Source organism: Tympanuchus pallidicinctus, unplaced genomic scaffold (genome assembly GCF_026119805.1).
Source record: "Tympanuchus pallidicinctus isolate F22 unplaced genomic scaffold, pur_lepc_1.0 scaffold111, whole genome shotgun sequence".
Taxonomy (NCBI): domain Eukaryota; kingdom Metazoa; phylum Chordata; class Aves; order Galliformes; family Phasianidae; genus Tympanuchus; species Tympanuchus pallidicinctus.
In genome coordinates, this window is record NW_026294629.1 from 2,200 (window position 1) to 74,288 (window position 72,089).

General features: G+C 31.7%; 2 long non-coding RNA genes across 3 annotated transcripts in view; both read left to right on the forward strand.

Annotated features, from left to right (window-relative positions):
• The first annotated feature begins 4,931 nt into the window (after positions 1 to 4,931).
• On the forward strand, positions 4,932 to 40,192 carry LOC128075070 (uncharacterized). Of its 2 annotated transcripts, none has more exons than XR_008203576.1 (3): positions 4,932 to 5,220; positions 16,096 to 16,219; positions 39,986 to 40,192. It is a non-coding gene; the product is annotated as an uncharacterized LOC128075070 (long non-coding RNA). The 2 variants fall into 2 exon arrangements; XR_008203575.1 differs by lacking the exon at positions 4,932 to 5,220 and adding an exon at positions 7,696 to 7,971.
• Positions 40,193 to 49,481: 9,289 nt separating this feature from the next.
• The window catches only part of LOC128075071 (uncharacterized), a 32,058-nt gene continuing 9,450 nt past the window's right edge, over positions 49,482 to 72,089 (forward strand). The window contains exon 1 of the long non-coding RNA XR_008203577.1: positions 49,482 to 49,661. This is a non-coding gene — a long non-coding RNA (uncharacterized LOC128075071). The remainder of the gene's footprint in view (positions 49,662 to 72,089) is intronic.

The window sequence follows — 72,089 nt, forward strand, 5'->3', positions numbered from 1 at the left end:
AGCGATATTTAAGGGTTAAAAACAGGGATTTCTATGAAAATAAGCGATATTTTAGGGGAAAAACAGGGATTTCTATGAAAATAAGTGATATTTTAGGAGATAATCTGGGATTTCTATTAAAATATGCAATATTTTAGGGGAAAAACAGGGATTTCTAGTGAAAATAAGCGATATTTTAGGGGAAAAACAGGGATTTCTATGAAAATAAGCGATATTAGGGGAAAAACAGGGATTTCTAGGAAAATAAGCGATATTTTAGGGGAAAAACAGGGATTTCTGTGAAAATAAGCGATATTTTTTGGGGAAAAACAGGGATTTCTATGAAAATAAGCGATATTTAAGGGGAAAAACAGGGATTTCTATGAAAATAAGCGATATTTAAGGGGAAAAACAGGGATTTCTATGAAAATAAGCGATATTTAAGGGGAAAAACAGGGATTTCTGTGAAAATAAGCGATATTTTAGGGGAAAAATAGGGATTTCTATGAAAATAAGCGATATTTAAGGGGAAAAACAGGGATTTCTATGAAAATAAGCGATATTTAAGGGTTAAAAACAGGGATTTCTATGAAAATAAGAGATATTTAAGGGGAAAAACAGGGATTTCTGTGAAAATAAGCGATATTTAAAGAAAAAAACAGGGATTTCTGTGAAAATAAGCGATATTTTAGGGGAAAAACAGGGATTTCTGTGAAAATAAGCGATATTTTAGGGGAAAAACAGGGATTTCTATGAAAATAAGCGATATTAAAGGGAAAAACAGGGATTTCTGTGAAAATAAGCGATATTTAAGGGTTAAAAACAGGGATTTCTATGAAAATAAGCAGATATTTAAGGGGAAAAACAGGGATTTCTGTGAAAATAAGCGATATTTAAAGAAAAAAACAGGGATTTCTGTGAAAATAAGCGATATTTTAGGGGAAAAACAGGGATTTCTGTGAAAATAAGCGATATTTAAGGGGAAAAACGTGGATTTCTATGAAAATAAGCGATATTTAAAGAAAAAAACAGGGATTTCTGTGAAAATAAGCGATATTTTAGGGGAAAAACAGGGATTTCTGTGAAAATAAGCGATATTTTGGGGGAAAAACAGGGATTTCTCTGAAAATAAGCGATATTTTAGGGGAAAAACAGGGATTTCTATGAAAATAAGCGACATTTTAGGGTAAAAACAGGGATTTCTGTGAAAATAATCGATATTTTAGGGGAAAAACAGGGATTTCTGTGAAAATAAGCGATATTTTATGGGTTAAAAACTGGGATTTCTATGAAAATAAGCGATATTTTAGGGGAAAAACAGGGATTTCTATGAAAATAAGCGATATTTAAGAAGAAAAACAGGGATTTCTATGAAAATAAGCAATATTTTAGGGGAAAAACAGGGATTTCTATGAAAATAAGCGATATTTAAGGGTTAAAAACAGGGATTTCTATGAAAATAAGCGATATTTAAAGAAAAAAACAGGGATTTCTATGAAAATAAGCGATATTTTAGGGGAAAAACAGGGATTTCTATGAAAATAAGCGATATTTAAGGGGAAAACAGGGATTTCTGTGAAAATAAGCGATATTTTAGGTTAAAAACAGGGATTTCTATGAAAATAAGCGATATTTTAGGGGAAAAACAGGGATTTCTATGAAAATAAGCGATATTTAAGGTTTAATAACAGGGATTTCTGTGAAAATAAGCGATATTTTTTGGGAAAAACAGGGATTTCTGTGAAAATAAGCGATATTTTAGGGGAAAAACAGGGATTTCTGTGAAAATAAGCGATATTTAAGGGGAAAAACAGGGATTTCTGTTTTAAATATCGCTTATTTTCATAGAATAAATGAAAATAAGCGATATTTAAGGGGAAAACAGGGATTTCTGTGAAAATAAGCGATATTTTAGGGGAAAAACAGGGATTTCTATGAAAATAAGCGATATTTTAGGGGAAAAACTGGGATTTCTATGAAAATAAGCGATATTTAAGGTTTAATAACAGGGATTTCTAGGAAAATAAGCGATATTTAAGGGGAAAAACAGGGATTTCTGTGAAAATAAGCGATATTTAGGGGAAAAACAGGGATTTCTGTGAAAATAAGCGATATTTAAGGGGAAAAACAGGGATTTCTATGAAAATAAGCGATATTTTAAGGGGAAAAACAGGGATTTCTATGAAAATAAGCGATATTTTAGGGGAAAAACAGGGATTTCTATGAAAATAAGCGATATTTTAGGGGAAAAACAGGGATTTCTATGAAAATAAGCGATATTTAAGGGGAAAAACAGGGATTTCTATGAAAATAAGCGATATTTAAGGGGAAAAACAGGGATTTCTGTGAAAATAAGCGATATTTAAAGGGAAAAACAGGGATTTCTAGTAAAATAAGCGATATTTTAGGGGAAAAACAGGGATTTCTATGAAAATAAGCGATATTTTAGGGGAAAAACAGGGATTTCTGTGAAAATAAGCGATATTTTTTGGGAAAAACAGGGATTTCTATGAAAATAAGCGATATTTAAGGTTTAAAAACAGGGATTTCTGTGAAAATAAGCGATATTTTAGGGGAAAAAACAGGGATTTCTATGAAAATAAGCGATATTTAAAGGGGAAAAACAGGGATTTCTATGAAAATAAGCGATATTTTAGGGGAAAAACAGGGATTTCTGTGAAAATAAGCGATATTTTAGGGGAAAAACAGGGATTTCTGTGAAAATAAGCGATATTTAAGGGGAAAAACAGGGATTTCTGTGAAAATAAGCGATATTTAAGGGAAAAACAGGGATTTCTATGAAAATAAGCGATATTTTAGGGGAAACAGGGATTTCTATGAAAATAAGCGATATTTTAGGGGAAAAACAGGGATTTCTGTGAAAATAAGCGATATTTAAGGGGAAAAACAGGGATTTCTATGAAAATAAGCGATATTTTAGGGTAAAACAGGGATTTCTATGAAAATAAGCGATATTTAAGGGGAAAAACAGGGATTTCTATGAAAATAAGCGATATTTAAGGGGAAAAACAGGGATTTCTGTGAAAATAAGCGATATTTTAGGGGAAAAACAGGGATTTCTATGAAAATAAGCGATATTTAAGGGGAAAAACAGGGATTTCTATGAAAATAAGCGATATTTAAGGGGAAAAACAGGGATTTCTAGGAAAATAAGCGATATTTTAGGGGAAAAACAGGGATTTCTATGAAAATAAGCGATATTTTAGGGGAAAAACAGGGATTTCTGTGAAAATAAGCGATATTTTAGGGGAAAAACAGGGATTTCTATGAAAATAAGCGATATTTAAGGGGAAAAACAGGGATTTCTGTGAAAATAAGCGATATTTTAGGGGAAAAACAGGGATTTCTATGAAAATAAGCGATATTTATGGTTAAAAACAGGGATTTCTATGAAAATAAGCGATATTTTAGGGGAAAAACAGGGATTTCTATGAAAATAAGCGATATTTAAGGGAAAAACAGGGATTTCTATGAAAATAAGCGATATTTAAGGGGAAAAACAGGGATTTCTAGGAAAATAAGCGATATTTAAGGGGAAAAACAGGGATTTCTATGAAAATAAGCGATATTTTAGGGGAAAAACAGGGATTTCTATGAAAATAAGCGATATTTAAGGGGAAAAACAGGGATTTCTGTGAAAATAAGCGATATTTAAGGGGAAAAACAGGGATTTCTATGAAAATAAGCGATATTTAAGGGGAAAAACAGGGATTTCTAGGAAAATAAGCGATATTTTAGGGGAAAAACAGGGATTTCTATGAAAATAAGCGATATTTAAGGGGAAAAACAGGGATTTCTGTGAAAATAAGCGATATTTTTTGGGAAAAACAGGGATTTCTATGAAAATAAGCGATATTTTAGGGGAAAAACAGGGATTTCTATGAAAATAAGCGATATTGAAGGGGAAAAACAGGGATTTCTGTGAAAATAAGCGATATTTTAGGGGAAAAATAGGGATTTCTATGAAAATAAGCGATATTTATGGTTTAAAAACAGGGATTTCTATGAAAATAAGCGATATTTTAAGGGGAAAAACAGGGATTTCTATGAAAATAAGCGATATTTAAGGGTTAAAAACAGGGATTTCTATGAAAATAAGCGATATTTAAGGGAAAAACAGGGATTTCTATGAAAATAAGCGATATTTAAGGTTTAAAAACAGGGATTTCTATGAAAATAAGCGATATTTTAGGGGAAAAACAGGGATTTCTGTGAAAATAAGCGATATTTTAGGGGAAAAACAGGGATTTCTATGAAAATAAGCGATATTTTAGGGGAAAAACAGGGATTTCTGTGAAAATAAGCGATATTTTAGGGGAAAAACAGGGATTTCTGTGAAAATAAGCGATATTTTAGGGGAAAAACAGGGATTTCTGTGAAAATAAGCGATATTTAAGGTTTAAAAACAGGGATTTCTATGAAAATAAGCGATATTTTAGGGGAAAAACAGGGATTTCTATGAAAATAAGCAATATTTAAGGGGAAAAACAGGGATTTCTGTGAAAATAAGCGATATTTCAGGTCAAAAACAAGGGATTTCTATGAAAATAAGCGATATTTAAAGTGGAAAAACAGGGATTTCTATGAAAATAAGCAATATTTTAGGGGAAAAACAGGGATTTCTATGAAAATAAGCGATATTTAAGGTTAAAAACAGGGATTTCTAGGAAAATAAGCGATATTTAGGGGAAAAACAGGGATTTCTATGAAAATAAGCGATAGTTAAGGGGAAAAAACAGGGATTTCTATGAAAATAAGCGATATTTAAGTGTTAAAAACAGGGATTTCTATGAAAATAAGCGATATTTAGGGAAAAACAGGGATTTCTATGAAAATAAGCGATATTTAAGGGGAAAAACAGGGATTTCTATGAAAATAAGCGATATTTAGGGGAAAAACAGGGATTTCTATGAAAATAAGCGATATTTAAGGGGAAAAACAGGGATTTCTGTGAAAATAAGCGATATTTTAGGGGAAAAACAGGGATTTCTATGAAAATAAGCGATATTTAAAGGGAAAAACAGGGATTTCTATGAAAATAAGCGATATTTAAGGTTAAAAACAGGGATTTCTAGGAAAATAAGTGACATTTTAGGGTTAAAAACAGGGATTTCTATGAAAATAAGCGATATTTAAGGGGAAAAACAGGGATTTCTATGAAAATAAGCGATATTTAAGGGGAAATAACAGGGATTTCTATGAAAATAAGCGATATTTCAGGTTAAAAACAGGGATTTCTATGAAAATAAGCGATATTTAAGGGTTAAAAACAGGGATTTCTATGAAAATAAGCGATATTTAAAGTAGAAAAACAGGGATTTCTATGAAAATAAGCGATATTTTAGGGGAAAAACAGGGATTTCTATGAAAATAAGCGATATTTAAGGGTTGAAAACAGGGATTTCTATGAAAATAAGCGATATTTTAAGGGGAAAAACAGGGATTTCTGTGAAAATAAGCGATATTTTAGGGGAAAAACAGGGATTTCTGTGAAAATAAGCGATATTTTAGGGGAAAAACAGGGATTTCTATGAAAATAAGCGATATTTTAGGGGAAAAACAGGGATTTCTATGAAAATAAGCGATATTTAAGGGGAAAAACAGGGATTTCTATGAAAATAAGCGATATTTTAAGGGGAAAAACAGGGATTTCTGTGAAAATAAGCGATATTTTAAGGGGAAAAACAGGGATTTCTATGAAAATAAGCGATATTTAAGGGGAAAAACAGGGATTTCTGTGAAAATAAGCGATATTTTAGGGGAAAAACAGGGATTTCTATGAAAATAAGCGATATTTAAGGGGAAAAACAGGGATTTCTATGAAAATAAGCGATATTTTAGGGGAAAAACAGGGATTTCTATGAAAATAAGCGATATTTAAGGGAAAAACAGGGATTTCTATGAAAATAAGCGATATTTTAGGGGAAAAACAGGGATTTCTGTGAAAATAAGCGATATTTTAGGGGAAAAACAGGGATTTCTATGAAAATAAGCGATATTTAAGGGGAAAAACAGGGATTTCTATGAAAATAAGCAATATTTTAGGGGAAAAACAGGGATTTCTATGAAAATAAGCGATATTTTAGGGGAAAAACAGGGATTTCTGTGAAAATAAGCGATATTTTAGGGGAAAAACAGGGATTTCTATGAAAATAAGCGATATTTAAGGGGAAAAACAGGGATTTCTATGAAAATAAGCGATATTTTAGGGGAAAAACAGGGATTTCTATGAAAATAAGCGATATTTTAGGGGAAAAACAGGGATTTCTGTGAAAATAAGCGATATTTTAGGGGAAAAACAGGGATTTCTATGAAAATAAGCGATATTTAAGGGTTAAAAACAGGGATTTCTATGAAAATAAGCGATATTTAAGGGGAAAAACAGGGATTTCTATGAAAATAAGCGATATTTAAGGGGAAAAACAGGGATTTCTGTGAAAATAAGCGATATTTTAGGGGAAAAACAGGGATTTCTGTGAAAATAAGCGATATTTAAGGGGAAAAACAGGGATTTCTATGAAAATAAGCGATATTTAAGGGGAAAAACAGGGATTTCTATGAAAATAAGCGATATTTAAGGGGAAAAACAGGGATTTCTGTGAAAATAAGCGATATTTTAGGGGAAAAACAGGGATTTCTATGAAAATAAGCGATATTTAGGGGAAAAACAGGGATTTCTGTGAAAATAAGCGATATTTTAGGGGAAAAACAGGGATTTCTATGAAAATAAGCGATATTTAAGGGGAAAAACAGGGATTTCTATGAAAATAAGCGATATTTTAGGGGAAAAACAGGGATTTCTGTGAAAATAAGCGATATTTAGGGGAAAAACAGGGATTTCTATGAAAATAAGCGATATTTAAGGGGAAAAACAGGGATTTCTATGAAAATAAGCGATATTTAAGGGGAAAAACAGGGATTTCTGTGAAAATAAGCGATATTTAAGGGTTAAAAACAGGGATTTCTATGAAAATAAGCGATATTTAAGGGAAAAACAGGGATTTCTATGAAAATAAGCGATATTTAAGGGGAAAAACAGGGATTTCTATGAAAATAAGCGATATTTTAGGGGAAAAACAGGGATTTCTGTGAAAATAAGCGATATTTTAGGGGAAAAACAGGGATTTCTATGAAAATAAGCGATATTTTAGGGGAAAAACAGGGATTTCTATGAAAATAAGCGATATTTTAGGGGAAAAACAGGGATTTCTATGAAAATAAGCGATATTTAAGGGTTAAAAACAGGGATTTCTATGAAAATAAGCGATATTTTAGGGGAAAAACAGGGATTTCTATGAAAATAAGCAATATTTAGGGGAAAAACAGGGATTTCTGTGAAAATAAGCGATATTTCAGGTCAAAAACAAGGGATTTCTATGAAAATAAGAGATATTTAAAGTGGAAAAACAGGGATTTCTATGAAAATAAGCAATATTTTAGGGGAAAAACAGGGATTTCTATGAAAATAAGCGATATTTAAGGGGAAAAACAGGGATTTCTGTGAAAATAAGCGATATTTTAGGGGAAAAACAGGGATTTCTGTGAAAATAAGCGATATTTAAGGGGAAAAACAGGGATTTCTATGAAAATAAGCGATATTTAAGGGTTAAAAACAGGGATTTCTATGAAAATAAGCGATATTTAAGGGGAAAAACAGGGATTTCTATGAAAATAAGCGATATTTAAGGGGAAAAACAGGGATTTCTGTGAAAATAAGCGATATTTTAGGGGAAAAACAGGGATTTCTGTGAAAATAAGCGATATTTAAGGGGAAAAACAGGGATTTCTATGAAAATAAGCGATATTTAAGGAAAAACAGGGATTTCTATGAAAATAAGCGATATTTTAGGGAAAAACAGGGATTTCTATGAAAATAAGCGATATTTAAGGGGAAAAACAGGGATTTCTATGAAAATAAGCGATATTTAAGGGGAAAAACAGGGATTTCTATGAAAATAAGCGATATTTCAGGTTAAAAACAGGGATTTCTATGAAAATAAGCGATATTTAAGGGGAAAAACAGGGATTTCTATGAAAATAAGCGATATTTAAGTAGAAAAACAGGGATTTCTATGAAAATAAGCGATATTTTAGGGGAAAAACAGGGATTTCTATGAAAATAAGCGATATTTAAGGGGAAAAACAGGGATTTCTGTGAAAATAAGCGATATTTAAGGGGAAAAACAGGGATTTCTGTGAAAATAAGCAATATTTTAGGGGAAAAACAGGGATTTCTATGAAAATAAGCGATATTTAAGGGGAAAAACAGGGATTTCTATGAAAATAAGCGATATTTAAGGGGAAAAACAGGGATTTCTATGAAAATAAGCGATATTTTAGGGGAAAAACAGGGATTTCTATGAAAATAAGCGATATTTTAGGGGAAAAACAGGGATTTCTGTGAAAATAAGCGATATTTTAGGGGAAAAACAGGGATTTCTATGAAAATAAGCGATATTTAAGGGGAAAAACAGGGATTTCTGTGAAAATAAGCGATATTTAGGGGAAAAACAGGGATTTCTATGAAAATAAGCGATATTTATGGTTTAAAAACAGGGATTTCTATGAAAATAAGCGATATTTTAGGGGAAAAACAGGGATTTCTATGAAAATAAGCGATATTTAAGGGTTAAAAACAGGGATTTCTATGAAAATAAGCGATATTTAAGGGGAAAAACAGGGATTTCTATGAAAATAAGCGATATTTTAGGGGAAAAACAGGGATTTCTATGAAAATAAGCGATATTTAAGGGGAAAAACAGGGATTTCTATGAAAATAAGCGATATTTAGGGGAAAAACAGGGATTTCTGTGAAAATAAGCGATATTTTAGGGGAAAAACAGGGATTTCTGTGAAAATAAGCGATATTTTAGGGGAAAAACAGGGATTTCTATGAAAATAAGCGATATTTAAGGGGAAAAACAGGGATTTCTATGAAAATAAGCGATATTTTAGGGGAAAAACAGGGATTTCTATGAAAATAAGCGATATTTAAGGGGAAAAACAGGGATTTCTATGAAAATAAGCGATATTTTAGGGGAAAAACAGGGATTTCTATGAAAATAAGCGATATTTAAGGGGAAAAACAGGGATTTCTATGAAAATAAGCGATATTTAAGGGGAAAAACAGGGATTTCTGTGAAAATAAGCGATATTTAAGGGGAAAAACAGGGATTTCTGTGAAAATAAGCGATATTTTAGGGGAAAAACAGGGATTTCTATGAAAATAAGCGATATTTAAGGGGAAAAACAGGGATTTCTGTGAAAATAAGCGATATTTAAGGGGAAAAACAGGGATTTCTATGAAAATAAGCGATATTTAAGGGGAAAAACAGGGATTTCTATGAAAATAAGCGATATTTTAGGGGAAAAACAGGGATTTCTATGAAAATAAGCGATATTTAAGGGGAAAAACAGGGATTTCTGTGAAAATAAGCGATATTTTAGGGGAAAAACAGGGATTTCTATGAAAATAAGCGATATTTAAGGGGAAAAACAGGGATTTCTATGAAAATAAGCGATATTTAAGGGGAAAAACAGGGATTTCTGTGAAAATAAGCGATATTTAGGGGAAAAATAGGGATTTCTATGAAAATAAGCGATATTTAAGGGGAAAAACAGGGATTTCTATGAAAATAAGCGATATTTAAGGTTAAAAACAGGGATTTCTGTGAAAATAAGCGATATTTAAGGGTTAAAAACAGGGATTTCTATGAAAATAAGCGATATTTAAGGGAAAAACAGGGATTTCTGTGAAAATAAGCGATATTTTAGGGGAAAAACAGGGATTTCTATGAAAATAAGCGATATTTTAGGGGAAAAACAGGGATTTCTGTGAAAATAAGCGATATTTTAGGGGAAAAACAGGGATTTCTGTGAAAATAAGCGATATTTAAGGTTTAAAAACAGGGATTTCTGTGAAAATAAGCGATATTTTAGGGGAAAAACAGGGATTTCTGTGAAAATAAGCAATATTTAAGGGGAAAAACAGGGATTTCTGTGAAAATAAGCGATATTTCAGGTTAAAAACAATGATTTCTATGAAAATAAGCGATATTTAAAGTGGAAAAACAGGGATTTCTATGAAAATAAGCAATATTTTAGGGGAAAAACAGGGATTTCTATGAAAATAAGCGATATTTAAGGGGAAAAACAGGGATTTCTGTGAAAATAAGCGATATTTTAAGGGGAAAAACAGGGATTTCTATGAAAATAAGCGATAGTTAAGGGGAAAAAACAGGGATTTCTATGAAAATAAGCGATATTTAAGTGTTAAAAACAGGGATTTCTATGAAAATAAGCGATATTTAAGGGGAAAAACAGGGATTTCTATGAAAATAAGCGATATTTTAGGGGAAAAACAGGGATTTCTGTGAAAATAAGCGATATTTTAGGGGAAAAACAGGGATTTCTGTGAAAATAAGCGATATTTAGGGGAAAAACAGGGATTTCTATGAAAATAAGCGATATTTAAGGTTTAAAAACAGGGATTTCTAGGAAAATAAGTGACATTTTAGGGTTAAAAACAGGGATTTCTATGAAAATAAGCGATATTTTAGGGGAAAAACAGGGATTTCTATGAAAATAAGCGATATTTAAGGGGAAAAACAGGGATTTCTATGAAAATAAGCGATATTTCAGGGGAAAAACAGGGATTTCTATGAAAATAAGCGATATTTAAGGGTTAAAAACAGGGATTTCTATGAAAATAAGCGATATTTAAAGTAGAAAAACAGGGACTTCCATGAAAATAAGCGATATTTTAGGGGAAAAACAGGGATTTCTATGAAAATAAGCGATATTTAAGGGTTGAAAACAGGGATTTCTGTGAAAATAAGCGATATTTAAGGGGAAAAACAGGGATTTCTGTGAAAATAAGCGATATTTTAGGGGAAAAACAGGGATTTCTGTGAAAATAAGCGATATTTTGGGGGATAAACAGGGATTTCTATGAAAATAAGCGATATTTTAGGGGAAAAACAGGGATTTCTATGAAAATAAGCGATATTTAAGGGGAAAAACAGGGATTTCTATGAAAATAAGCGATATTTAAAGGGGAAAAACAGGGATTTCTGTGAAAATAAGCGATATTTAAGGGTTAAAAACAGGGATTTCTATGAAAATAAGCGATATTTTAGGGGAAAAACAGGGATTTCTATGAAAATAAGTGATATTTTAGGAGATAATCTGGGATTTCTATTAAAATATGCAATATTTTAGGGGAAAAACAGGGATTTCTGTGAAAATAAGCGATATTTAGGGGAAAAACAGGGATTTCTATGAAAATAAGCGATATTCAAGGTTTAAAAACAGGGATTTCTATGAAAATAATCAATATTTTAGGGGAAAAACAGGGATTTCTGTGAAAATAAGCGATATTTTTTGGGAAAAACAGGGATTTCTATGAAAATAAGCGATATTTAAGGGGAAAAACAGGGATTTCTATGAAAATAAGCAATATTTAAGGGGAAAAACAGGGATTTCTATGAAAATAAGCGATATTTAAGGGGAAAAACAGGGATTTCTGTGAAAATAAGCGATATTTTAGGGGAAAAATAGGGATTTCTATGAAAATAAGCGATATTTAAGGGGAAAAACAGGGATTTCTATGAAAATAAGCGATATTTTAGGGGAAAAACAGGGATTTCTATGAAAATAAGCGATATTTAAGGGGAAAAACAGGGATTTCTGTGAAAATAAGCGATATTTAAAGAAAAAAACAGGGATTTCTGTGAAAATAAGCGATATTTTAGGGGAAAAACAGGGATTTCTGTGAAAATAAGCGATATTTTAGGGGAAAAACAGGGATTTCTATGAAAATAAGCGATATTTAAGGGTTAAAAACAGGGATTTCTATGAAAATAAGCGATATTTAAGGGTTAAAAACAGGGATTTCTGTGAAAATAAGCGATATTTTAGGGGAAAAACAGGGATTTCTATGAAAATAAGCGATATTTAAGGGGAAAAACAGGGATTTCTATGAAAATAAGCGATATTTAAAGAAAAAAACAGGGATTTCTGTGAAAATAAGCGATATTTTAGGGGAAAAACAGGGATTTCTGTGAAAATAAGCGATATTTTGGGGGAAAAACAGGGATTTCTCTGAAAATAAGCGATATTTTAGGGGAAAAACAGGGATTTCTATGAAAATAAGCGACATTTTAGGGTAAAAACAGGGATTTCTGTGAAAATAATCGATATTTTAGGGGAAAAACAGGGATTTCTGTGAAAATAAGCGATATTTTATGGGTTAAAAACTGGGATTTCTATGAAAATAAGCGATATTTTAGGGTAAAAACAGGGATTTCTATGAAAATAAGCGATATTTAAGAAGAAAAACAGGGATTTCTATGAAAATAAGCAATATTTTAGGGGAAAAACAGGGATTTCTATGAAAATAAGCGATATTTAAGGGTTAAAAACAGGGATTTCTATGAAAATAAGCGATATTTAAAGAAAAAAACAGGGATTTCTATGAAAATAAGCGATATTTTAGGGGAAAAACAGGGATTTCTGTTTTAAATATCGCTTATTTTCATAGAATAAATGAAAATAAGCGATATTTAAGGGGAAAACAGGGATTTCTGTGAAAATAAGCGATATTTTAGGGGAAAAACAGGGATTTCTATGAAAATAAGCGATATTTTAGGGGAAAAACAGGGATTTCTATGAAAATAAGCGATATTTAAGGTTTAATAACAGGGATTTCTAGGAAAATAAGCGATATTTTTTGGGAAAAACAGGGATTTCTGTGAAAATAAGCGATATTTTAGGGGAAAAACAGGGATTTCTGTGAAAATAAGCGATATTTAAGGGGAAAAACAGGGATTTCTGTTTTAAATATCGCTTATTTTCATAGAATAAATGAAAATAAGCGATATTTAAGGGGAAAACAGGGATTTCTGTGAAAATAAGCGATATTTTAGGGGAAAAACAGGGATTTCTGTGAAAATAAGCGATATTTTAGGGGAAAAACAGGGATTTCTATGAAAATAAGCGATATTTAAGGTTTAATAACAGGGATTTCTAGGAAAATAAGCGATATTTAAGGGGAAAAACAGGGATTTCTGTGAAAATAAGCGATATTTTAGGGGAAAAACAGGGATTTCTGTGAAAATAAGCGATATTTAAGGGGAAAAACAGGGATTTCTATGAAAATAAGCGATATTTTAGGGGAAAAACAGGGATTTCTATGAAAATAAGCGATATTTTAGGGGAAAAACAGGGATTTCTATGAAAATAAGCGATATTTTAGGGGAAAAACAGGGATTTCTATGAAAATAAGCGATATTTAAGGGGAAAAACAGGGATTTCTATGAAAATAAGCGATATTTTAGGGGAAAAACAGGGATTTCTGTGAAAATAAGCGATATTTAAAGGGAAAAACAGGGATTTCTATGAAAATAAGCGATATTTTAGGGGAAAAACAGGGATTTCTAGGAAAATAAGCGATATTTTAGGGGAAAAACAGGGATTTCTATGAAAATAAGCGATATTTTAGGGGAAAAACAGGGATTTCTGTGAAAATAAGCGATATTTTAGGGAAAAACAGGGATTTCTATGAAAATAAGCGATATTTAAGGGGAAAAACAGGGATTTCTGTGAAAATAAGCGATATTTTAGGGGAAAAAACAGGGATTTCTATGAAAATAAGCGATATTTAAGGGGAAAAACAGGGATTTCTATGAAAATAAGCGATATTTTAGGGGAAAAACAGGGATTTCTGTGAAAATAAGCGATATTTTAGGGGAAAAACAGGGATTTCTGTGAAAATAAGCGATATTTAAGGGGAAAAACAGGGATTTCTGTGAAAATAAGCGATATTTAAGGGGAAAAACAGGGATTTCTATGAAAATAAGCGATATTTTAGGGGAAAAACAGGGATTTCTATGAAAATAAGCGATATTTTAGGGGAAAAACAGGGATTTCTGTGAAAATAAGCGATATTTTAGGGGAAAAACAGGGATTTCTGTGAAAATAAGCGATATTTTAGGGGAAAAACAGGGATTTCTATGAAAATAAGCGATATTTAAGGGGAAAAACAGGGATTTCTATGAAAATAAGCGATATTTAAGGGGAAAAACAGGGATTTCTGTGAAAATAAGCGATATTTTAGGGGAAAAACAGGGATTTCTATGAAAATAAGCGATATTTAAGGGGAAAAACAGGGATTTCTATGAAAATAAGCGATATTTTAGGGGAAAAACAGGGATTTCTATGAAAATAAGCAATATTTTAGGGGAAAAACAGGGATTTCTATGAAAATAAGCGATATTTTAGGGGAAAAACAGGGATTTCTGTGAAAATAAGCGATATTTTAGGGGAAAAACAGGGATTTCTATGAAAATAAGCGATATTTAAGGGGAAAAACAGGGATTTCTGTGAAAATAAGCGATATTTTAGGGGAAAAACAGGGATTTCTATGAAAATAAGCGATATTTATGGGGAAAAACAGGGATTTCTATGAAAATAAGCGATATTTTAGGGGAAAAACAGGGATTTCTATGAAAATAAGCGATATTTAAGGGTTAAAAACAGGGATTTCTATGAAAATAAGCGATATTTTAGGGGAAAAACAGGGATTTCTATGAAAATAAGCGATATTTAAGGGGAAAAACAGGGATTTCTGTGAAAATAAGCGATATTTTAGGGGAAAAACAGGGATTTCTATGAAAATAAGCAATATTTAAGGGGAAAAACAGGGATTTCTGTGAAAATAAGCGATATTTTAGGGGAAAAACAGGGATTTCTATGAAAATAAGCGATATTTAAGGGGAAAAACAGGGATTTCTATGAAAATAAGCGATATTTTAGGGGAAAAACAGGGATTTCTATGAAAATAAGCGATATTTAAGGGGAAAAACAGGGATTTCTGTGAAAATAAGCGATATTTTAGGGGAAAAACAGGGATTTCTATGAAAATAAGCGATATTTAAGGGGAAAAACAGGGATTTCTATGAAAATAAGCGATATTTTAGGGGAAAAACAGGGATTTCTGTGAAAATAAGAGATATTTTAGGGGAAAAATAGGGATTTCTATGAAAATAAGCGATATTTATGGTTTAAAAACAGGGATTTCTATGAAAATAAGCGATATTTAAGGGGAAAAACAGGGATTTCTATGAAAATAAGCGATATTTAAGGGTTAAAAACAGGGATTTCTATGAAAATAAGCGATATTTTAAGGGGAAAAACAGGGATTTCTATGAAAATAAGCGATATTTAAGGTTTAAAAACAGGGATTTCTATGAAAATAAGCGATATTTTAGGGGAAAAACAGGGATTTCTGTGAAAATAAGCGATATTTTAGGGGAAAAACAGGGATTTCTATGAAAATAAGCGATATTTTAGGGGAAAAACAGGGATTTCTGTGAAAATAAGCGATATTTTAGGGGAAAAACAGGGATTTCTGTGAAAATAAGCGATATTTTAGGGGAAAAACAGGGATTTCTGTGAAAATAAGCGATATTTTAGGGGAAAAACAGGGATTTCTATGAAAATAAGCGATATTTAAAGTGGAAAAACAGGGATTTCTATGAAAATAAGCGATATTTTAGGGGAAAAACAGGGATTTCTATGAAAATAAGCGATATTTAAGGGGAAAAACAGGGATTTCTGTGAAAATAAGCGATATTTTAGGGGAAAAACAGGGATTTCTATGAAAATAAGCGATAGTTAAGGGGAAAAAACAGGGATTTCTATGAAAATAAGCGATATTTAAGTGTTAAAAACAGGGATTTCTATGAAAATAAGCGATATTTAAGGGTTAAAAACAGGGATTTCTATGAAAATAAGCGATATTTAAGGGGAAAAACAGGGATTTCTGTGAAAATAAGCGATATTTTAGGGGAAAAACAGGGATTTCTATGAAAATAAGCGATATTTAAGGGGAAAAACAGGGATTTCTGTGAAAATAAGCGATATTTTAGGGGAAAAACAGGGATTTCTATGAAAATAAGCGATATTTAGGGGAAAAACAGGGATTTCTATGAAAATAAGCGATATTTAAGGTTTAAAAACAGGGATTTCTAGGAAAATAAGTGACATTTTAGGGGTTAAAAACAGGGATTTCTGTGAAAATAAGCGATATTTTAGGGGAAAAACAGGGATTTCTATGAAAATAAGCGATATTTTAGGGGAAAAACAGGGATTTCTATGAAAATAAGCGATATTTCAGGTTAAAAACAGGGATTTCTATGAAAATAAGCGATATTTAAGGGTTAAAAACAGGGATTTCTATGAAAATAAGCGATATTTAAAGGGGAAAAACAGGGATTTCTGTGAAAATAAGCGATATTTTAGGGGAAAAACAGGGATTTCTATGAAAATAAGCGATATTTAAGGGGAAAAACAGGGATTTCTGTGAAAATAAGCGATATTTTAGGGGAAAAACAGGGATTTCTGTGAAAATAAGCGATATTTTAGGGGAAAAACAGGGATTTCTAGGAAAATAAGCGATATTTTAAGGGGAAAAACAGGGATTTCTATGAAAATAAGCGATATTTAAGGGGAAAAACAGGGATTTCTATGAAAATAAGCGATATTTTAGGGGAAAAACAGGGATTTCTATGAAAATAAGCGATATTTAAGGGGAAAAACAGGGATTTCTATGAAAATAAGCGATATTTTAGGGGAAAAACAGGGATTTCTATGAAAATAAGCGATATTTTAGGGGAAAAACAGGGATTTCTGTGAAAATAAGCGATATTTTAGGGGAAAAACAGGGATTTCTATGAAAATAAGCGATATTTTAGGGGAAAAACAGGGATTTCTATGAAAATAAGCGATATTTTAGGGGAAAAACAGGGATTTCTGTGAAAATAAGCGATATTTTAGGGGAAAAACAGGGATTTCTATGAAAATAAGCGATATTTTAGGGGAAAAACAGGGATTTCTATGAAAATAAGCGATATTTAAGGGGAAAAACAGGGATTTCTATGAAAATAAGCGATATTTAAGGGTTAAAAACAGGGATTTCTGTGAAAATAAGCGATATTTAAGGGAAAAACAGGGATTTCTATGAAAATAAGCGATATTTAAGGTTTAAAAACAGGGATTTCTATGAAAATAAGCGATATTTTAGGGGAAAAACAGGGATTTCTGTGAAAATAAGCGATATTTTAGGGGAAAAACAGGGATTTCTATGAAAATAAGCGATATTTTAGGGGAAAAACAGGGATTTCTGTGAAAATAAGCGATATTTTAGGGGAAAAACAGGGATTTCTGTGAAAATAAGCGATATTTTAGGGAAAAACAGGGATTTCTATGAAAATAAGCGATATTTAAGGTTTAAAAACAGGGATTTCTATGAAAATAAGCGATATTTTAGGGGAAAAACAGGGATTTCTATGAAAATAAGCAATATTTTAGGGGAAAAACAGGGATTTCTGTGAAAATAAGCGATATTTAAGGGGAAAAACAGGGATTTCTATGAAAATAAGCGATATTTAAAGTGGAAAAACAGGGATTTCTATGAAAATAAGCGATATTTTAGGGGAAAAACAGGGATTTCTATGAAAATAAGCGATATTTAAGGGGAAAAACAGGGATTTCTGTGAAAATAAGCGATATTTTTTGGGAAAAACAGGGATTTCTATGAAAATAAGCGATATTTAAGGGGAAAAACAGGGATTTCTATGAAAATAAGCGATATTTAAGTGTTAAAAACAGGGATTTCTATGAAAATAAGCGATATTTAAGGGTTAAAAACAGGGATTTCTATGAAAATAAGCGATATTTTAGGGGAAAAACAGGGATTTCTATGAAAATAAGCGATATTTAAAGGGAAAAACAGGGATTTCTATGAAAATAAGCGATATTTAAGGGGAAAAACAGGGATTTCTGTGAAAATAAGCGATATTTAAGGGAAAAACAGGGATTTCTATGAAAATAAGCGATATTTAAAGGGAAAAACAGGGATTTCTATGAAAATAAGCGATATTTAAGGTTTAAAAACAGGGATTTCTATGAAAATAAGTGACATTTTAGGGTTAAAAACAGGGATTTCTATGAAAATAAGCGATATTTAAGGGGAAAAACAGGGATTTCTATGAAAATAAGCGATATTTAAGGGGAAAAACAGGGATTTCTATGAAAATAAGCGATATTTCAGGTTAAAAACAGGGATTTCTATGAAAATAAGCGATATTTAAGGGTTAAAAACAGGGATTTCTATGAAAATAAGCGATATTTAAAGTAGAAAAACAGGGATTTCTGTGAAAATAAGCGATATTTTAGGGGAAAAACAGGGATTTCTATGAAAATAAGCGATATTTAAGGGTTGAAAACAGGGATTTCTGTGAAAATAAGCGATATTTAAGGGGAAAAACAGGGATTTCTGTGAAAATAAGCGATATTTTAGGGGAAAAACAGGGATTTCTATGAAAATAAGCGATATTTTAGGGGAAAAACAGGGATTTCTATGAAAATAAGCGATATTTAAGGGGAAAAACAGGGATTTCTGTGAAAATAAGCGATATTTTAGGGGAAAAACAGGGATTTCTATGAAAATAAGCGATATTTTAGGGGAAAAACAGGGATTTCTGTGAAAATAAGCGATATTTTAGGGGAAAAACAGGGATTTCTATGAAAATAAGCGATATTTAAGGGGAAAAACAGGGATTTCTGTGAAAATAAGCGATATTTTAGGGGAAAAACAGGGATTTCTATGAAAATAAGCGATATTTAAGGTTTAAAAACAGGGATTTCTATGAAAATAAGCGATATTTTAGGGGAAAAACAGGGATTTCTATGAAAATAAGCGATATTTAAGGGTTAAAAACAGGGATTTCTATGAAAATAAGCGATATTTTAGGGGAAAAACAGGGATTTCTGTGAAAATAAGCGATATTTTAGGGGAAAAACAGGGATTTCTATGAAAATAAGCGATATTTAAGGGGAAAAACAGGGATTTCTATGAAAATAAGCAATATTTTAGGGGAAAAACAGGGATTTCTATGAAAATAAGCGATATTTTAGGGGAAAAACAGGGATTTCTGTGAAAATAAGCGATATTTTAGGGGAAAAACAGGGATTTCTATGAAAATAAGCGATATTTAAGGGGAAAAACAGGGATTTCTGTGAAAATAAGCGATATTTTAGGGGAAAAACAGGGATTTCTATGAAAATAAGCGATATTTTAGGGGAAAAACAGGGATTTCTATGAAAATAAGCGATATTTTAGGGGAAAAACAGGGATTTCTGTGAAAATAAGCGATATTTAAGGGTTAAAAACAGGGATTTCTATGAAAATAAGCGATATTTAAGGGAAAAACAGGGATTTCTATGAAAATAAGCGATATTTAAGGGGAAAAACAGGGATTTCTGTGAAAATAAGCGATATTTTAGGGGAAAAACAGGGATTTCTATGAAAATAAGCGATATTTAAGGGGAAAAACAGGGATTTCTGTGAAAATAAGCGATATTTAAGGGGAAAAACAGGGATTTCTATGAAAATAAGCGATATTTAAGGGGAAAAACAGGGATTTCTGTGAAAATAAGCGATATTTTAGGGGAAAAACAGGGATTTCTATGAAAATAAGCGATATTTAAGGGGAAAAACAGGGATTTCTGTGAAAATAAGCGATATTTTTTGGGAAAAACAGGGATTTCTATGAAAATAAGCGATATTTAAGGGGAAAAACAGGGATTTCTATGAAAATAAGCGATATTTTAGGGGAAAAACAGGGATTTCTGTGAAAATAAGCGATATTTTAGGGGAAAAATAGGGATTTCTATGAAAATAAGCGATATTTAAGGGGAAAAACAGGGATTTCTATGAAAATAAGCGATATTTTAGGGGAAAAACAGGGATTTCTGTGAAAATAAGCGATATTTAAGGGTTAAAAACAGGGATTTCTATGAAAATAAGCGATATTTAAGGGGAAAAACAGGGATTTCTATGAAAATAAGCGATATTTTAGGGGAAAAACAGGGATTTCTATGAAAATAAGCGATATTTTAGGGGAAAAACAGGGATTTCTGTGAAAATAAGCGATATTTTAGGGGAAAAACAGGGATTTCTATGAAAATAAGCGATATTTTAGGGGAAAAACAGGGATTTCTGTGAAAATAAGCGATATTTTAAGGGGAAAAACAGGGATTTCTGTGAAAATAAGCGATATTTAAGGGGAAAAACAGGGATTTCTGTGAAAATAAGCGATATTTAAGGGGAAAAACAGGGATTTCTATGAAAATAAGCGATATTTTAGGGGAAAAACAGGGATTTCTATGAAAATAAGCGATATTTAAGGGGAAAAACAGGGATTTCTGTGAAAATAAGCGATATTTAAGGGGAAAAACAGGGATTTCTATGAAAATAAGCGATATTTTAGGGGAAAAACAGGGATTTCTATGAAAATAAGCGATATTTTAGGGGAAAAACAGGGATTTCTGTGAAAATAAGCGATATTTTAGGGGAAAAACAGGGATTTCTGTGAAAATAAGCGATATTTTAGGGGAAAAACAGGGATTTCTGTGAAAATAAGCGATATTTTAGGGGAAAAAACAGGGATTTCTATGAAAATAAGCGATATTTAAGGGGAAAAACAGGGATTTCTATGAAAATAAGCGATATTTAAGGGGAAAAACAGGGATTTCTATGAAAATAAGCGATATTTAAGGGGAAAAACAGGGATTTCTGTGAAAATAAGCGATATTTTAAGGGGAAAAACAGGGATTTCTATGAAAATAAGCGATATTTAAGGGGAAAAACAGGGATTTCTGTGAAAATAAGCGATATTTAGGGGAAAAACAGGGATTTCTGTGAAAATAAGCGATATTTTAGGGGAAAAACAGGGATTTCTATGAAAATAAGCGATATTTTAGGGGAAAAACAGGGATTTCTATGAAAATAAGCGATATTTTAAGGGGAAAAACAGGGATTTCTGTGAAAATAAGCGATATTTAGGGGAAAAACAGGGATTTCTATGAAAATAAGCGATATTTTAAGGGTTTAAAAACAGGGATTTCTATGAAAATAAGCGATATTTAAGGGGAAAAACAGGGATTTCTATGAAAATAAGCGATATTTAAAGGGTTAAAAAAACAGGGATTTCTATGAAAATAAGCGATATTTTAGGGGAAAAACAGGGATTTCTGTGAAAATAAGCGATATTTTAGGGGAAAAACAGGGATTTCTGTGAAAATAAGCGATATTTTAGGGGAAAAACAGGGATTTCTGTGAAAATAAGCGATATTTTAGGGGAAAAACAGGGATTTCTATGAAAATAAGCGATATTTTAAGGGGAAAAACAGGGATTTCTGTGAAAATAAGCGATATTTTAGGGGAAAAACAGGGATTTCTGTGAAAATAAGCGATATTTTAGGGGAAAAACAGGGATTTCTATGAAAATAAGCGATATTTAAGGGGAAAAACAGGGATTTCTATGAAAATAAGCGATATTTAAGGGGAAAAACAGGGATTTCTATGAAAATAAGCGATATTTTAGGGGAAAAACAGGGATTTCTGTGAAAATAAGCGATATTTTAAGGGGAAAAACAGGGATTTCTATGAAAATAAGCGATATTTAAGGGGAAAAACAGGGATTTCTATGAAAATAAGCGATATTTTAGGGGAAAAACAGGGATTTCTATGAAAATAAGCGATATTTTAGGGGAAAAACAGGGATTTCTATGAAAATAAGCGATATTTTAGGGGAAAAACAGGGATTTCTGTGAAAATAAGCGATATTTTAGGGGAAAAACAGGGATTTCTATGAAAATAAGCGATATTTAAGGGGAAAAACAGGGATTTCTGTGAAAATAAGCGATATTTTAGGGGAAAAACAGGGATTTCTATGAAAATAAGCGATATTAAAAAAAAAAAAACAGGGATTTCTATGAAAATAAGCGATATTTTAGGGGAAAAACAGGGATTTCTATGAAAATAAGCGATATTTTAGGGGAAAAACAGGGATTTCTATGAAAATAAGCGATATTTTAGGGGAAAAACAGGGATTTCTGTGAAAATAAGCGATATTTTAGGGGAAAAACAGGGATTTCTATGAAAATAAGCGATATTTTAGGGGAAAAACAGGGATTTCTATGAAAATAAGCGATATTTTAGGGGAAAAACAGGGATTTCTGTGAAAATAAGCGATATTTAAGGGGAAAAACAGGGATTTCTATGAAAATAAGCGATATTTTAGGGGAAAAACAGGGATTTCTATGAAAATAAGCGATATTTTAGGGGAAAAACAGGGATTTCTATGAAAATAAGCGATATTTAAGGGGAAAAACAGGGATTTCTGTGAAAATAAGCGATATTTTAGGGGAAAAACAGGGATTTCTATGAAAATAAGCGATATTTAAGGGGAAAAACAGGGATTTCTATGAAAATAAGCGATATTTAAGGGGAAAAACAGGGATTTCTGTGAAAATAAGCGATATTTTAGGGGAAAAATAGGGATTTCTATGAAAATAAGCGATATTTAAGGGAAAAACAGGGATTTCTATGAAAATAAGCGATATTTAAGGGGAAAAACAGGGATTTCTATGAAAATAAGCGATATTTAAGGGGAAAAACAGGGATTTCTATGAAAATAAGCGATATTTAAGGGGAAAAACAGGGATTTCTGTGAAAATAAGCGATATTTAAGGGGAAAAACAGGGATTTCTATGAAAATAAGCGATATTTTAGGGGAAAAACAGGGATTTCTGTGAAAATAAGCGATATTTTAGGGGAAAAACAGGGATTTCTATGAAAATAAGCGATATTTTAGGGGAAAAACAGGGATTTCTGTGAAAATAAGCGATATTTTAGGGGAAAAACAGGGATTTCTATGAAAATAAGCGATATTTTAGGGGAAAAACAGGGATTTCTATGAAAATAAGCGATATTTAAGGGGAAAAACAGGGATTTCTATGAAAATAAGCGATATTTAAGGGAAAAACAGGGATTTCTATGAAAATAAGCGATATTTTAGGGGAAAAACAGGGATTTCTGTGAAAATAAGCGATATTTAAGGGGAAAAACAGGGATTTCTATGAAAATAAGCGATATTTAAAGGGGAAAAACAGGGATTTCTATGAAAATAAGCGATATTTTAGGGGAAAAACAGGGATTTCTATGAAAATAAGCGATATTTAAGGGGAAAAACAGGGATTTCTATGAAAATAAGCGATATTTAAGGGGAAAAACAGGGATTTCTGTGAAAATAAGCGATATTTAAGGGGAAAAACAGGGATTTCTATGAAAATAAGCGATATTTTAGGGGAAAAACAGGGATTTCTATGAAAATAAGCGATATTTAAGGGGAAAAACAGGGATTTCTATGAAAATAAGCGATATTTAAGGGGAAAAACAGGGATTTCTGTGAAAATAAGCGATATTTAAGGGGAAAAACAGGGATTTCTATGAAAATAAGCGATATTTAAGGGGAAAAACAGGGATTTCTGTGAAAATAAGCGATATTTAAGGGGAAAAACAGGGATTTCTGTGAAAATAAGCGATATTTTAGGGGAAAAACAGGGATTTCTATGAAAATAAGCGATATTTAAGGTTTAAAAACAGGGATTTCTAGGAAAATAAGTGACATTTTAGGGTTAAAAACAGGGATTTCTATGAAAATAAGCGATATTTAAGGGGAAAAACAGGGATTTCTATGAAAATAAGCGATATTTTAGGGGAAAAACAGGGATTTCTATGAAAATAAGCGATATTTTAGGGGTTAAAAACAGGGATTTCTATGAAAATAAGCGATATTTAAGGGTTAAAAACAGGGATTTCTATGAAAATAAGCGATATTTAAAGTAGAAAAACAGGGATTTCTGTGAAAATAAGCGATATTTTAGGGGAAAAACAGGGATTTCTATGAAAATAAGCGATATTTAAGGGGAAAAACAGGGATTTCTGTGAAAATAAGCGATATTTTAGGGGAAAAACAGGGATTTCTATGAAAATAAGCGATATTTTAGGGGAAAAACAGGGATTTCTATGAAAATAAGCGATATTTTAGGGGAAAAACAGGGATTTCTATGAAAATAAGCGATATTTAAGGGGAAAAACAGGGATTTCTATGAAAATAAGCGATATTTAAGGGGAAAAACAGGGATTTCTGTGAAAATAAGCGATATTTTAAGGGGAAAAACAGGGATTTCTATGAAAATAAGCGATATTTAAGGGGAAAAACAGGGATTTCTATGAAAATAAGCGATATTTAAGGGGAAAAACAGGGATTTCTGTGAAAATAAGCGATATTTTAGGGGAAAAACAGGGATTTCTATGAAAATAAGCGATATTTAAGGGGAAAAACAGGGATTTCTATGAAAATAAGCGATATTTTAGGGGAAAAACAGGGATTTCTATGAAAATAAGCGATATTTAAGGGTTAAAAACAGGGATTTCTATGAAAATAAGCGATATTTAAGGGGAAAAACAGGGATTTCTGTGAAAATAAGCGATATTTTAGGGGAAAAACAGGGATTTCTATGAAAATAAGCGATATTTAAGGGGAAAAACAGGGATTTCTATGAAAATAAGCGATATTTTAGGGGAAAAACAGGGATTTCTATGAAAATAAGCGATATTTTAGGGGAAAAACAGGGATTTCTGTGAAAATAAGCGATATTTTAGGGGAAAAACAGGGATTTCTATGAAAATAAGCGATATTTAAGGGGAAAAACAGGGATTTCTGTGAAAATAAGCGATATTTTAGGGGAAAAATAGGGATTTCTATGAAAATAAGCGATATTTAAGGGGAAAAACAGGGATTTCTATGAAAATAAGCGATATTTTAGGGGAAAAACAGGGATTTCTATGAAAATAAGCGATATTTAAGGGTTAAAAACAGGGATTTCTATGAAAATAAGCGATATTTAAGGGGAAAAACAGGGATTTCTATGAAAATAAGCGATATTTTAGGGGAAAAACAGGGATTTCTGTGAAAATAAGCGATATTTTAGGGGAAAAACAGGGATTTCTATGAAAATAAGCGATATTTAAGGGGAAAAACAGGGATTTCTATGAAAATAAGCGATATTTAAGGGGAAAAACAGGGATTTCTATGAAAATAAGCGATATTTAAGGGGAAAAACAGGGATTTCTATGAAAATAAGCGAATATTTTAGGGGAAAAACAGGGATTTCTATGAAAATAAGCGATATTTAAGGGGAAAAACAGGGATTTCTGTGAAAATAAGCGATATTTTAGGGGAAAAACAGGGATTTCTATGAAAATAAGCGATATTTAAGGGGAAAAACAGGGATTTCTATGAAAATAAGCGATATTTAGGGGAAAAACAGGGATTTCTGTGAAAATAAGCGATATTTTAGGGGAAAAACAGGGATTTCTATGAAAATAAGCGATATTTATGGGGAAAAACAGGGATTTCTATGAAAATAAGCGATATTTAAGGGGAAAAACAGGGATTTCTATGAAAATAAGCGATATTTTAGGGGAAAAACAGGGATTTCTATGAAAATAAGCGATATTTAAGGGGAAAAACAGGGATTTCTATGAAAATAAGCGATATTTAAGGGGAAAAACAGGGATTTCTATGAAAATAAGCGATATTTTAGGGGAAAAACAGGGATTTCTGTGAAAATAAGCGATATTTTAGGGGAAAAACAGGGATTTCTATGAAAATAAGCGATATTTTAGGGGAAAAACAGGGATTTCTATGAAAATAAGCGATATTTTAGGGGAAAAACAGGGATTTCTGTGAAAATAAGCGATATTTTAGGGGAAAAACAGGGATTTCTATGAAAATAAGCGATATTTAAGGGGAAAAACAGGGATTTCTGTGAAAATAAGCGATATTTTAGGGGAAAAACAGGGATTTCTATGAAAATAAGCAATATTTTAAGGGGAAAAACAGGGATTTCTGTGAAAATAAGCGATATTTAAGGGGAAAAACAGGGATTTCTATGAAAATAAGCGATATTTAAAGTGGAAAAACAGGGATTTCTATGAAAATAAGCGATATTTTAGGGGAAAAACAGGGATTTCTATGAAAATAAGCGATATTTTAGGGGAAAAACAGGGATTTCTGTGAAAATAAGCGATATTTTAGGGGAAAAACAGGGATTTCTATGAAAATAAGCGATAGTTAAGGGGAAAAACAGGGATTTCTATGAAAATAAGCGATATTTAAGTGTTAAAAACAGGGATTTCTATGAAAATAAGCGATATTTAAGGGGAAAAACAGGGATTTCTATGAAAATAAGCGATATTTAAGGGGAAAAACAGGGATTTCTGTGAAAATAAGCGATATTTTAGGGGAAAAACAGGGATTTCTGTGAAAATAAGCGATATTTAAAGGGAAAAACAGGGATTTCTATGAAAATAAGCGATATTTAAGGTTTAAAAACAGGGATTTCTATGAAAATAAGTGACATTTTAGGGTTAAAAACAGGGATTTCTATGAAAATAAGCGATATTTAAGGGGAAAAACAGGGATTTCTATGAAAATAAGCGATATTTAAGGGGAAATAAAGGGATTTCTATGAAAATAAGCGATATTTCAGGTTAAAAACAGGGATTTCTATGAAAATAAGCGATATTTAAGGGTTAAAAACAGGGATTTCTATGAAAATAAGCGATATTTTAGAAAAACAGGGACTTCCATGAAAATAAGCGATATTTTAGGGGAAAAACAGGGATTTCTATGAAAATAAGCGATATTTTAGGGGAAAAACAGGGATTTCTGTGAAAATAAGCGATATTTAAGGGGAAAAACAGGGATTTCTGTGAAAATAAGCGATATTTTAGGGGAAAAACAGGGATTTCTGTGAAAATAAGCGATATTTTGGGGGAAAAACAGGGATTTCTATGAAAATAAGCGATATTTTAGGGGAAAAACAGGGATTTCTATGAAAATAAGCGATATTTAAGGGGAAAAACAGGGATTTCTATGAAAATAAGCGATATTTAAAGAAAAAAACAGGGATTTCTGTGAAAATAAGCGATATTTTAGGGGTTAAAAACAGGGATTTCTATGAAAATAAGCGATATTTAATGGTTAAAAACAGGGATTTCTATGAAAATAAGTGATATTTTAGGAGATAATCTGGGATTTCTATTAAAATATGCAATATTTTAGGGGAAAAACAGGGATTTCTAGGAAAATAACTGATACTTTAGGGGAAAAACAGGGATTTCTATGAAAATAAGCGATATTCAAGGTTTAAAAACAGGGATTTCTAGGAAAATAATCAATATTTTAGGGGAAAAACAGGGATTTCTGTGAAAATAAGCAATATTTAGGGGAAAAACAGGGATTTCTGTGAAAATAAGCGATATTTAAGGGGAAAAACAGGGATTTCTATGAAAATAAGCAATATTTAAGGGGAAAAACAGGGATTTCTATGAAAATAAGCGATATTTAAGGGGAAAAACAGGGATTTCTGTGAAAATAAGTGATATTTTAGGGGAAAAACAGGGATTTCTATGAAAATAAGCGATATTTAAGGGGAAAAACAGGGATTTCTATGAAAATAAGCGATATTTAAGGGTTAAAAACAGGGATTTCTATGAAAATAAGCGATATTTAAGGGGAAAAACAGGGATTTCTGTGAAAATAAGCGATATTTAAAGAAAAAAACAGGGATTTCTGTGAAAATAAGCGATATTTTAGGGGAAAAACAGGGATTTCTGTGAAAATAAGCGATATTTTAGGGGAAAAACAGGGATTTCTATGAAAATAAGCGATATTAAAGGGTTAAAAACAGGGATTTCTATGAAAATAAGCGATATTTAAGGGTTAAAAACAGGGATTTCTATGAAAATAAGCGATATTTAAGGGGAAAAACAGGGATTTCTGTGAAAATAAGCGATATTTAAAGAAAAAAACAGGGATTTCTGTGAAAATAAGCGATATTTTAGGGGAAAAACAGGGATTTCTGTGAAAATAAGCGATATTTAAGGGGAAAAACGTGGATTTCTATGAAAATAAGCGATATTTAAAGAAAAAAACAGGGATTTCTGTGAAAATAAGCGATATTTTAGGGGAAAAACAGGGATTTCTGTGAAAATAAGCGATATTTTGGGGGAAAAACAGGGATTTCTCTGAAAATAAGCGATATTTTAGGGGAAAAACAGGGATTTCTATGAAAATAAGCGACATTTTAGGGTAAAAACAGGGATTTCTGTGAAAATAATCGATATTTTAGGGGAAAAACAGGGATTTCTGTGAAAATAAGCGATATTTTATGGGTTAAAAACTGGGATTTCTATGAAAATAAGCGATATTTTAGGGTAAAAACAGGGATTTCTATGAAAATAAGCGATATTTAAGAAGAAAAACAGGGATTTCTATGAAAATAAGCAATATTTTAGGGGAAAAACAGGGATTTCTATGAAAATAAGCGATATTTAAGGGTTAAAAACAGGGATTTCTATGAAAATAAGCGATATTTAAAGAAAAAAACAGGGATTTCTATGAAAATAAGCGATATTTTAGGGGAAAAACAGGGATTTCTGTTTTAAATATCGCTTATTTTCATAGAATAAATGAAAATAAGCGATATTTAAGGGGAAAACAGGGATTTCTGTGAAAATAAGCGATATTTTAGGGGAAAAACAGGGATTTCTATGAAAATAAGCGATATTTTAGGGGAAAAACAGGGATTTCTATGAAAATAAGCGATATTTAAGGTTTAATAACAGGGATTTCTAGGAAAATAAGTGATATTTTTTGGGAAAAACAGGGATTTCTGTGAAAATAAGCGATATTTTAGGGGAAAAACAGGGATTTCTGTGAAAATAAGCGATATTTTAGGGGAAAAACAGGGATTTCTGTTTTAAATATCGCTTATTTTCATAGAATAAATGAAAATAAGCGATATTTAAGGGGAAAACAGGGATTTCTGTGAAAATAAGCGATATTTTAGGGGAAAAACAGGGATTTCTGTGAAAATAAGCGATATTTTAGGGGAAAAACAGGGATTTCTATGAAAATAAGCGATATTTAAGGTTTAATAACAGGGATTTCTAGGAAAATAAGTGATATTTTTTGGGAAAAACAGGGATTTCTGTGAAAATAAGCGATATTTTAGGGGAAAAACAGGGATTTCTATGAAAATAAGCGATATTTTAGGGGAAAAACAGGGATTTCTATGAAAATAAGCGATATTTTAGGGGAAAAACAGGGATTTCTGTGAAAATAAGCGATATTTTAGGGGAAAAACAGGGATTTCTATGAAAATAAGCGATATTTTAGGGGAAAAACAGGGATTTCTGTGAAAATAAGCGATATTTAAGGGGAAAAACAGGGATTTCTGTGAAAATAAGCGATATTTTAGGGGAAAAACAGGGATTTCTATGAAAATAAGCGATATTTTAGGGGAAAAACAGGGATTTCTGTGAAAATAAGCGATATTTTAGGGGAAAAACAGGGATTTCTATGAAAATAAGCAATATTTTAGGGGAAAAACAGGGATTTCTATGAAAATAAGCGATATTTTAGGGGAAAAACAGGGATTTCTGTGAAAATAAGCGATATTTTAGGGGAAAAACAGGGATTTCTATGAAAATAAGCGATATTTAAGGGTTAAAAACAGGGATTTCTATGAAAATAAGCGATATTTTAGGGGAAAAACAGGGATTTCTATGAAAATAAGCGATATTTAGGGGAAAAACAGGGATTTCTATGAAAATAAGCGATATTTTAGGGGAAAAACAGGGATTTCTGTGAAAATAAGCGATATTTTAGGGGAAAAACAGGGATTTCTGTGAAAATAAGCGATATTTTAGGGGAAAAACAGGGATTTCTGTGAAAATAAGCGATATTTAAGGGAAAAACAGGGATTTCTATGAAAATAAGCGATATTTTAGGGGAAAAACAGGGATTTCTATGAAAATAAGCGATATTTTAGGGGAAAAACAGGGATTTCTGTGAAAATAAGCGATATTTTAGGGGAAAAACAGGGATTTCTATGAAAATAAGCGATATTTAAGGGGAAAAACAGGGATTTCTATGAAAATAAGCGATATTTAAGGGGAAAAACAGGGATTTCTGTGAAAATAAGCGATATTTTAGGGGAAAAACAGGGATTTCTATGAAAATAAGCGATATTTAAGGGGAAAAACAGGGATTTCTGTGAAAATAAGCAATATTTTAGGGGAAAAACAGGGATTTCTATGAAAATAAGCGATATTTTAGGGGAAAAACAGGGATTTCTATGAAAATAAGCGATATTTAAGGGAAAAACAGGGATTTCTATGAAAATAAGCGATATTTAAGGGGAAAAACAGGGATTTCTATGAAAATAAGCGATATTTTAGGGGAAAAACAGGGATTTCTGTGAAAATAAGCGATATTTTAGGGGAAAAACAGGGATTTCTATGAAAATAAGCGATATTTTAGGGGAAAAACAGGGATTTCTGTGAAAATAAGCGATATTTAAGGGGAAAAACAGGGATTTCTGTGAAAATAAGCGATATTTTAGGGGAAAAACAGGGATTTCTATGAAAATAAGCGATATTTTAAGGGGAAAAACAGGGATTTCTGTGAAAATAAGCGATATTTTAGGGGAAAAACAGGGATTTCTATGAAAATAAGCGATATTTAAGGGGAAAAAACAGGGATTTCTATGAAAATAAGCGATATTTAAGGGGAAAAACAGGGATTTCTATGAAAATAAGCGATATTTAAGGGGAAAAACAGGGATTTCTGTGAAAATAAGCGATATTTAAGGGGAAAAACAGGGATTTCTATGAAAATAAGCGATATTTTAGGGGAAAAACAGGGATTTCTGTGAAAATAAGCAATATTTTAGGGGAAAAACAGGGATTTCTGTGAAAATAAGCGATATTTTAGGGGAAAAACAGGGATTTCTATGAAAATAAGCGATATTTTAGGGGAAAAACAGGGATTTCTATGAAAATAAGCGATATTTTAGGGGAAAAACAGGGATTTCTATGAAAATAAGCGATATTTTAGGGGAAAAACAGGGATTTCTATGAAAATAAGCGATATTTTAGGGGAAAAACAGGGATTTCTATGAAAATAAGCGATATTTTAGGGGAAAAACAGGGATTTCTGTGAAAATAAGCGATATTTTAGGGGAAAAACAGGGATTTCTATGAAAATAAGCGATATTTAAGGGGAAAAACAGGGATTTCTGTGAAAATAAGCGATATTTTAGGGGAAAAACAGGGATTTCTATGAAAATAAGCGATATTTTAGGGGAAAAACAGGGATTTCTATGAAAATAAGCGATATTTAAGGGTTAAAAACAGGGATTTCTATGAAAATAAGCGATATTTTAAGGGGAAAAACAGGGATTTCTATGAAAATAAGCGATATTTAAGGGGAAAAACAGGGATTTCTATGAAAATAAGCGATATTTAAGGGGAAAAACAGGGATTTCTGTGAAAATAAGCAATATTTTAGGGGAAAAACAGGGATTTCTATGAAAATAAGCGATATTTTAGGGGAAAAACAGGGATTTCTGTGAAAATAAGCGATATTTTAGGGGAAAAACAGGGATTTCTAGTAAAATATGCGATATTTTAGGGGAAAAACAGGGATTTCTGTGAAAATAAGCAATATTTTAGGGGAAAAACAGGGATTTCTGTGAAAATAAGCGATATTTTAGGGGAAAAACAGGGATTTCTGTGAAAATAAGCGATATTTTAGGGGAAAAACAGGGATTTCTGTGAAAATAAGCGATATTTTAGGGGAAAAACAGGGATTTCTGTGAAAATAAGCGATATTTTAGGGGAAAAACAGGGATTTCTGTGAAAATAAGAGACATTTTAGGGGAAAAACAGGGATTTCTATGAAAATAAGTGATATTTAATGGTTTAAAAACAGGGATTTCTATGAAAATAAGCGATATTTTAAGGGGAAAAACAGGGATTTCTATGAAAATAAGCGATATTTTAGGGGAAAAACAGGGATTTCTATGAAAATAAGCGATATTTAAGGGAAAAACAGGGATTTCTATGAAAATAAGCGATATTTTAGGGGAAAAACAGGGATTTCTATGAAAATAAGCGATATTTTAGGGGAAAAACAGGGATTTCTATGAAAATAAGCGATATTTTAAGGGGAAAAACAGGGATTTCTATGAAAATAAGCGATATTTAAGGGGAAAAACAGGGATTTCTGTGAAAATAAGCGATATTTAAGGGGAAAAACAGGGATTTCTATGAAAATAAGCGATATTTTAGGGGAAAAACAGGGATTTCTATGAAAATAAGCGATATTTAAGGGGAAAAACAGGGATTTCTGTGAAAATAAGCGATATTTAAGGGAAAAACAGGGATTTCTATGAAAATAAGCGATATTTAAGGGGAAAAACAGGGATTTCTATGAAAATAAGCGATATTTTAGGGGAAAAACAGGGATTTCTATGAAAATAAGCGATATTTAAGGGGAAAAACAGGGATTTCTGTGAAAATAAGCGATATTTTAGGGGAAAAACAGGGATTTCTATGAAAATAAGCGATATTTAAGGGTTAAAAACAGGGATTTCTATGAAAATAAGCGATATTTTAGGGGAAAAACAGGGATTTCTATGAAAATAAGCGATATTTAAGTGGAAAAACAGGGATTTCTATGAAAATAAGCGATATTTAAGGGGAAAAACAGGGATTTCTATGAAAATAAGCGATATTTTAAGGGGAAAAACAGGGATTTCTATGAAAATAAGCGATATTTTAGGGGAAAAACAGGGATTTCTGTGAAAATAAGCGATATTTAAGGGGAAAAACAGGGATTTCTATGAAAATAAGCGATATTTTAGGGGAAAAACAGGGATTTCTATGAAAATAAGCGATATTTTAGGGGAAAAACAGGGATTTCTGTGAAAATAAGCGATATTTTAGGGGAAAAACAGGGATTTCTGTGAAAATAAGCGATATTTTAGGGGAAAAACAGGGATTTCTATGAAAATAAGCGATATTTAAGGGGAAAAACAGGGATTTCTGTGAAAATAAGCGATATTTTAGGGGAAAAACAGGGATTTCTATGAAAATAAGCGATATTTAAGGGGAAAAACAGGGATTTCTGTGAAAATAAGCGATATTTAAGGGAAAAACAGGGATTTCTATGAAAATAAGCGATATTTTAGGGGAAAAACAGGGATTTCTATGAAAATAAGCGATATTTTAGGGGAAAAACAGGGATTTCTGTGAAAATAAGCAATATTTTAGGGGAAAAACAGGGATTTCTATGAAAATAAGCGATATTTTAGGGGAAAAACAGGGATTTCTGTGAAAATAAGCGATATTTTAGGGGAAAAACAGGGATTTCTATGAAAATAAGCGATATTTTAGGGGAAAAACAGGGATTTCTATGAAAATAAGCGATATTTTAGGGGAAAAACAGGGATTTCTGTGAAAATAAGCGATATTTTAAGGGGAAAAACAGGGATTTCTGTGAAAATAAGCGATATTTTAGGGGAAAAACAGGGATTTCTGTGAAAATAAGCGATATTTTAGGGGAAAAACAGGGATTTCTATGAAAATAAGCGATATTTAAGGGGAAAAACAGGGATTTCTGTGAAAATAAGCGATATTTTAGGGGAAAAACAGGGATTTCTATGAAAATAAGCGATATTTAAGGGGTTTAAAAACAGGGATTTCTATGAAAATAAGCGATATTTTAGGGGAAAAACAGGGATTTCTATGAAAATAAGCGATATTTTAGGGGAAAAACAGGGATTTCTATGAAAATAAGCGATATTTAAGGGAAAAACAGGGATTTCTGTGAAAATAAGCGATATTTAAGGGGAAAAACAGGGATTTCTGTGAAAATAAGCGATATTTTAGGGGAAAAACAGGGATTTCTATGAAAATAAGCGATATTTAAGGGTTAAAAACAGGGATTTCTATGAAAATAAGCGATATTTAAGGGGAAAAACAGGGATTTCTATGAAAATAAGCGATATTTTAGGGGAAAAACAGGGATTTCTGTGAAAATAAGCGATATTTTAGGGGAAAAACAGGGATTTCTATGAAAATAAGCGATATTTAAGGGGAAAAACAGGGATTTCTGTGAAAATAAGCGATATTTAAAGGGGAAAAACAGGGATTTCTATGAAAATAAGCGATATTTTAGGGGAAAAACAGGGATTTCTATGAAAATAAGCGATATTTTAGGGGAAAAACAGGGATTTCTATGAAAATAAGCGATATTTTAGGGGAAAAACAGGGATTTCTGTGAAAATAAGCGATATTTTAGGGGAAAAACAGGGATTTCTATGAAAATAAGCGATATTTAAGGGGAAAAACAGGGATTTCTATGAAAATAAGCGATATTTTAGGGGAAAAACAGGGATTTCTATGAAAATAAGCGATATTTAAGGGGAAAAACAGGGATTTCTGTGAAAATAAGCGATATTTTAGGGGAAAAACAGGGATTTCTATGAAAATAAGCGATATTTAAGGGGAAAAACAGGGATTTCTATGAAAATAAGCGATATTTAAGGGGAAAAACAGGGATTTCTGTGAAAATAAGCGATATTTTAGGGGAAAAACAGGGATTTCTATGAAAATAAGCGATATTTTAGGGGAAAAACAGGGATTTCTGTGAAAATAAGCAATATTTTAGGGGAAAAACAGGGATTTCTGTGAAAATAAGCGATATTTTAGGGGAAAAACAGGGATTTCTATGAAAATAAGCGATATTTAAGGGGAAAAACAGGGATTTCTATGAAAATAAGCAATATTTAAGGTTAAAAACAGGGATTTCTGTGAAAATAAGCGATATTTTAAGGGGAAAAACAGGGATTTCTATGAAAATAAGCGATATTTAAGGGGAAAAACAGGGATTTCTGTGAAAATAAGCGATATTTTAGGGGAAAAACAGGGATTTCTGTGAAAATAAGCGATATTTAGGGGAAAAACAGGGATTTCTGTGAAAATAAGCGATATTTTAGGGGAAAAACAGGGATTTCTATGAAAATAAGCGATATTTAAGGGGAAAAACAGGGATTTCTATGAAAATAAGCGATATTTAAGGGGAAAAACAGGGATTTCTATGAAAATAAGCGATATTTTAGGGGAAAAACAGGGATTTCTATGAAAATAAGCGATATTTAAGGGAAAAACAGGGATTTCTATGAAAATAAGCGATATTTTAGGGGAAAAACAGGGATTTCTATGAAAATAAGCGATATTTAAAGTGGAAAAACAGGGATTTCTATGAAAATAAGCGATATTTAAGGGTTAAAAACAGGGATTTCTATGAAAATAAGCGATATTTAAGGGGAAAAACAGGGATTTCTATGAAAATAAGCGATATTTAAGGGGAAAAACAGGGATTTCTGTGAAAATAAGCGATATTTTAGGGGAAAAACAGGGATTTCTATGAAAATAAGCGATATTTAAGGGGAAAAACAGGGATTTCTATGAAAATAAGCGATATTTTAGGGGAAAAACAGGGATTTCTGTGAAAATAAGCGATATTTAAGGGGAAAAACAGGGATTTCTGTGAAAATAAGCGATATTTTAGGGGAAAAACAGGGATTTCTATGAAAATAAGCGATATTTAAGGGGAAAAACAGGGATTTCTATGAAAATAAGCGATATTTTAGGGGAAAAACAGGGATTTCTATGAAAATAAGCGATATTTAAGGGAAAAACAGGGATTTCTATGAAAATAAGCGATATTTAAGGGGAAAAACAGGGATTTCTATGAAAATAAGCGATATTTAAGGGGAAATACAGGGATTTCTATGAAAATAAGCGATATTTAAGGGGAAAAACAGGGATTTCTGTGAAAATAAGCGATATTTTTTGGAAAACAGGGATTTCTATGAAAATAAGCGATATTTTAGGGGAAAAACAGGGATTTCTATGAAAATAAGCGATATTTTAGGGGAAAAACAGGGATTTCTGTGAAAATAAGCGATATTTTAGGGGAAAAACAGGGATTTCTGTGAAAATAAGCGATATTTTAGGGGAAAAACAGGGATTTCTATGAAAATAAGCGATATTTAAGGGGAAAAACAGGGATTTCTGTGAAAATAAGCGATATTTAAAGGGAAAAACAGGGATTTCTATGAAAATAAGCGATATTTTAGGGAAAAACAGGGATTTCTATGAAAATAAGCGATATTTTAGGGTTAAAAACAGGGATTTCTATGAAAATAAGCGATATTTTAGGAAAAACAGGGATTTCTGTGAAAATAAGCGATATTTTAGGGGAAAAACAGGGATTTCTATGAAAATAAGCGATATTTTAAGGGGAAAAACAGGGATTTCTGTGAAAATAAGCGATATTTAAGGGGAAAAACAGGGATTTCTATGAAAATAAGCGATATTTAAGGGGAAATACAGGGATTTCTATGAAAATAAGCAATATTTTAGGGGAAAAACAGGGATTTCTGTGAAAATAAGCGATATTTAAGGGGAAAAACAGGGATTTCTATGAAAATAAGCGATATTTTAGTTAAAAACAGGGATTTCTATGAAAATAAGCAATATTTTAGGGGAAAAACAGGGATTTCTATGAAAATAAGCGATATTTTAGGGGAAAAACAGGGATTTCTATGAAAATAAGCGATATTGTGGGGGAAAAACAGGGATTTGTATGAAAATAAGCGATATTTTAGGGGAAAAACAGGGATTTGTGTGAAAATAAGCGATATTTTAGGGGAAAAACAGGGATTTCTATGAAAATAAGCGATATTTTAGGGGAAAAACAGGGATTTCTATGAAAATAAGCGATATTTAAAGGGAAAAACAGGGATTTCTATGAAAATAAGCGATATTTTAAGGGGAAAAACAGGGATTTCTATGAAAATAAGCGATATTTAAGGGGAAAAACAGGGATTTCTGTGAAAATAAGCGATATTTTAAGGGGAAAAACAGGGATTTCTATGAAAATAAGCGATATTTAAGGGGAAAAACAGGGATTTCTGTGAAAATAAGCGATATTTTAGGGGAAAAACAGGGATTTCTATGAAAATAAGCGATATTTAAGGGGAAAAACAGGGATTTCTATGAAAATAAGCGATATTTAAGGGGAAAAACAGGGATTTCTATGAAAATAAGCGATATTTAAGGGGAAAAACAGGGATTTCTATGAAAATAAGCGATATTTTAGGGGAAAAACAGGGATTTCTATGAAAATAAGCGATATTTAAGGGAAAAACAGGGATTTCTATGAAAATAAGCGATATTTAGGGGAAAAACAGGGATTTCTGTGAAAATAAGCGATATTTTAGGGGAAAAACAGGGATTTCTGTGAAAATAAGCGATATTTTAGGGGAAAAACAGGGATTTCTGTGAAAATAAGCGATATTTTAGGGGAAAAACAGGGATTTCTATGAAAATAAGCGATATTGAAGGGGAAAAACAGGGATTTCTGTGAAAATAAGCGATATTTTAGGGGAAAAACAGGGATTTCTATGAAAATAAGCGATATTTATGGTTAAAAACAGGGATTTCTATGAAAATAAGCGATATTTTAGGGGAAAAACAGGGATTTCTATGAAAATAAGCGATATTTAAGGGTTAAAAACAGGGATTTCTATGAAAATAAGCGATATTTAAGGGAAAAACAGGGATTTCTATGAAAATAAGCGATATTTAAGGGAAAAACAGGGATTTCTATGAAAATAAGCGATATTTAAGGGAAAAACAGGGATTTCTATGAAAATAAGCGATATTTTAGGGGAAAAACAGGGATTTCTGTGAAAATAAGCGATATTTAAGGTTAAAAACAGGGATTTCTGTGAAAATAAGCGATATTTTAGGGGAAAAACAGGGATTTCTATGAAAATAAGCGATATTTAAGGGTTAAAAACAGGGATTTCTAGGAAAATAAGCGATATTTAAGGGGAAAAACAGGGATTTCTATGAAAATAAGCGATATTTAAGGGGAAAAACAGGGATTTCTGTGAAAATAAGCAATATTTTAGGGGAAAAACAGGGATTTCTATGAAAATAAGCGATATTTAAGGGGAAAAACAGGGATTTCTGTGAAAATAAGCGATATTTAAAGGGAAAAACAGGGATTTCTATGAAAATAAGCGATATTTAAGGGGAAAAACAGGGATTTCTAGGAAAATAAGCAATATTTTAGGGGAAAAACAGGGATTTCTATGAAAATAAGCGATATTTTAGGGGAAAAACAGGGATTTCTAGGAAAATAAGCGATATTTTAGGGGAAAAACAGGGATTTCTATGAAAATAAGCGATATTTAAGGGTTAAAAACAGGGATTTCTATGAAAATAAGCGATATTTTAGGGGAAAAACAGGGATTTCTATGAAAATAAGCGATATTTAAGTGGGAAAAACAGGGATTTCTGTGAAAATAAGCGATATTTAAGGGTTAAAAACAGGGATTTCTATGAAAATAAGCGATATTTAAGGGGAAAAACAGGGATTTCTATGAAAATAAGCAATATTTAAGGGGAAAAACAGGGATTTCTGTGAAAATAAGCGATATTTAAAGGGAAAAACAGGGATTTCTATGAAAATAAGCGATATTTAAGGGGAAAAACAGGGATTTCTGGAAAATAAGCATATTTTAGGGGAAAAACAGGGATTTCTATGAAAATAAGCGATATTTAAGGGAAAAACAGGGATTTCTGTGAAAATAAGCGATATTTTAGGGGAAAAACAGGGATTTCTATGAAAATAAGCGATATTTAAGGGTTAAAAACGGATTTCTATGAAAATAAGCGATATTTTAGGGGAAAAACAGGGATTTCTATGAAAATAAGCGATATTTAAGGGAAAAACAGGGATTTCTGTGAAAATAAGCGATATTTAAGGGGAAAAACAGGGATTTCTATGAAAATAAGCGATATTTTAGGGGAAAAACAGGGATTTCTATGAAAATAAGCGATATTTTAGGGGAAAAACAGGGATTTCTATGAAAATAAGCGATATTTTAGGAAAAACAGGGATTTCTATGAAAATAAGCGATATTTTAGGGGAAAAACAGGGATTTCTAGGAAAATAAGCGATATTTTAGGGGAAAAACAGGGATTTCTGTGAAAATAAGCGATATTTTAGGGGAAAAACAGGGATTTCTGTGAAAATAAGCGATATTTTAGGGGAAAAACAGGGATTTCTATGAAAATAAGCGATATTTAAGGTTTAAAAACAGGGATTTCTGTGAAAATAAGCGATATTTAAGGTTAAAAACAGGGATTTCTATGAAAATAAGCGATATTTAAGGGGAAAAACAGGGATTTCTGTGAAAATAAGCGATATTTAAAGGGAAAAACAGGGATTTCTAGTAAAATAAGCGATATTTTAGGGAAAAACAGGGATTTCTAGGAAAATAAGCGATATTTAATGCGAAAAACAGGGATTTCTATGAAAATAAGCAATATTTAAGGGAAAAACAGGGATTTCTATGAAAATAAGCGATATTTAAGGGGAAAAACAGGGATTTCTGTGAAAATAAGCGATATTTAAGGGGAAAAACAGGGATTTCTATGAAAATAAGCGATATTTAAGGGGAAAAACAGGGATTTCTATGAAAATAAGCGATATTTTAGGGGAAAAACAGGGATTTCTGTGAAAATAAGCGATATTTTAGGGGAAAAACAGGGATTTCTATGAAAATAAGCGATATTTTAGGGGAAAAACAGGGATTTCTGTGAAAATGAGCGATATTTTAGGGGAAAAACAGGGATTTCTATGAAAATAAGCGATATTTTCGGGGAAAAACAGGGATTTCTAGGAAAATAAGCAATATTTTAGGGGAAAAACAGGGATTTCTGTGAAAATAAGCGATATTTTAGGGGAAAAACAGGGATTTCTGTGAAAATAAGCAATATTTTAGGGGAAAAACAGGGATTTCTATGAAAATAAGCGATATTTAAGGGGAAAAACAGGGATTTCTGTGAAAATAAGCGATATTTTAAGGGGAAAAATAGGGATTTCTATGAAAATAAGCGATATTTATGGTTAAAAACAGGGATTTCTATGAAAATAAGCGATATTTAAGGTTTAAAAACAGGGATTTCTCTGAAAATAAGCGATATTTTAGGGGAAAAACAGGGATTTCTATGAAAATAAGCGATATTTAAGGGTTAAAACAGGGATTTCTATGAAAATAAGCAATATTTAAGGGAAAAACAGGGATTTCTATGAAAATAAGCGATATTTAAGGTTAAAAACAGGGATTTCTATGAAAATAAGCGATATTTAAGGGTAGAAACAGGGATTTCTGTGAAAATAAGCGATATTTAAGGTTAAAAACAGGGATTTCTATGAAAATAAGCGATATTTTAGGGGAAAAACAGGGATTTCTATGAAAATAAGCGATATTTTAAGGGTTAAAAACAGGGATTTCTATGAAAATAAGCGATATTTATGGGGAAAAACAGGGATTTCTATGAAAATAAGCGATATTTAAGGGAAAAACAGGGATTTCTGTGAAAATAAGCGATATTTTAGGGGAAAAACAGGGATTTCTATGAAAATAAGCGATATTTAAGGGGAAAAACAGGGATTTCTGTGAAAATAAGCGATATTTTAGGGGAAAAACAGGGATTTCTATGAAAATAAGCGATATTTTAGGGGAAAAACAGGGATTTCTATGAAAATAAGCAATATTTAAGGGAAAAACAGGGATTTCTATGAAAATAAGCGATATTTTAGGGGAAAAACAGGGATTTCTAGGAAAATAAGCGATATTTTAGGGGAAAAACAGGGATTTCTATGAAAATAAGCGATATTTTGGGGGAAAAACAGGGATTTCTATGAAAATAAGCGATATTTTTTGGGAAAAACAGGGATTTCTATGAAAATAAGCGATATTTAAGTGGAAAAACAGGGATTTCTATGAAAATAAGCGATATTTAAGGGTTAAAAACAGGGATTTCTATGAAAATAAGCGATATTTAAGGGGAAAAACAGGGATTTCTATGAAAATAAGCAATATTTAAGGGGAAAAACAGGGATTTCTGTGAAAATAAGCGATATTTTTTGGAAAAACAGGGATTTCTAGTGAAAATAAGCGATATTTAAGGGGAAAAACAGGGATTTCTAGGAAAATAAGCGATATTTTAGGGGAAAAACAGGGATTTCTGTGAAAATAAGCAATATTTTAGGGTAGAAACAGGGATTTCTGTGAAAATAAGCGATATTTAAGGTTAAAAACAGGGATTTCTATGAAAATAAGCGATATTTTAGGGGAAAAACAGGGATTTCTATGAAAATAAGCGATATTTAAGGGGAAAAACAGGGATTTCTATGAAAATAAGCGATATTTAAGGCGAAAAACTGGGATTTCTAGGAAAATAAGCAATATTTTAGGGGAAAAACAGGGATTTCTATGAAAATAAGCGACATTTTAGGGGAAAAACAGGGATTTCTAGGAAAATAAGCGATATTTTAGGGGAAAAACAGGGATTTCTATGAAAATAAGCGATATTTAAGGGTTAAAAACAGGGGTTTCTATGAAAATAAGCGATATTTTAGGGGAAAAACAGGGATTTCTATGAAAATAAGCGATATTTAAAGGGAAAAACAGGGATTTCTGTGAAAATAAGCGATATTTAAGGGTTAAAAACAGGGATTTCTAGGAAAATAAGCAATATTTAAGGGGAAATACAGGGATTTCTATGAAAATAAGCAATATTTAAGGGGAAAAACAGGGATTTCTGTGAAAATAAGCGATATTTTAGGGGAAAAACAGGGATTTCTATGAAAATAAGCGATATTTAAGGGGAAAAACAGGCATTTCAAGGAAAATAAGCAATATTTTAGGGGAAAAACAGGGATTTCTATGAAAATAAGCGACATTTTAGGGGAAAAACAGGGATTTCTGTGAAAATAAGCGATATTTTAGGGGAAAAACAGGGATTTCTATGAAAATAAGCGATATTTAAGGGTTAAAAACAGGGATTTCTATGAAAATAAGCGATATTTTAGGGGAAAAACAGGGATTTCTATGAAAATAAGCGATATTTAAAGTGGAAAAACAGGGATTTCTGTGAAAATAAGCGATATTTAAGGGGAAAAACAGGGATTTCTATGAAAATAAGCAATATTTAAGGGGAAATACAGGGATTTCTATGAAAATAAGCAATATTTAAGGGGAAAAACAGGGATTTCTATGAAAATAAGCGATATTTTTTGGCAAAAACAGGGATTTCTAGTAAAATATGCGATATTTTAGGGGAAAAACAGGGATTTCTAGGAAAATAAGCAATATTTTAGGGGATGAACAGGGATTTCTGTGAAAATAAGCAATATTTTAGGGGAAAAACAGGGATTTCTGTGAAAATAAGCGATATTTTAGGGGAAAAACAGGGATTTCTATGAAAATAAGCGATATTTAAGGTTTAAAAACAGGGATTTCTGTGAAAATAAGCGATATTTAAGGGGAAAAAACAGGGATTTCTATGAAAATAAGCGATATTTAAGGGGAAAAACAGGGATTTCTGTGAAAATAAGCGATATTTAAAGGGAAAAACAGGGATTTCTAGTAAAATATGCGATATTTTAGGGGAAAAACAGGGATTTCTAGGAAAATAAGCCATATTTAATGCGAAAAACAGGGATTTCTATGAAAATAAGCAATATTTAAGGGAAATACAGGGATTTCTATGAAAATAAGCGATATTTAAGGGGAAAAACAGGGATTTCTGTGAAAATAAGCGATATTTAAGGGGAAAAACAGGGATTTCTATGAAAATAAGCGATATTTAAGGGGAAAAACAGGGATTTCTATGAAAATAAGCGATATTTTAGGGGAAAAACAGGGATTTCTGTGAAAATAAGCAATATTTTAGGGGAAAAACAGGGATTTCTGTGAAAATAAGCGATATTTAAGGCGAAAAACTGGGATTTCTGTGAAAATGAGCGATATTTTAGGGGAAAAACAGGGATTTCTATGAAAATAAGCAATATTTTTGGGGAAAAACAGGGATTTCTAGGAAAATAAGCAATATTTTAGGGGAAAAACAGGGATTTCTGTGAAAAAAAGCGATATTTTAGGGGAAAAACAGGGATTTCTGTGAAAATGAGCGATATTTTAGGGGAAAAACAGGGATTTCTATGAAAATAAGCGATATTTAAGGGGAAAAACAGGGATTTCTGTGAAAATAAGAGACATTTAAGGGGAAAAATAGAGATTTCTATGAAAATAAGTGATATTTATGGTTTAAAAACAGGGATTTCTATGAAAATAAGCGATATTTAAGGTTTAAAAACAGGGATTTCTCTGAAATTAAGCGATATTTTAGGGGAAAAAACAGGGATTTCTATGAAAATAAGCGATATTTAAGGGTTAAAATCAGGGATTTCTATGAAAATAAGCAATATTTAAGGGAAAAACAGGGATTTCTATGAAAATAAGCGATATTTAAGGTTTAAAAACAGGGATTTCTATGAAAATAACCGATATTTAAGGGTAGAAACAGGGATTTCTGTGAAAATAAGCGATATTTAAGGTTTAAAAACAGGGATTTCTATGAAAATAAGCGATATTTTAGGGGAAAAACAGGGATTTCTATGAAAATAACCGATATTTAAGGGTTAAAAACAGGGATTTCTATGAAAATAAGCGATATTTAAGGGGAAAAACAGGGATTTCTATGAAAATAAGCGATATTTAAGGCGAAAAACTGGGATTTCTGTGAAAATAAGCAATATTTTAGGGGAAAAACAGGGATTTCTATGAAAATAAGCAATATTTAAGGGGAAAAACGGGGATTTCTGTGAAAATAAGCGATATTTAAGGGGAAAAACAGGGATTTCTATGAAAATAAGCGATATTTAAGGGGAAAAACAGGGATTTCTAGGAAAATAAGCAATATTTTAGGGGAAAAACAGGGATTTCTATGAAAATAAGCGACATTTTAGGGGAAAAACAGGGATTTCTAGGAAAATAAGCGATATTTTAGGGGAAAAACAGGGATTTCTGTGAAAATAAGCGATATTTAAGGGTTAAAAACAGGGGTTTCTATGAAAATAAGCGATATTTTTTGGGAAAAACAGGGATTTCTATGAAAATAAGCGATATTTAAAGTGGAAAAACAGGGATTTCTGTGAAAATAAGCGATATTTAAGGGGAAAAACAGGGATTTCTATGAAAATAAGCAATATTTAAGGGGAAATACAGGGATTTCTATGAAAATAAGCAATATTTAAGGGGAAAAACGGGGATTTCTGTGAAAATAAGCGATATTTTTTGGCAAAAACAGGGATTTCTAGTAAAATATGCGATATTTTAGGGGAAAAACAGGGATTTCTAGGAAAATAAGCAATATTTTAGGGGATGAACAGGGATTTCTATGAAAATAACCGATATTTAAGGGTAGAAACAGGGATTTCTGTGAAAATAAGCGATATTTAAGGTTTAAAAACAGGGATTTCTATGAAAATAAGCGATATTTTAGGGGAAAAACAGGGATTTCTATGAAAATAAGCGATATTTAAGGGTTAAAAACAGGGATTTCTATGAAAATAAGCGATATTTAAGGGGAAAAACAGGGATTTCTATGAAAATAAGCGATATTTAAGGCGAAAAACTGGGATTTCTGTGAAAATAAGCAATATTTTAGGGGAAAAACAGGGATTTCTATGAAAATAAGCAATATTTAAGGGGAAAAACGGGGATTTCTGTGAAAATAAGCGATATTTAAAGGGAAAAACAGGGATTTCTATGAAAATAAGCGATATTTAAGGGGAAAAACAGGGATTTCTATGAAAATAAGCAATATTTTAGGGGAAAAACAGGGATTTCTGTGAAAATAAGCGATATTTAAGGTTTAAAAACAGGGATTTCTATGAAAATAAGCGATATTTTAGGGGAAAAACAGGGATTTCTATGAAAATAAGCGATATTTAAGGGTTAAAAACAGGGATTTCTATGAAAATAAGCGATATTTAAGGGGAAAAACAGGGATTTCTATGAAAATAAGCGATATTTTAGGGGAAAAACAGGGATTTCTGTGAAAATAAGCGATATTTTAGGGGAAAAACAGGGATTTCTATGAAAATAAGCGATATTTAAGGGGAAAAACAGGGATTTCTATGAAAATAAGCGATATTTTAAGGGGAAAAACAGGGATTTCTGTGAAAATAAGCGATATTTTTTGGTTAAAAACAGGGATTTCTATGAAAATAAGCGATATTTTAGGGGAAAAACAGGGATTTCTATGAAAATAAGCAATATTTTAGGGGAAAAACAGGGATTTCTGTGAAAATAAGCGATATTTAGGGTTAAAAACAGGGATTTCTGTGAAAATAAGCAATATTTTAGGGGAAAAACAGGGATTTCTATGAAAATAAGCGATATTTAAGGGGAAAAACAGGGATTTCTGTGAAAATAAGCGATATTTAAGGGGAAAAAACAGGGATTTCTATGAAAATAAGCGATATTTAAGGGGAAAAACAGGGATTTCTGTGAAAATAAGCGATATTTAAAGGGAAAAACAGGGATTTCTAGTAAAATAAGCGATATTTTAGGGGAAAAACAGGGATTTCTGTGAAAATAAGCGATATTTTAGGGGAAAAACAGGGATTTCTGTGAAAATAAGCGATATTTAGGGTTAAAAACAGGGATTTCTATGAAAATAAGCGATATTTAAGGGGAAAAACAGGGATTTCTATGAAAATAAGCGATATTTATGGTTTAAAAACAGGGATTTCTGTGAAAATAAGCGATATTTTAGGGGAAAAACAGGGATTTCTATGAAAATAAGCGATATTTAAGGGTTAAAAACAGGGATTTCTATGAAAATAAGCGATATTTAAGGGGAAAAACAGGGATTTCTATGAAAATAAGCGATATTTAAGGTTTAAAAACAGGGATTTCTATGAAAATAAGCGATATTTTAGGGGAAAAACAGGGATTTCTGTGAAAATAAGCAATATTTTAAGGTTTAAAAACAGGGATTTGTAGGAAAATAAGCGATATTTTAGGGGAAAAACAGGGATTTCTATGAAAATAAGCGATATTTAAGGGAAAAACAGGGATTTCTATGAAAATAAGCGATATTTAAGGGGAAAAACAGGGATTTCTGTGAAAATAAGCGATATTTTAAGGGGAAAAACAGGGATTTCTATGAAAATAAGCGATATTTAAGGGGAAAAACAGGGATTTCTGTGAAAATAAGCGATATTTAAGGGAAAAACAGGGATTTCTATGAAAATAAGCGATATTTAAGGGGAAAAACAGGGATTTCTATGAAAATAAGCGATATTTAAGGGGAAAAACAGGGATTTCTAGGAAAATAAGCAATATTTAAGGGAAAAACAGGGATTTCTATGAAAATAAGCGATATTTAAGGGGAAAAACAGGGATTTCTGTGAAAATAAGCGATATTTTAGGGGAAAAACAGGGATTTCTATGAAAATAAGCGATATTTAAGGGTTAAAAACAGGGGTTTCTATGAAAATAAGCGATATTTTAGGGGAAAAACAGGGATTTCTATGAAAATAAGCAATATTTAAGGGGAAATACAGGGATTTCTGTGAAAATAAGCGATATTTAAGGGGAAAAACAGGGATTTCTGTGAAAATAAGCGATATTTAAAGGGAAAAACAGGGATTTCTAGTAAAATATGCGATATTTAAGGGGAAAAACAGGGATTTCTAGGAAAATAAGCAATATTTTAGGGGAAAAACAGGGATTTCTGTGAAAATAAGCGATATTTTAGGGGAAAAACAGGGATTTCTGTGAAAATAAGCGATATTTTAGGGGAAAAACAGGGATTTCTATGAAAATAAGCGATATTTAAGGTTTAAAAACAGGGATTTCTGTGAAAATAAGCGATATTTTAGGGGAAAAAACAGGGATTTCTATGAAAATAAGCGATATTTAAAGTGGAAAAACAGGGATTTCTATGAAAATAAGCGATATTTTAGGGGAAAAACAGGGATTTCTCGGAAAATAATCGATATTTAAGGGGAAAAACAGGGATTTCTGTGAAAATAAGCGATATTTTGGGGGAAAAACAGGGATATCTGTGAAAATAAGCGATATTTAAGGGGAAAAACAGGGATTTCTATGAAAATAAGCGATATTTAAGGGTTAAAAACAGGGATTTCTATGAAAATAAGCGATATTTAAGTGGAAAAACAGGGATTTCTGTGAAAATAAGCGATATTTAAGGGTTAAAAACAGGGATTTCTATGAAAATAAGCGATATTTTAGGGGATGAACAGGGATTTCTATTAAATATGCGATATTTTAGGGGAAAAACAGGGATTTCTATGAAAATAAGCGATATTTTTTGGGAAAAACAGGGATTTCTGTGAAAATAAGCAATATTTAAGGCGAAAAACAGGGATTTCTATGAAAATAAGCGATATTTTAGGGGAAAAACAGGGATTTCTATGAAAATAAGCAATATTTAAGGGGAAAAACAGGGATTTCTATGAAAATAAGCGATATTTAAGGGGAAAAACAGGGATTTCTGTGAAAATAAGCGATATTTTAGGGGAAAAACAGGGATTTCTAGGAAAATAAGCGATATTTTAGGGGAAAAACAGGGATTTCTATGAAAATAAGCGATATTTAAGGGGAAAAACAGGGATTTCTATGAAAATATGCGATATTTTAGGGGAAAAACAGGGATTTCTAGGAAAATAAGCAATATTTTAGGGGAATAACAGGGATTTCTGTGAAAAGAAGCGATATTTTAGGGGAAAAACAGGGATTTCTATGAAAATAAGCGATATTTTAGGGGAAAAACAGGGATTTCTATGAAAATAAGCGATATTTTAGTGGAAAAACAGGGATTTCTATGAAAATAAGCGATATTTTAGGGGAAAAACAGGGATTTCTGTGAAAATAAGCGATATTTTAGGGGAAAAACAGGGATTTCTGTGAAAATGAGCGATATTTTAGGGGAAAAACAGGGATTTCTGTGAAAATAAGCGATATTTAAGGGGAAAAACAGGGATTTCTGTGAAAATAAGCAGACATTTTAGGGGAAAAATAGGGATTTCTATGAAAATAAGTGATATTTATGGTTTAAAAACAGGGATTTCTATGAAAATAAGCGATATTTAAGGTTTAAAAACAGGGATTTCTCTGAAAATAAGCGATATTTTAGGGGAAAAACAGGGATTTCTATGAAAATAAGCGATATTTAAGTTTAAAAACAGGGATTTCTGTGAAAATAAGCGATATTTTAGGGGAAAAATAGGGATTTCTATGAAAATAAGCGATATTTCTTGGGAAAAACAGGGATTTCTGTGAAAATAAGCGATATTTTAGGGGAAAAACAGGGATTTCTAGGAAAATAAGCAATATTTTAGGGGAAAAACAGGGGATTTCTGTGAAAATAAGCGATATTTAAAGGGAAAAACAGGGATTTCTATGAAAATAAGCGATATTTAAGGGGAAAAACAGGGATTTCTATGAAAATAAGCTATTTTTTGGGGGGAAAAACAGGGATTTCTATGAAAATAAGCGACATTTTAGGAGAAAAACAGGGATTTCTGTGAAAATAAGCGATATTTTAGGGGAAAAACAGGGATTTCTATGAAAATAAGCGATATTTAAGGGTTAAAAACAGGGATTTCTGTGAAAATAAGCGATATTTTAGGGGAAAAACAGGGATTTCTATGAAAATAAGCGATATTTCTTGGGAAAAACAGGGATTTCTGTGAAAATAAGCGATATTTTAGGGGAAAAACAGGGATTTCTATGAAAATAAGCAATATTTTAGGGGAAAAACAGGGATTTCTATGAAAATAAGCGATATTTAAGGTTTAAAAACAGGGATTTCTGTGAAAATAAGCGATATTTAAAGGGAAAAACAGGGATTCCTAGTAAAATATGCGATATTTTAGAGGAAAAACAGGGATTTCTGTGAAAATAAGCGATATTTAAAGGGAAAAACAGGGATTTCTATGAAAATAAGCGATATTTAAGGGGAAAAACAGGGATTTCTAGGAAAATAAGCAATATTTTAGGCGAAAAACAGGGATTTCTATGAAAATAAGCGACATTTTAGGGGAAAAACAGGGATTTCTGTGAAAATAAGCGATATTTAAGGGGAAAAAACAGGGATTTCTATGAAAATAAGCGATATTTAAAGTGGAAAAACAGGGATTTCTATGAAAATAAGCGATATTTAAGGGGAAAAACAGGGATTTCTGTGAAAATAAGCGATATTTAAGGGGAAAAACAGGGATTTCTATGAAAATAAGCGATATTTTAGGGGAAAAACAGGGATTTCTGTGAAAATAAGCGATATTTTTGGGGAAAAACAGGGATTTCTGTGAAAATAAGCGATATTTTATGGGAAAAACAGGGATTTCTGTGAAAATAAGCGATATTTTAGGGGATAAACAGGGATTTCTGTGAAAATAAGCGATATTTAAGGTTTAAAAACAGGGATTTGTAGGAAAATAAGCGATATTTTAGGGGAAAAACAGGGATTTCTATGAAAATAAGCAATATTTTAGGGGAAAAACAGGGATTTCTGTGAAAATAAGCGATATTTAAACGGAAAAACAGGGATTTCTGTGAAAATAAGCGATATTTCAGTTCAAAAACAATGATTTCTATGAAAATAAGCGATATTTAAAGTGGAAAAACAGGGATTTCTATGAAAATAAGCGATATTTTAGGGTAGAAACAGGGATTTCTATGAAAATAAGCGATATTTAAGGTTTATAAACTGGGATTTCTAGGAAAATAAGCGATATTTTAGGGGAAAAACAGGGATTTCTATGAAAATAACCGATATTTAAGGGTTAAAAACAGGGATTTCTATGAAAATAAGCGATATTTAAGGTTAAAAACAGGGATTTCTATGAAAATAAGCGATATTTAAAGTGGAAAAACAGGGATTTCTGTGAAAATAAGCGATATTTAAAGGGAAAAACAGGGATTTCTAGTAAAATAATGCGACATTTTAGGGGATGAACAGGGATTTATATTAAATTATTTGATATTTTAGGGGAAAAACAGGGATTTCTGTGAAAATAAGCGATATTTTAGGGGAAAAACAGGGATTTCTGTGAAAATAAGCGATATTTTAGGGGAAAAACAGGGATTTCTAGGAAAATAAGCGATATTTAAGGGGAAAAACAGGGATTTCTATGAAAATAAGCGATATTTTAGGGGAAAAACAGGGATTTCTGTGAAAATAAGCGATATTTAAAGGGAAAAACAGGGATTTCTATGAAAATAAGCGCTATTTAAGGTTTAAAAACAGGGATTTCTAGGAAAATAAGTGACATTTTAGGGTTAAAAACAGGGATTTCTATGAAAATAAGCGATATTTTAGGTTAAAAACAGGGATTTCTATTAAAATAAGCGATATTTCAGGTTAAAAACAATGATTTCTATGAAAATAACAGATATTTAAAGTGGAAAAACAGGGATTTCTGTGAAAATAAGCGATATTTAAGGTTTAAAAACAGGGATTTCTAGGAAAATAAGCGATATTTAAGGGGAAAAACAGGGATTTCTGTGAAAATAAGCAATATTTAAGGTTTAAAAACAGGGATTTCTATGAAAATAACCGATATTTAAGGGTAGAAACAGGGATTTCTGTGAAAATAAGCGATATTTAAGGTTTAAAAACAGGGATTTCTATGAAAATAAGCGATATTTTAGGGGAAAAACAGGGATTTCTATGAAAATAACCGATATTTAAGGGTTAAAAACAGGGATTTCTATGAAAATAAGCGATATTTAAGGGGAAAAACAGGGATTTCTATGAAAATAAGCGATATTTAAGGCGAAAAACTGGGATTTCTGTGAAAATAAGCAATATTTTAGGGGAAAAACAGGGATTTCTATGAAAATAAGCAATATTTAAGGGGAAAAACGGGGATTTCTGTGAAAATAAGCGATATTTAAGGGGAAAAACAGGGATTTCTATGAAAATAAGCGATATTTAAGGGGAAAAACAGGGATTTCTAGGAAAATAAGCAATATTTTAGGGGAAAAACAGGGATTTCTATGAAAATAAGCGACATTTTAGGGGAAAAACAGGGATTTCTAGGAAAATAAGCGATATTTTAGGGGAAAAACAGGGATTTCTGTGAAAATAAGCGATATTTAAGGGTTAAAAACAGGGGTTTCTATGAAAATAAGCGATATTTTTTGGGAAAAACAGGGATTTCTATGAAAATAAGCGATATTTAAAGTGGAAAAACAGGGATTTCTGTGAAAATAAGCGATATTTAAGGGGAAAAACAGGGATTTCTATGAAAATAAGCAATATTTAAGGGGAAATACAGGGATTTCTATGAAAATAAGCAATATTTAAGGGGAAAAACGGGGATTTCTGTGAAAATAATCGATATTTTTTGGCAAAAACAGGGATTTCTAGTAAAATATGCGATATTTTAGGGGAAAAACAGGGATTTCTAGGAAAATAAGCAATATTTTAGGGGATGAACAGGGATTTCTATGAAAATAACCGATATTTAAGGGTAGAAACAGGGATTTCTGTGAAAATAAGCGATATTTAAGGTTTAAAAACAGGGATTTCTATGAAAATAAGCGATATTTTAGGGGAAAAACATGGATTTCTATGAAAATAAGCGATATTTAAGGGTTAAAAACAGGGATTTCTATGAAAATAAGCGATATTTAAGGGGAAAAACAGGGATTTCTATGAAAATAAGCGATATTTAAGGCGAAAAACTGGGATTTCTGTGAAAATAAGCAATATTTTAGGGGAAAAACAGGGATTTCTATGAAAATAAGCAATATTTAAGGGGAAAAACGGGGATTTCTGTGAAAATAAGCGATATTTAAAGGGAAAAACAGGGATTTCTATGAAAATAAGCGATATTTAAGGGGAAAAACAGGGATTTCTAGGAAAATAAGCAATATTTTAGGGGAAAAACAGGGATTTCTGTGAAAATAAGCGACATTTTAGGGGAAAAACAGGGATTTCTAGGAAAATAAGCGATATTTTATGGGAAAAACAGGGATTTCTATGAAAATAAGCGATATTTAAGGGTTAAAAACAGGGGTTTCTATGAAAATAAGCGATATTTAAGGGGAAAAACAGGGATTTCTATGAAAATAAGCGATATTTTAGGGGAAAAACAGGGATTTCTGTGAAAATAAGCGATATTTAAGGGGAAAAACAGGGATTTCTATGAAAATAAGCAATATTTAAGGGGAAATACAGGGATTTCTATGAAAATAAGCAATATTTAAGGGGAAAAACAGGGATTTCTGTGAAAATAAGCGATATTTTTTGGCAAAAACAGGGATTTCTAGTAAAATATGCGATATTTTAGGGGAAAAACAGGGATTTCTAGGAAAATAAGCAATATTTTAGGGGATGAACAGGGATTTCTGTGAAAATAAGCGATATTTTAGGGGAAAAACAGGTATTTCTGTGAAAATCAGCGATATTTTAGGGGAAAAACAGGGATTTCTATGAAAATAAGCGATATTTAAGGTTTAAAAACAGGGATTTCTGTGAAAATAAGCGATATTTAAGGGGAAAAAACAGGGATTTCTATGAAAATAAGCGATATTTAAGGGGAAAAACAGGGATTTCTGTGAAAATAAGCGATATTTAAAGGGAAAAAATGGGATTTCTAGTAAAATATGCGATATTTTAGGGGAAAAACAGGGATTTCTAGGAAAATAAGCAATATTTTAGGGGAAAAACAGGGATTTCTGTGAAAATGAGCGATATTTTAGGGGAAAAACAGGGATTTCTATGAAAATAAGCGATATTTAAGGGGAAAAATAGGGATTTCTATGAAAATAAGTGATATTTATGGTTTAAAAACAGGGATTTCTGTGAAAATATGCGATATTTTAGGGGAAAAACAGGGATTTCTATGAAAATAAGCGATATTTAAGGGTTAAAAACAGGGGTTTCTATGAAAATAAGCGATATTTAAGGGAAAAACAGGGTTTTCTATGAAAATAAGCGATATTTAAGGTTTAAAAACAGGGATTTCTATGAAAAAAAGCGATATTTAAGGGTAGAAACAGGGATTTCTGTGAAAATAAGCGATATTTAAGGTTTAAAAACAGGGATTTGTAGGAAAATAAGCGATATTTTAGGGGAAAAACAGGGATTTCTATGAAAATAAGCGATATTTAAGGGTTAAAAACAGGGATTTCTATGAAAATAAGCGATATTTAAGGGGAAAAACAGGGATTTCTATGAAAATAAGCGATATTTAAGGCGAAAAACAGGGATTTCTGTGAAAATAAGCGATATTTTAGGGGAAAAACAGGGATTTCTATGAAAATAAGCAATATTTAAGGGGAAAAACAGGGATTTCTGTGAAAATAAGCGATATTTAAAGGGAAAAACAGGGATTTCTATGAAAATAAGCGATATTTAAGGGGAAAAACAGGGATTTCTAGGAAAATAAGCGATATTTAAGGCGAAAAACAGGGATTTCTATGAAAATAAGCGACATTTTAGGGGAAAAACAGGGATTTCTGTGAAAATAAGCGATATTTTAGGGGAAAAACAGGGATTTCTATGAAAATAAGCGATATTTAAGTGTTAAAAACAGGGGTTTCTATGAAAATAAGCGATATTTTAGGGGAAAAACAGGGATTTCTATGAAAATAAGCAATATTTAAGGGGAAATACAGGGATTTGTATGAAAATAAGCGATATTTAAGGGGAAAAACAGGGATTTCTGTGAAAATAAGCGATATTTAAAGGGAAAAACAGGGATTTCTAGTAAAATATGCGATATTTAAGGGGAAAAACAGGGATTTCTAGGAAAATAAGCAATATTTTAGGGGAAAAACAGGGATTTCTGTGAAAATAAGCGATATTTTAGGGAAAAACAGGGATTTCTGTGAAAATAAGCGATATTTTTTGGGAAAAACAGGGATTTCTATGAAAATAAGCGATATTTAAGGTTTAAAAACAGGGATTTCTGTGAAAATAAGCGATATTTTAGGGGAAAAAACAGGGATTTCTATGAAAATAAGCGATATTTAAAGTGGAAAAACAGGGATTTCTATGAAAATAAGCGATATTTTAGGGGAAAAACAGGGATTTCTCGGAAAATAATCGATATTTAAGGGGAAAAACAGGGATTTCTGTGAAAATAAGCGATATTTTGGGGGAAAAACAGGGATATCTGTGAAAATAAGCGATATTTAAGGGGAAAAACAGGGAGTTCTATGAAAATAAGCGATATTTAAGGGTTAAAAACAGGGATTTCTATGAAAATAAGCGATATTTAAGTGGAAAAACAGGGATTTCTGTGAAAATAAGCGATATTTAAGGGTTAAAAACAGGGATTTCTATGAAAATAAGCGATATTTTAGGGGATGAACAGGGATTTCTATTAAATTATGCGATATTTTAGGGGAAAAACAGGGATTTCTATGAAAATAAGCGATATTTTTTGGGAAAAACAGGGATTTCTGTGAAAATAAGCGATATTTAAGGCGAAAAACAGGGATTTCTATGAAAATAAGCGATATTTTAGGGGAAAAACAGGGATTTCTATGAAAATAAGCAATATTTAAGGGGAAAAACAGGGATTTCTATGAAAATAAGCGATATTTAAGGGGAAAAACAGGGATTTCTGTGAAAATAAGCGATATTTTAGGGGAAAAACAGGGATTTCTAGGAAAATAAGCGATATTTTAGGGGAAAAACAGGGATTTCTATGAAAATAAGCGATATTTAAGGGGAAAAACAGGGATTTCTATGAAAATATGCGATATTTTAGGGGAAAAACAGGGATTTCTAGGAAAATAAGCAATATTTTAGGGGAATAACAGGGATTTCTGTGAAAAGAAGCGATATTTTAGGGGAAAAACAGGGATTTCTGTGAAAATGAGCGATATTTTAGGGGAAAAACAGGGATTTCTATGAAAATAAGCGATATTTTAGTGGAAAAACAGGGATTTCTATGAAAATAAGCGATATTTTAGGGGAAAAACAGGGATTTCTGTGAAAATAAGCGATATTTTAGGGGAAAAACAGGGATTTCTGTGAAAATGAGCGATATTATGGGGGGAAAAAAAGGGATTTCTGTGAAAATAAGCGATATTTAAGGGGAAAAACAGGGATTTCTGTGAAAATAAGAGACATTTTAGGGGAAAAATAGGGATTTCTATGAAAATAAGTGATATTTATGGTTTAAAAACAGGGATTTCTATGAAAATAAGCGATATTTAAGGTTTAAAAACAGGGATTTCTCTGAAATTAAGCGATATTTTAGGGGAAAAACAGGGATTTCTGTGAAAATAAGCAATATTTTAGGGGAAAAACAGGGATTTCTATGAAAATAAGCGATATTTAAGGTTTAAAAACAGGGATTTCTGTGAAAATAAGCGATATTTAAGGGGAAAAAACAGGGATTTCTATGAAAATAAGCGATATTTCTTGGGAAAAACAGGGATTTCTGTGAAAATAAGCGATATTTTAGGGGAAAAACAGGGATTTCTAGGAAAATAAGCAATATTTTAGGGGAAAAACGGGGATTTCTGTGAAAATAAGCGATATTTAAAGGGAAAAACAGGGATTTCTATGAAAATAAGCGATATTTAAGGGGAAAAACAGGGATTTCTATGAAAATAAGCTATTTTTTGGGGGGAAAAACAGGGATTTCTATGAAAATAAGCGACATTTTAGGAGAAAAACAGGGATTTCTGTGAAAATAAGCGATATTTTAGGGGAAAAACAGGGATTTCTAGTAAAATATGCGATATTTTAGGGGAAAAACAGGGATTTCTAGGAAAATAAGCAATATTTTAGGGGATGAACAGGGATTTCTGTGAAAATAAGCGATATTTTAGGGGAAAAACAGGATTTCTGTGAAAATAAGCGATATTTTAGGGGAAAAACAGGGATTTCTATGAAAATAAGCGATATTTAAGGTTTAAAAACAGGGATTTCTGTGAAAATAAGCGATATTTAAGGGGAAAAAACAGGGATTTCTATGAAAATAAGCGATATTTAAGGGGAAAAACAGGGATTTCTGTGAAAATAAGCGATATTTAAAGGGAAAAAATGGGATTTCTAGTAAAATATGCGATATTTTAGGGGAAAAACAGGGATTTCTAGGAAAATAAGCAATATTTTAGGGGAAAAACAGGGATTTCTGTGAAAATGAGCGATATTTTAGGGGAAAAACAGGGATTTCTATGAAAATAAGCGATATTTAAGGGGAAAAATAGGGATTTCTATGAAAATAAGTGATATTTATGGTTTAAAAACAGGGATTTCTGTGAAAATATGCGATATTTTAGGGGAAAAACAGGGATTTCTATGAAAATAAGCGATATTTAAGGGTTAAAAACAGGGGTTTCTATGAAAATAAGCGATATTTAAGGGAAAAACAGGGTTTTCGATGAAAATAAGCGATATTTAAGGTTTAAAAACAGGGATTTCTATGAAAAAAAGCGATATTTAAGGGTAGAAACAGGGATTTCTGTGAAAATAAGCGATATTTAAGGTTTAAAAACAGGGATTTGTAGGAAAATAAGCGATATTTTAGGGGAAAAACAGGGATTTCTATGAAAATAAGCGATATTTAAGGGTTAAAAACAGGGATTTCTATGAAAATAAGCGATATTTAAGGGGAAAAACAGGGAGTTCTATGAAAATAAGCGATATTTAAGGGGAAAAACAGGGATTTCTGTGAAAATAAGCGATATTTAAGTGGAAAAACAGGGATTTCTGTGAAAATAAGCGATATTTAAGGGTTAAAAACAGGGATTTCTATGAAAATAAGCGATATTTTAGGGGAAAAACAGGGATTTCTATAAATAAGCGATATTTTAGGGGAAAAACAGGGATTTCTATGAAAATAAGCGATATTTTTTGGGAAAAACAGGGATTTCTGTGAAAATAAGCAATATTTAAGGGAAAAACAGGGATTTCTATGAAAATAAGCGATATTTTAGGGGAAAAACAGGGATTTCTATGAAAATAAGCGATATTTAAGGGGAAAAACAGGGATTTCTATGAAAATAAGCGATATTTAAGGGGAAAAACAGGGATTTCTGTGAAAATAAGCGATATTTTAGGGGAAAAACAGGGATTTCTAGGAAAATAAGCGATATTTTAGGGGAAAAACAGGGATTTCTATGAAAATAAGCGATATTTAAGGGGAAAAACAGGGATTTCTATGAAAATATGCGATATTTTAGGGGAAAAACAGGGATTTCTAGGAAAATAAGCAATATTTTAGGGGAATAACAGGGATTTCTGTGAAAAGAAGCGATATTTTAGGGGAAAAACAGGGATTTCTGTGAAAATGAGCGATATTTTAGGGGAAAAACAGGGATTTCTATGAAAATAAGCGATATTTTAGTGGAAAAACAGGGATTTCTATGAAAATAAGCGATATTTTAGGGGAAAAACAGGGATTTCTGTGAAAATAAGTGATATTTTAGGGGAAAAACAGGGATTTCTGTGAAAATGAGCGATATTATGGGGGGAAAAAAAGGGATTTCTGTGAAAATAAGCGATATTTAAGGGGAAAAACAGGGATTTCTGTGAAAATAAGAGACATTTTAGGGGAAAAATAGGGATTTCTATGAAAATAAGCGATATTTAGGTTTAAAAACAGGGATTTCTATGAAAATAAGCGATATTTAAGGTTTAAAAACAGGGATTTCTCTGAAATTAAGCGATATTTTAGGGGAAAAAACAGGGATTTCTATGAAAATAAGCGATATTTAAGTTTAAAAACAGGGATTTCTGTGAAAATAAGCGATATTTTAGGGGAAAAATAGGGATTTCTATGAAAATAAGCGATATTTCTTGGGAAAAACAGGGATTTCTGTGAAAATAAGCGATATTTTAGGGGAAAAACAGCGATTTCTAGGAAAATAAGCAATATTTTAGGGGAAAAACAGGGATTTCTGTGAAAATAAGCGATATTTAAAGGGAAAAACAGGGATTTCTATGAAAATAAGCGATATTTAAGGGGAAAAACAGGGATTTCTATGAAAATAAGCTATTTTTTGGGGGGAAAAACAGGGATTTCTATGAAAATAAGCGACATTTTAGGAGAAAAACAGGGATTTCTGTGAAAATAAGCGATATTTTAGGGGAAAAACAGGGATTTCTATGAAAATAAGCGATATTTAAGGGTTAAAAACAGGGATTTCTGTGAAAATAAGCGATATTTTAGGGGAAAAACAGGGATTTCTATGAAAATAAGCGATATTTCTTGGGAAAAACAGGGATTTCTGTGAAAATAAGCGATATTTTAGGGGAAAAACAGGGATTTCTATGAAAATAAGCAATATTTTAGGGGAAAAACAGGGATTTCTATGAAAATAAGCGATATTTAAGGAAAAACAGGGATTTCTGTGAAAATAAGCGATATTTAAAGGGAAAAACAGGGATTCCTAGTAAAATATGCGATATTTTAGAGGAAAAACAGGGATTTCTGTGAAAATAAGCGATATTTAAAGGGAAAAACAGGGATTTCTATGAAAATAAGCGATATTTAAGGGGAAAAACAGGGATTTCTAGGAAAATAAGCAATATTTTAGGCGAAAAACAGGGATTTCTATGAAAATAAGCGACATTTTAGGGGAAAAACAGGGATTTCTGTGAAAATAAGCGATATTTAAGGGGAAAAAAACGGATTTCTATGAAAATAAGCGATATTTAAAGTGGAAAAACAGGGATTTCTATGAAAATAAGCGATATTTAAGGGGAAAAACAGGGATTTCTGTGAAAATAAGCGATATTTAAGGGTTAAAAACAGGGGTTTCTATGAAAATAAGCGATATTTTAGGGGAAAAACAGGGATTTCTGTGAAAATAAGCGATATTTTTGGGGAAAAACAGGGATTTCTGTGAAAATAAGCGATATTTTATGGCAAAAACAGGGATTTCTGTGAAAATAAGCGATATTTTAGGGGATAAACAGGGATTTCTGTGAAAATAAGCGATATTTAAGGTTTAAAAACAGGGATTTGTAGGAAAATAAGCGATATTTTAGGGGAAAAACAGGGATTTCTATGAAAATAAGCAATATTTTAGGGGAAAAACAGGGATTTCTGTGAAAATAAGCGATATTTAAACGGAAAAACAGGGATTTCTGTGAAAATAAGCGATATTTCAGTTCAAAAACAATGATTTCTATGAAAATAAGAGATATTTAAAGTGGAAAAACAGGGATTTCTATGAAAATAAGTGATATTTTAGGGTAGAAACAGGGATTTCTATGAAAATAAGCGATATTTAAGGTTTATAAACTGGGATTTCTAGGAAAATAAGCGATATTTTAGGGGAAAAACAGGGATTTCTATGAAAATAACCGATATTTAAGGGTTAAAAACAGGGGTTTCTATGAAAATAAGCGATATTTAAAGTGGAAAAACAGGGATTTCTGTGAAAATAAGCGATATTTAAAGGGAAAAACAGGGATTTCTAGTAAAATATGCGACATTTTAGGGGATGAACAGGGATTTATATTAAATTATTTGATATTTTAGGGGAAAAACAGGGATTTCTGTGAAAATAAGCGATATTTTAGGGGAAAAACAGGGATTTCTGTGAAAATAAGCGATATTTTAGGGGAAAAACAGGGATTTCTAGGAAAATAAGCGATATTTAAGGGGAAAAACAGGGATTTCTATGAAAATAAGCGATATTTTAGGGGAAAAACAGGGATTTCTGTGAAAATAAGCGATATTTAAAGGGAAAAACAGGGATTTCTATGAAAATAAGCGCTATTTAAGGTTTAAAAACAGGGATTTCTAGGAAAATAAGTGACATTTTAGGGTTAAAAACAGGGATTTCTATGAAAATAAGCGATATTTTAGGTTAAAAACAGGGATTTCTATTAAAATAAGCGATATTTCAGGTTAAAAACAATGATTTCTATGAAAATAACAGATATTTAAAGTGGAAAAACAGGGATTTCTGTGAAAATAAGCGATATTTAAGGTTTAAAAACAGGGATTTCTAGGAAAATAAGCGATATTTAAGGGGAAAAACAGGGATTTCTGTGAAAATAAGCGATATTTAAGGGGAAAAACAGGGATTTCTATGAAAGTAAGCGATATTTTAGGGGATGAACAGGGATTTCTAATAAATTATGCGATATTTTAGGGGAAAAACAGGGATTTCTATGAAAATAAGCGATATTTTAGGGTTAAAAACAGGTATTTCTATGAAAATAAGCGATATTTTAGGGGAAAAACAGGGATTTCTGTGAAAAAAAGCGATATTTTAGCTGAAAAACAGGGATTTTTATTAAAATATGCGATATTTTTTGGGAAAAACAGGGATTTCTGTGAAAATAAGAGATATTTAAGGTTTAAAAACAGGGATTTCTAGGAAAATAAGTGACATTTTAGGGGAAAAACAGGGATTTCTGTGAAAATAAGCGATATTTTAGGGGAAAAACAGGGATTTCTATGAAAATAAGCGATATTTCAGGTTAAAAACACTGATTTCTATGAAAATAAGAGATATTTAAAGTGGAAAAACAGGGATTTCTGTGAAAATAAGCGATATTTTAGGGTAGAAACAGGGATTTCTATGAAAATAAGCGATATTTAAGGTTTAAAAACAGGGATTTCTAGGAAAATAAGCAATATTTTAGGGGAAAAACAGGGATTTCTGTGAAAATAAGCGATATTTTTTGGGAAAAACAGGGATTTCTGTGAAAATAAGCGATATTTAAGGGGAAAAACAGGGATTTCTGTGAAAATAAGCAATATTTAAGGGGAAATACAGGGATTTCTATGAAAATAAGCGATATTTTAGGGGAAAAACAGGGATTTCTGTGAAAATAAGCGATATTTTAGGGGAAAAACAGGGATTTCTCGTAAAATAAGCGATATTTTAGGGGAAAAACAGGGATTTCTGTGAAAATAAGCGATATTTTAGGGGAAAAACAGGGATTTCTGTGAAAATAAGCGATATTTTTTGGGAAAAACAGGGATTTCTGTGAAAATAAGAGACATTTTAGGGGAAAAACAGGGATTTCTATGAAAATAAGCGATATTAATGGTTTAAAAACAGGGATTTCTATGAAAATAAGCGATATTATGGGGGGAAAACAGGGATTTCTATGAAAATAAGCGATATTTAAGGGGAAAAACAGGGATTTCTGTGAAAATAAGCGATATTTAAGGGGAAAAACACGGATTTCTGTGAAAATAAGCGATATTTCAGGGGAAAAACAGGGATTTCTGTGAAAATAAGCGATATTTAAGGGGAAAAACAGGGATTTCTATGAAAATAAGCGATATTTAAAGGGAAAAACAGGGATTTCTGTGAAAATAAGCGATATTTAAAGTGGAAAAACAGGGATTTCTATGAAAATAAGCGATATTTAAGGCGAAAAACAGGGATTTCTGTGAAAATAAGCGATATTTAAGGGGAAAAACAGGGATTTCTATGAAAATAAGCAATATTTAAGGGGAAAAACAGGGATTTCTGTGAAAATAAGTGATATTTAAAGGGAAAAACAGGGATTTCTATGAAAATAAGCGATATTTAAGGGGAAAAACAGGGATTTCTAGGAAAATAAGCGATATTTAAAGTGGAAAAACAGGGATTTCTATGAAAATAAGCGATATTTTAGGGGAAAAACAGGGATTTCTCGGAAAATAATCGATATTTAAGGGGAAAAACAGGGATTTCTGTGAAAATAAGCGATATTTTGGGGGAAAAACAGGGATATCTGTGAAAATAAGCGATATTTAAGGGGAAAAACAGGGAGTTCTATGAAAATAAGCGATATTTAAGGGTTAAAAACAGGGATTTCTATGAAAATAAGCGATATTTAAGTGGAAAAACAGGGATTTCTGTGAAAATAAGCGATATTTAAGGGTTAAAAACAGGGATTTCTATGAAAATAAGCGATATTTTAGGGGATGAACAGGGATTTCTATTAAATTATGCGATATTTTAGGGGAAAAACAGGGATTTCTATGAAAATAAGCGATATTTTTTGGGAAAAACAGGGATTTCTGTGAAAATAAGCAATATTTAAGGCGAAAAACAGGGATTTCTATGAAAATAAGCGATATTTTAGGGGAAAAACAGGGATTTCTATGAAAATAAGCAATATTTAAGGGGAAAAACAGGGATTTCTATGAAAATAAGCGATATTTAAGGGGAAAAACAGGGATTTCTGTGAAAATAAGCGATATTTTAGGGGAAAAACAGGGATTTCTAGGAAAATAAGCGATATTTTAGGGGAAAAACAGGGATTTCTGTGAAAATAAGCGATATTTAAGGGGAAAAACAGGGATTTCTATGAAAATATGCGATATTTTAGGGGAAAAACAGGGATTTCTAGGAAAATAAGCAATATTTTAGGGGAATAACAGGGATTTCTGTGAAAAGAAGCGATATTTTAGGGGAAAAACAGGGATTTCTGTGAAAATGAGCGATATTTTAGGGGAAAAACAGGGATTTCTATGAAAATAAGCGATATTTTAGGGGAAAAACAGGGATTTCTATGAAAATAAGCGATATTTTAGGGGAAAAACAGGGATTTCTGTGAAAATAAGCGATATTTTAGGGGAAAAACAGGGATTTCTGTGAAAATGAGCGATATTTTAGGGGAAAAACAGGGATTTCTGTGAAAATAAGAGATATTTAAGGGGAAAAACAGGGATTTCTGTGAAAATAAGAGACATTTTAGGGGAAAAATAGGGATTTCTATGAAAATAAGTGATATTTATGGTTTAAAAACAGGGATTTCTATGAAAATAAGCGATATTTAAGGTTTAAAAACAGGGATTTCTCTGAAATTAAGCGATATTTTAGGGGAAAAAACAGGGATTTCTATGAAAATAAGCGATATTTAAGTTTAAAAACAGGGATTTCTGTGAAAATAAGCGATATTTTAGGGGAAAAACAGGGATTTCTATGAAAATAAGCGATATTTCTTGGGAAAAACAGGGATTTCTGTGAAAATAAGCGATATTTTAGGGGAAAAACAGGGATTTCTAGGAAAATAAGCGAATATTTTAGGGGAAAAACAGGGATTTCTGTGAAAATAAGCGATATTTAAAGGGAAAAACAGGGATTTCTATGAAAATAAGCGATATTTAAGGGGAAAAACAGGGATTTCTATGAAAATAAGCTATTTTTTGGGGGGAAAAACAGGGATTTCTATGAAAATAAGCGACATTTTAGGGGAAAAACAGGGATTTCTGTGAAAATAAGCGATATTTTAGGGGAAAAACAGGGATTTCTATGAAAATAAGCGATATTTAAGGGTTAAAAACAGGGATTTCTGTGAAAATAAGCGATATTTTAGGGGAAAAACAGGGATTTCTATGAAAATAAGCGATATTTCTTGGGAAAAACAGGGATTTCTGTGAAAATAAGCGATATTTTAGGGGAAAAACAGGGATTTCTATGAAAATAAGCGATATTTTAGGGGAAAAACAGGGATTTCTATGAAAATAAGCGATATTTAAGGTTTAAAAACAGGGATTTCTGTGAAAATAAGCGATATTTAAAGGGAAAAACAGGGATTCCTAGTAAAATATGCGATATTTTAGAGGAAAAACAGGGATTTCTGTGAAAATAAGCGATATTTAAAGGGAAAAACAGGGATTTCTATGAAAATAAGCGATATTTAAGGGGAAAAACAGGGATTTCTAGGAAAATAAGCAATATTTTAGGCGAAAAACAGGGATTTCTATGAAAATAAGCGACATTTTAGGGGAAAAACAGGGATTTCTGTGAAAATAAGCGATATTTAAGGGGAAAAAACGGATTTCTATGAAAATAAGCGATATTTAAAGTGGAAAAACAGGGATTTCTATGAAAATAAGCGATATTTAAGGGGAAAAACAGGGATTTCTGTGAAAATAAGCGATATTTAAGGGTTAAAAACAGGGATTTCTGTGAAAATAAGCGATATTTTAGGGGAAAAACAGGGATTTCTGTGAAAATAAGCGATATTTTAGGGGAAAAACAGGGATTTCTGTGAAAATAAGCGATATTTTATGGGAAAAACAGGGATTTCTGTGAAAATAAGCGATATTTTAGGGGAAAAACAGGGATTTCTGTGAAAATAAGCGATATTTAAGGGGAAAAACAGGGATTTCTATGAAAATAAGCGATATTTAAGGGGAAAAACAGGGATTTCTGTGAAAATAAGCGATATTTTAGGGGAAAAACAGGGATTTCTGTGAAAATAAGCGATATTTTAGGGGAAAAACAGGGATTTCTATGAAAATAAGCGATATTTAAGGGGAAAAACAGGGATTTCTATGAAAATATGCGATATTTTAGGGGAAAAACAGGGATTTCTGTGAAAATAAGCGATATTTTAGGGGAAAAACAGGGATTTCTGTGAAAATAAGCGATATTTTAGGGGAAAAACAGGGATTTCTGTGAAAATAAGCGATATTTTAGGGGAAAAACAGGGATTTCTATGAAAATAAGCGATATTTTAGGGGAAAAACAGGGATTTCTATGAAAATAAGCGATATTTTAGGGGAAAAACAGGGATTTCTGTGAAAATAAGCGATATTTTAGGGGAAAAACAGGGATTTCTGTGAAAATAAGCGATATTTTAGGGGAAAAACAGGGATTTCTGTGAAAATAAGCGATATTTAAGGGGAAAAACAGGGATTTCTATGAAAATAAGCGATATTTAGGGGAAAAACAGGGATTTCTATGAAAATAAGCGATATTTAAGGGGTTAAAAACAGGGATTTCTCTGAAAATAAGCGATATTTTAGGGGAAAAACAGGGATTTCTATGAAAATAAGCGATATTTAAGTTTAAAAACAGGGATTTCTGTGAAAATAAGCGATATTTTAGGGGAAAAACAGGGATTTCTATGAAAATAAGCGATATTTTAGGGGAAAAACAGGGATTTCTGTGAAAATAAGCGATATTTTAGGGGAAAAACAGGGATTTCTGTGAAAATAAGCGATATTTTAGGGGAAAAACAGGGATTTCTGTGAAAATAAGCGATATTTAAGGGGAAAAACAGGGATTTCTGTGAAAATAAGCGATATTTAGGGGAAAAACAGGGATTTCTATGAAAATAAGCTATTTTTTGGGGGAAAAACAGGGATTTCTGTGAAAATAAGCGATATTTTAGGGGAAAAACAGGGATTTCTGTGAAAATAAGCGATATTTTAGGGGAAAAACAGGGATTTCTATGAAAATAAGCGATATTTAAGGGTTAAAAACAGGGATTTCTGTGAAAATAAGCGATATTTTAGGGGAAAAACAGGGATTTCTATGAAAATAAGCGATATTTTAGGGGAAAAACAGGGATTTCTGTGAAAATAAGCGATATTTTAGGGGAAAAACAGGGATTTCTATGAAAATAAGCAATATTTTAGGGGAAAAACAGGGATTTCTATGAAAATAAGCGATATTTTAGGGAAAAACAGGGATTTCTGTGAAAATAAGCGATATTTTAGGGGAAAAACAGGGATTTCTAGTGAAAATAAGCGATATTTTAGGGGAAAAACAGGGATTTCTGTGAAAATAAGCGATATTTTAGGGGAAAAACAGGGATTTCTATGAAAATAAGCGATATTTAAGGGGAAAAACAGGGATTTCTGTGAAAATAAGCGAATATTTTAGGGGAAAAACAGGGATTTCTATGAAAATAAGCGATATTTTAGGGGAAAAACAGGGATTTCTGTGAAAATAAGCGATATTTAGGGGAAAAACAGGGATTTCTATGAAAATAAGCGATATTTAAGGGGAAAAACAGGGATTTCTATGAAAATAAGCGATATTTAAGGGGAAAAACAGGGATTTCTGTGAAAATAAGCGATATTTTAGGGGAAAAACAGGGATTTCTGATGAAAATAAGCGATATTTTAGGGGAAAAACAGGGATTTCTGTGAAAATAAGCGATATTTTAGGGGAAAAACAGGGATTTCTGTGAAAATAAGCGATATTTTATGGGAAAAACAGGGATTTCTGTGAAAATAAGCGATATTTAAGGTTTAAAAACAGGGATTTCTGGAAAATAAGCGATATTTTAGGGGAAAAACAGGGATTTCTATGAAAATAAGCAATATTTAAGGGGAAAAACAGGGATTTCTGTGAAAATAAGCGATATTTTAGGGGAAAAACAGGGATTTCTGTGAAAATAAGCGATATTTTAGGGGAAAAACAGGGATTTCTGTGAAAATAAGCGATATTTAGGGGAAAAACAGGGATTTCTATGAAAATAAGCGATATTTTAGGGGAAAAACAGGGATTTCTATGAAAATAAGCGATATTTAAGGGGAAAAACAGGGATTTCTGTGAAAATAAGCGATATTTTAGGGGAAAAACAGGGATTTCTATGAAAATAAGCGATATTTAAGGGAAAAACAGGGATTTCTATGAAAATAAGCGATATTTAAGGGAAAAACAGGGATTTCTATGAAAATAAGCGATATTTTAGGGGAAAAACAGGGATTTCTGTGAAAATAAGCGATATTTAAAGGGAAAAACAGGGATTTCTATGAAAATAAGCGATATTTTAGGGGGAAAAAAAGGGATTTCTGTGAAAATAAGCGATATTTTAGGGGAAAAACAGGGATTTCTGTGAAAATAAGCGATATTTTAGGGGAAAAACAGGGATTTCTGTGAAAATAAGCGATATTTTAGGGGAAAAACAGGGATTTCTGTGAAAATAAGCGATATTTTAGGGGAAAAACAGGGATTTCTATGAAAATAAGCGATATTTTAGGGGAAAAACAGGGATTTCTGTGAAAATAAGCGATATTTTAGGGGAAAAACAGGGATTTCTGTGAAAATAAGCGATATTTTAGGGGAAAAACAGGGATTTCTAGGAAAATAAGCGACATTTTAGGGAAAAACAGGGATTTCTATGAAAATAAGCGATATTTTAGGGGAAAAACAGGGATTTCTGTGAAAATAAGCGATATTTAGGAAAAACAGGGATTTCTATGAAAATAAGCGATATTTAAAGGGAAAAACAGGGATTTCTGTGAAAATAAGCGATATTTTAGGGGAAAAACAGGGATTTCTAGGAAAATAAGCGATATTTAAGGGGAAAAACAGGGATTTCTGTGAAAATAAGCGATATTTAAGGGGAAAAACAGGGATTTCTGTGAAAATAAGCGATATTTTAGGGGAAAAACAGGGATTTCTGTGAAAATAAGCGATATTTTAGGGGAAAAACAGGGATTTCTATGAAAATAAGCGATATTTTAGGGAAAAACAGGGATTTCTGTGAAAATAAGCGATATTTTAGGGGAAAAACAGGGATTTCTGTGAAAATAAGCGATATTTTAGGGGAAAAACAGGGATTTCTGTGAAAATAAGCGATATTTTAGGGGAAAAACAGGGATTTCTATGAAAATAAGCGATATTTTAGGGGAAAAACAGGGATTTCTGTGAAAATAAGCGATATTTTAGGGGAAAAACAGGGATTTCTGTGAAAATAAGCGATATTTAAGGGGAAAAACAGGGATTTCTATGAAAATAAGCGATATTTTAGGGGAAAAACAGGGATTTCTGTGAAAATAAGCGATATTTTGGGGGAAAAACAGGGATTTCTGTGAAAATAAGCGATATTTTTGGGGAAAAACAGGGATTTCTATGAAAATAAGCGATATTTTAGGGGAAAAACAGGGATTTCTGTGAAAATAAGCGACATTTTAGGGGAAAAACAGGGATTTCTGTGAAAATAAGCGATATTTTGGGAAAAACAGGGATTTCTGTGAAAATAAGCGATATTTTAAGGGGAAAAACAGGGATTTCTGTGAAAATAAGCAATATTTAAGGGGAAAAACAGGGATTTCTATGAAAATAAGCGATATTTTAGGGGAAAAACAGGGATTTCTGTGAAAATAAGCGATATTTTAGGGGAAAAACAGGGATTTCTGTGAAAATAAGCGATATTTTAGGGGAAAAACAGGGATTTCTGTGAAAATAAGCGATATTTTAGGGGAAAAACAGGGATTTCTGTGAAAATAAGCGATATTTTAGGGGAAAAACAGGGATTTCTGTGAAAATAAGCGATATTTTAGGGGAAAAACAGGGATTTCTATGAAAATAAGCGATATTTAATGGGAAAAACAGGGATTTCTATGAAAATAAGCGATATTTTAGGGGAAAAACAGGGATTTCTATGAAAATAAGCGATATTTTAGGGGAAAAACAGGGATTTCTGTGAAAATAAGCGATATTTAAGGGGAAAAACAGGGATTTCTGTGAAAATAAGCGATATTTTAGGGGAAAAACAGGGATTTCTGTGAAAATAAGCGATATTTAAGGGAAAAACAGGGATTTCTGTGAAAATAAGCGATATTTAAGGGGAAAAACAGGGATTTCTAGGAAAATAAGCGATATTTTAGGGTGAAAAACAGGGATTTCTGTGAAAATAAGCGATATTTTAGGGGAAAAACAGGGATTTCTATGAAAATAAGCGATATTTAAAGGGAAAAACAGGGATTTCTGTGAAAATAAGCGATATTTTAGGGGAAAAACAGGGATTTCTGTGAAAATAAGCGATATTTAAGGGGAAAAACAGGGATTTCTATGAAAATAAGCGATATTTAGGGGAAAAACAGGGATTTCTGTGAAAATAAGCGATATTTTAAGGGGAAAAACAGGGATTTCTATGAAAATAAGCGATATTTTAGGGGAAAAACAGGGATTTCTATGAAAATAAGCGATATTTTAGGGGAAAAACAGGGATTTCTGTGAAAATAAGCGATATTTTAGGGGAAAAACAGGGATTTCTATGAAAATAAGCGATATTTTAGGGGAAAAACAGGGATTTCTGTGAAAATAAGCGATATTTTAGGGGAAAAACAGGGATTTCTGTGAAAATAAGCGATATTTTAGGGGAAAAACAGGGATTTCTGTGAAAATAAGCGATATTTTAGGGGAAAAACAGGGATTTCTGTGAAAATAAGCGATATTTTAGGGGAAAAACAGGGATTTCTGTGAAAATAAGCGATATTTTAGGGGAAAAACAGGGATTTCTGTGAAAATAAGCGATATTTTAGGGAAAAACAGGGATTTCTGTGAAAATAAGCGATATTTTAGGGGAAAAACAGGGATTTCTGTGAAAATAAGCGATATTTTAGGGGAAAAACAGGGATTTCTGTGAAAATAAGCGATATTTAGGGGAAAAACAGGGATTTCTATGAAAATAAGCGATATTTAAGGGGAAAAACAGGGATTTCTATGAAAATAAGCGATATTTAAGGGGAAAAACAGGGATTTCTGTGAAAATAAGCGATATTTTAGGGGAAAAACAGGGATTTCTGTGAAAATAAGCGATATTTTAGGGGAAAAACAGGGATTTCTGTGAAAATAAGCGATATTTTAGGGGAAAAACAGGGATTTCTGTGAAAATAAGCGATATTTTAGGGGAAAAACAGGGATTTCTGTGAAAATAAGCGATATTTAAGGGGAAAAACAGGGATTTCTGTGAAAATAAGCGATATTTTAAGGGGAAAAACAGGGATTTCTGTGAAAATAAGCGATATTTTAGGGGAAAAACAGGGATTTCTGTGAAAATAAGCGATATTTTAGGGGAAAAACAGGGATTTCTGTGAAAATAAGCGATATTTTTTGGGAAAAACAGGGATTTCTGTGAAAATAAGCGATATTTTAGGGGAAAAACAGGGATTTCTGTGAAAATAAGCAATATTTTAGGGGAAAAACAGGGATTTCTGTGAAAATAAGCGATATTTTAGGGGAAAAACAGGGATTTCTGTGAAAATAAGCGATATTTTTTGGGAAAAACAGGGATTTCTGTGAAAATAAGCGATATTTTAGGGGAAAAACAGGGATTTCTATGAAAATAAGCGATATTTTAGGGGAAAAACAGGGATTTCTGTGAAAATAAGCGATATTTAAGGGGAAAAACAGGGATTTCTGTGAAAATAAGCGATATTTTAGGGGAAAAACAGGGATTTCTGTGAAAATAAGCGATATTTTAGGGGAAAAACAGGGATTTCTGTGAAAATAAGCGATATTTTAGGGGAAAAACAGGGATTTCTGTGAAAATAAGCGATATTTTAGGGGAAAAACAGGGATTTCTATGAAAATAAGCGATATTTTAGGAAAAACAGGGATTTCTGTGAAAATAAGCGATATTTTAGGGGAAAAACAGGGATTTCTATGAAAATAAGCGATATTTAAAGGGAAAAACAGGGATTTCTATGAAAATAAGCGATATTTTAGGGGAAAAACAGGGATTTCTGTGAAAATAAGCGATATTTTAGGGGAAAAACAGGGATTTCTGTGAAAATAAGCGATATTTTAGGGGAAAAACAGGGATTTCTGTGAAAATAAGCGATATTTAAGGGGAAAAACAGGGATTTCTGTGAAAATAAGCGATATTTTAGGGGAAAAACAGGGATTTCTGTGAAAATAAGCGATATTTTAGGGGAAAAACAGGGATTTCTGTGAAAATAAGCGATATTTTAGGGGAAAAACAGGGATTTCTGATGAAAATAAGCGATATTTTAGGGGAAAAACAGGGATTTCTGTGAAAATAAGCGATATTTTAGGGGAAAAACAGGGATTTCTGTGAAAATAAGCGATATTTAAGGGAAAAACAGGGATTTCTATGAAAATAAGCGATATTTTAGGGGAAAAACAGGGATTTCTGTGAAAATAAGCGATATTTTAGGGGAAAAACAGGGATTTCTATGAAAATAAGCGATATTTTAGGGGAAAAACAGGGATTTCTGTGAAAATAAGCGATATTTAAGGGAAAAACAGGGATTTCTGTGAAAATAAGCGATATTTTAGGGGAAAAACAGGGATTTCTGTGAAAATAAGCGATATTTAAGGGAAAAACAGGGATTTCTATGAAAATAAGCGATATTTTAGGGGAAAAACAGGGATTTCTATGAAAATAAGCGATATTTAAAGGGGAAAAACAGGGATTTCTGTGAAAATAAGCGATATTTTAGGGGAAAAACAGGGATTTCTGTGAAAATAAGCGATATTTTAGGGGAAAAACAGGGATTTCTGTGAAAATAAGCGATATTTTAGGGGAAAAACAGGGATTTCTGTGAAAATAAGCGATATTTTAGGGGAAAAACAGGGATTTCTGTGAAAATAAGCGATATTTTAGGGGAAAAACAGGGATTTCTGTGAAAATAAGCGATATTTTAGGGGAAAAACAGGGATTTCTGTGAAAATAAGCGATATTTAAGGGGAAAAACAGGGATTTCTGTGAAAATAAGCGATATTTAAGGGGAAAAACAGGGATTTCTGTGAAAATAAGCGATATTTTAGGGGAAAAACAGGGATTTCTAGTGAAAATAAGCAATATTTTAGGGGAAAAACAGGGATTTCTGTGAAAATAAGCGATATTTTAGGGGAAAAACAGGGATTTCTGTGAAAATAAGCGATATTTTTTGGGAAAAACAGGGATTTCTGTGAAAATAAGCGATATTTTAGGGGAAAAACAGGGATTTCTGTGAAAATAAGCGATATTTTAGGGGAAAAACAGGGATTTCTATGAAAATAAGCGATATTTAAGGGGAAAAACAGGGATTTCTGTGAAAATAAGCGATATTTAAAGGGAAAAACAGGGATTTCTGTGAAAATAAGCGATATTTAAAGGGAAAAACAGGGATTTCTATGAAAATAAGCGATATTTTAGGGGAAAAACAGGGATTTCTGTGAAAATAAGCAATATTTTAGGGGAAAAACAGGGATTTCTATGAAAATAAGCGATATTTTAGGGGAAAAACAGGGATTTCTGTGAAAATAAGCGATATTTTAGGGGAAAAACAGGGATTTCTATGAAAATAAGCGATATTTAAAGGGAAAAACAGGGATTTCTATGAAAATAAGCGATATTTTAGGGTGAAAAACAGGGATTTCTGTGAAAATAAGCGATATTTTAGGGGAAAAACAGGGATTTCTATGAAAATAAGCGATATTTTAGGGGAAAAACAGGGATTTCTGTGAAAATAAGCGATATTTTAGGGGAAAAACAGGGATTTCTGTGAAAATAAGCGATATTTTAGGGGAAAAACAGGGATTTCTGTGAAAATAAGCGATATTTTAGGGGAAAAACAGGGATTTCTATGAAAATAAGCGATATTTTAGGGGAAAAACAGGGATTTCTGTGAAAATAAGCGATATTTTAGGGGAAAAACAGGGATTTCTGTGAAAATAAGCGATATTTTAGGGGAAAAACAGGGATTTCTGTGAAAATAAGCGATATTTTAGGGGAAAAACAGGGATTTCTATGAAAATAAGCGATATTTAAGGGGAAAAACAGGGATTTCTGTGAAAATAAGCGATATTTTAGGGGAAAAACAGGGATTTCTGTGAAAATAAGCGATATTTAAGGGGAAAAACAGGGATTTCTGTGAAAA